This window comes from Mustela nigripes, chromosome 3 (assembly GCF_022355385.1).
Source record: "Mustela nigripes isolate SB6536 chromosome 3, MUSNIG.SB6536, whole genome shotgun sequence".
In the NCBI taxonomy this organism is placed as follows: Eukaryota; Metazoa; Chordata; class Mammalia; order Carnivora; family Mustelidae; genus Mustela; species Mustela nigripes.
In genome coordinates, this window is record NC_081559.1 from 151616088 (window position 1) to 151688176 (window position 72089).

General features: G+C 34.7%; 1 pseudogene; it reads left to right on the forward strand.

Moving 5' to 3' along the window:
* Positions 1 to 35576: 35576 nt before the first annotated feature.
* Positions 35577 to 36043, forward strand: LOC132013191 (ferritin light chain-like; annotated as a pseudogene).
* Positions 36044 to 72089: the final 36046 nt, after the last annotated feature.

The following is a 72089-nucleotide window of genomic DNA, read 5'->3' on the forward strand; positions in this document are numbered from 1 at the left end:
GGGGAGCCTGCTTCTCCCTCTCCCTCTGATTGCTGCTCCCCCCTGCTTACGCTACCTCTCTCACTCTCTCTGTCAAATAAATAAATAAAATCTTAAGAGAGAAAAGAGAAGAAAGAAAGAAGGAGAAAGATGGTTATATAGAGTGGGACTTTTAAAACAACTACTGTTTTATATAACATCCACACTATGGGTGTTGGTAATTTAATCCCACTACATAGACTTTGTTCATTTTCATTTAAATTCTCATTGACATAGAATTTAAATAATAGGAAATCAAAGTTAGAGAAATTGATATGGGATGTTGACTTACCCCTTTTCTCGTGTTAGAAAAAAGTGAAGAGTGAAGGAAGCAAAGAAAGAAGGAAAGAAAAAAGGAGGAAAGAAGAAAAGAAATAAACTCTGGTAGGATACGGTAGATCATAGCAGGTCAACTCTCACTACCACAACTAGCAATAGCTAGATAAATTACAAAACTCTGGTTTTAAAGGTTTCAGGAATTTCTGTAAGTAAGGAGGCTTGGCAGATGAACTAAAATGCCAGAAAGAATAGAACTTTTTCAAGATTAGCTGATGATTACCAGCTGTGTCTTTTCTCTGTGGGCATTTGGCAATCTTCTATGTAAGGTTTTTGTGCTTGTCCACACTTCAGGCTTTCCTAAGCAGAAAGTCTCTAATGGGGAAAAGAAATGCCAGCAATGTTTTAAATAGCCACATGGAGCTGAAGAGTATAAGAATGAAGTTTAAAACTTCTAAAGTTCTAGGACTATCAGAAAAATTATAAAATTACATTCTGTATTAAACTATAATAAGTCAAGGTTAATGTTATAACTTTTAGAATTACCATATAATAATGTGATAGAATGTATAATAGATTAGTGAAATTTTTAAAAATGGAGTATTTTTTAAAAATCTGATGAATCTAAAATAAAGGAAAAAAAGAAAAAGTGGTAAAGGAACATAAAATGTGAGCCTAATGCAGATTACTAATGAAGTAATAATATATGTCCAAATACATCAACAATTCAATTAAAAGTAATTAGAAAAAATATTCTAATTAAAAGAATGGGACTATAAGGATAGATTAATATTAAGAATCGTAGGAGTAGCAAAAAGGGATGGGGACTCCCTGGAACAAGCACATAACCTTAACAACCTACTATGGATCCTATTAACTGTTTCACAGCCTCAGTCAAGGACCCCATAGGTCTCCTCACCTATGGACCCCTTACAAATGGCATATGAGCTTCCACAGGTGGTACATGGGAGCTGCTAAAGACAGTACATGAATATTATCAGCTAGATTGACTCTAATACATTGAGAGAAGGTGCAAAGTCTTGAACATTTTAAGGCACTAATCCAGGGAAAATAAACTATGAGACTATCAACACCTGGCCAGGCTTTTGGTGATTAAGAGAAAACAAAAACCTGAGATAATTTCTTTAAGATGGAATAAGAGGAGTGAAGTAGACACAGCCATAGAAAAGTTCTGAGAGAATATCAGAAGCTCTAGTTAGGCAGACTGGTGAAAAGCTTTCCTGAAGCCTATCAAAAAGACTAGAGGAGATGATTGCTTCTTCAAAGGTAAAAACAGTAAAGTGAGGTTTCAAAGTACAGGAAGAATCAGGGAAATATGACACCAATAAAAAACAAAAAACAAAAACAAAAAAATAAAGCTCTATGGCTGATCCCTCCCTCCCCAAATGGAGATCTATATAATCTCTGACAAAGAATTTGAAATAATTGTCTTAAAAAAGCTCAGTGCTACTATAGAACACAGATAAGTAAATGAAATTTTTTAAAAATACATGGACAAAGTGAGGTAGAAAGAGGTAGAAATCACAAATTAGAACTACAGAAATTCTGGAGCTAAAGAATACAATGGATGACAAAAAAAGAAAAAAGACTCAATAGAGAGCTTCAACAGCAGACTCGATAGAGCAAAGAATCAGCAAACTGAAGACAGATAATTTCAAATTATTACATTAGAAGAATAACAACAAATAAGAATGGCAAAGAGGTGAACAAAGCCCACAGGACTTTGGTGAACCATGAAATGAATCAACATAAACATCTGGGAGTCTCAAAAGAAAGAGTCTCAGAGGAAGAGAAAGAAACACATATCATATTTAAAGAAATAATGACAGAAGATATCTCAAAACTATAGAGGGAAATGAGCATTGTGATCCATAAAGACCAAAGAATTCCAAATAGATTGAACATAAAGAGGACTTCTCTAAGACACATTGTTATCAAATTTTTAAAAGGCAATGACAAATAGAGAAATTTAAAAGCATCAAAAGAAAAAACTCATCACATACCAGGCAACCAACAAGAAAGCATATGAACAGTTAAAATTCACTGATAAAAGTAAGTATAAAGTCAAATTCAGAATACTTTAATACTATAATAGTGGTGCATAAATCACTTTTAGCTCTAGCATAAAAGGTAAAAAGACAAAAGATCAAAATAATTTTACCCATGATAATTTCTTAATGGTTACATAATAGTTGTTTTTATCACCTTAAAATAGACTGCTATGACTATAAGATATTTAATGAAGCCCCATGGTAATCACCAAAAAAAAAAAATCTGTAGTAAATATACAAAAGATATAGAATGAAACCAAGGCAGACCATTATTAAAAATCATCAAATATCAAAGGAAGACAGAAAGAGAAGAAAAGACAAAAGAACTAGAAGATAATCACAAAAAATAAAAGGCAATACTTAGATCTTACCTAGCAATAATTATTTTAACTATAAATTGATTAAATCTCTAATTAAGTTAAATGAAGTGGTTAAACAGATAAAAAATAAAAGACCCAACTATATGTTGCTAAAAAGATATTCACATTAGCTTTAAGGACACACACAGGTTAAAAGTAAAGGGATAGAAAAAGGTACACAATATAAATAGTCACCAAAAGTGATCAGAGATGGCTATATTTACATCAGACAAAACAGACTTCAGGTTAAAATTGTCAAAGAGACAAAGAATGACACTATATAGTGCTAAGGGGTCAATGCATCATGAGTATATAACAATTGTAAACATATATGCATCCAACATCAGACCACTTAAATATATAACCCAAATATTAAAAGAGTAAAGAAAGAAATTGGCAGCAATAAAATAATGGTAGAAGACTTCACTACTCCACTCTAAACAATGGATAGATCATTCAGACAGAAAATCAATAAGGAAACAGTAGAGCTGAACAACAGTACAGAGCAAATGAACCTAACAGACATATAGATCTTTCTATCCAAAAGTAGTAAAATACATATATTTCTCAAATACACATGGAACATTCTCCAAGATAGATTATAACAAAACAAGTCTTGAAAAATTTAAGAAAATTGAAATATATCATGTATCTTTTCAGTCTATGATGGCATGAACTAGAAATCAGTTAACAAGAGGAAAACTGGAAGATTCACAAATATGTGGAAATTATACAACAATACACCCTGAAACAACAATGGGTGAAGGAAGAAATCACAAGGGGAATCACAAAATATCTTGAAACAAAAAAAAGGTAGAAATACAATATATCAAAACTTATGGAATGCTGAAAAAGCAGATCTGAAAGTTCTACGTCTATAGCAGTGAAGATTACATTAAAAAAAAAAAAAAAAAAAAAAACCTCAAACAACCTAACTTTACACAGCTAGGAACTAGAAAAAGATGAACAAACTTAAGAACAAAATAGCGAAAGGAAGTAATAAAAATTAAAGCCAAAATAAATTAATTAGAGAAAAAATTAATAAATGAAAAGAGTTTATTTTTTGAACAGTAAGAAAATTAACAAATTTTAAGTTACATTAAGAAAAAAATAGAGATAACAAAATTTAAAAATAAGAGGATAACTAATACCACAGAAATACATAGGATCATAAGAAAATATTATAAACAATTATATGCCAACAGATTGGAAAATAAATTAAAAGAAATGAACTAACTTCTAGAAACATACAGCCTTCCAAGACTTAATCATGAAAAAATAGAAAATTGGAAAAGACCAATTTCTAGTAAGAAGATTGACAGTAATCAGAAAACTTCCCCAAAACCAAAATAATGATAATATGAATAATAAATAATAACAATAATAATAAAAAGCCAGTCCAAATGACTTCACTGGTGAATTCTACCAAACATGGAAAGAAGAATTAATTAAAACCCTTCTCAAGTTCTTTCAAAAAATTTAAGAGGAGGAAATATTTCCAAATTCCTTTACAAGGCCAGATAAGAATACAATAAGAAAACTAGAAACAAACATGCCTGATCAATCCTCAAAAAAGTACCTCCAAATCTAATACAACAGCACATGCAAAAAAATTACATGCCATGATGAAGTGGGAATTCATCCTTGGAATGCAAGAATGGTTCAACATACTCAAATCAATAAATGTGATATACCACATTAGCAGAATGGAAGATAAAATCATGTGACCATCCCATTAGATACACAAGAAAGTATTTGACAAATTTCAACATCTTTCATGATAAAAATTTTCAGTAAACTGGGTGTAGAAGGAATGTACCTCAGAGTGCCTGGATGGCTCAGTTGGTTAAGCATCCAGCTCTTGGTTTGGGCTCAGGTCATGATCTCAGGGTCATGGGCCCTGCATTGGCCTCTATGTTCAGTGCAAAGTCTGCTTGAGATTCTCTCCCTCTCCCCACTCTCTCTCTCAAAATTAAAAAATAAAATAAAATAAATAAAATAAAAATTTAAAAAGAAGGAAAAGACCCAGTGTATAATAAAGGTCACATATAACAAGCTCATAGTAAACATCATACACAAAGGTGAAAAGCAGAGTTTTTCCTCTAAGATCAAGAGCTCAAGAAAACAAATAAAAGGCATAAAAATTAGAAATAAATAAATAAAATTGTTTCTGTTGCAGATGGCATGGTCTTATAGAGGAAAACACAAAGAAGGAAGGAAGGGAAAGAAGGAAGGAAAAAAGAAAAAAAAAAGTACGAAAGACACCACCAGAGAATTGTTAGAACTAGTAACTGAAATCAGTAAAGTGGCAGGATATAAAATCAACACGCAAAGAGCAGTTGTGCTTCTATACACTATTTAAAAAACAAACAAACAAACATGAATATCTCATTTATATTAACCCCCAAAAGAATAAAATACTGAAGAGTACTTTTAAGAAGGTGAAAGATCTGTACACAGAAAAGTATAAAACACTGATGAAAGAAATTGAAGAAGACACAAATAAATGGAAAGATCTCCCATATATATGGATTAGAAGAATTAATGTCACTGAAATGGCCATACTATACAAAGAAATCTAAAGATCCAATGTAATACCTATCAGAAAAAGGAAAAAAAAAAAAAACTATCCTAAAGTTCATATGGAACCTCACAAGATCCTGGATAACCAAAGCAATCTTTAGCAAGAACTAAGCTGGAGACATAACACTTCCTGACTTCAAATTATATTGCAAACATATGGTAATCAAAATAGTATGCTAGTGGCATAAAAATAAACACATAGACTAATGGAATGGAATAGAAGAAAGTCCAGAAATAAGCCTACACACATAACAGTCAACTCATCTTTGACAAGTGCAACCAAAATACAAAATGGAAAAGAATAGTCTTATCAATAAATCCAGTTGTGAAAATTGGATGTATACACACAAAAGAGTAAAACCTGTATCACTATCTTACATCATATAAAAAAATTAGCTCTCAATAAATTAAAAACTTAAGATCTAAAATTGTAAAACTTCTAGAAGAAAACAGGGAAATCTCTTGGGTCTGGTCTTGGCAATGATTTTTGAGTGTGACATCAAAAGCAAATGCGACAGATGCCAAAATAGGCAAACAGGATGCGTCAAATTAAACACCTTCTGCACAACAAGTGAAACACCAGAAAAATGGAAACTCAACCAATGAATGGGGAAAAAATTGAAAACCACATAACCTGAAGAGGTTAATATCCAAAATATATAAGGAACTCATGCAACTGAATAGTAAAATATCTAATAACCCAAATTTAAAAGGAGCAAAGGAGCTGAATAGACATTCCTCCAAGGAAGACATACAAATAGCCAACAGTTACACGGTTCTCAACATCACTATCAGTAAAATGCAAATCAAAACTACCTGAGATATCACCTTATACCTGTTAGCATGGCTATTATTAAAAAAATAAAAGATAACAAGTGCTGGCAAGGATGAAGAAAAGGAAACACTGGTACACTATTGGTGGGAATATAAATTGGTATAGCCATTATGGAAAGCAATATGGAGCTCCTCAAACATTGTAAAATAGAACTACAATATGATCCAACTACCGCACTTCTGGGTATCTATCTAAATAAAATGAAATCAGGATTTCCTGTGTTCAGTGCAATATTATTTACAATAGCTAAGATATGAAAACAAACTAAATGTCTGTCAACAGATGGATGAAAAAAAGAGATTAGATTTGTGCTTTCAGAAGTGAAGGACAAGGGGGCAGAATTGAAGGAAGGTGGTCCAAAAGTATAAACTACCAGTTATAAGATAAATAAGTACAAAGGTTAAGAATAACAACATGACGGGGCGCCTGGGTGGCTCAGTGGGTTAAGCCGCTGCCTTCGGCTCAGGTCATGATCTCAGGGTCCTGGGACTGAGTCCCACATCGGGCTCTCTGCTCAGCAGGGAGCCTGCTTCCTCCTCTCTCTCTCTCTCTGCCTGCCTCTCTGCCTACTTGTGATCTCTCTCTCTATCAAATAAATAAATAAAATATTTAAAAAAAAAAAAAAAGAATAACAACATGATGACTATAGTTAATGCTTCTCTACGGTACTTTGAAAGTTGTTAAGAGCATAGATTGTAAGAGTTTTCATCACAAAGAAAAAACATCCTTATTTTTTTGTGTGTGTCTCAGTACGAGATGATAAATGTTAACTAAACTTACTGTGGTAATCATTTCACAATGATTTACGTCAAATCATTGTCCCCTACATCTTAAACTTTGACAAACAACCCAGTAGAAAAGTGCACAAAGAACTTGAAAGACATTATTTATTTATTTATTCATCCATTTATTTATTTATTTTAAAGATTATTTATTTATTTATTTGACAGACAGATCACAAGTAGGCAGAGAGGCAGGCAGAGAGAGAGGAAGGGAAGCCGGCTCCTTGCCAAGCAGAGAGCCCGATGCGGGGCTCGATCCCAGGACCCTGGATCATGACCTGAGCCGAAGGCAGAGGCTTTAACCCACTGAGCCACCCAGGCACCCCGAAAGACATTTTTTTAAAAGGACATATACAAATGACTAATAGACAGGTGTAAAGACAGTCATCAGGAAAATGAATATGAAAATCAGAATGACATATCACTAACACATGTATCATAATGTTCTAAAAAAGCCATGTTGTGCAAGTATGTGGAGTAACTGAAATTGTCATAGGTTCTGATACAAATGTAAATCAGTAAAACTGCTTTGGAAAACCTCTTTTTTAGTACTGCTGAACATACATACCAGATAACCCAATGCAACATGTAACAGAAATGTGCACATATGTAAATCAAAACACATGCACTAGAACATTCATAGTAATAATATTAGTAATAATATTTGTAATAGTTCATACTGGAAACACCTAAAAACACACCAACAGTTGAAAGGATAAATGCATTTCGGTGTTCACACACTTACACAGTATACAAAACTGGGGATGAATTATTTACAGTAACGCCTTATAATATAGATGAACTCAAAAGCATAATGTTGAGTGATTGAAAGAAACCAGACATAAATAAACATGAACTGCCTAACTTCATTTATATAAAATCCAAAAACAAACAAAATTAATGTACACTGAGAAATCATGGAGGTAGTTCTAGGAGAACATAGAAAGACTCTGGATCCTTGTATTTTTTGTTTCTTGATCTGATTACGATATGGGTTTTTCATAGTGAATGAAATGTGCATTTGTAGTATACTTCAATGAAAGTGTTTTTATGAAGCAAAAAGAAATTTGTCAAAGCTTCTAATAACTATATTGGTGATTTTTCTATAGATACCTCTTTATTTTTCTAGTGTGATAATGACAGATTTCCTTTGCTCTTCTCCCAACTTCTTTTCTGTATAAGGAAGTGGCTATGATAGTCGAAAGCACAGTCACGTGTTGGGGAGAATAGAACAGGTTCTCTAGGTAGAAGAGTAAGTTTGGAAGCAGTCACTGTGGGTTTAATAACATGGGCAAAGGATCAAGAGCAAAAGAAAGGAAAGGGAAATAGACCTCAGGAAAATGTTCAATAGCTCTATAGTAAGATCTCAGCATTTCATTTTACCACCCAGCATATAAAGTAGACATGGCAGCTCCTCTTAATGTCATCATTCCTTTCTGACTATAAAATTTCTTAATTCTCGCTTTAACTATTTCACTCACTGATCTTAAATTATTTGCCAAGAATTTCAATTTCATCAGCTTTACAGCCTTGAAAAGGATAAAGTGTGTGATTTTACTATCATAAAGCTCTTTGCTTCTAAGATTGCAAAAGGAAAACAATTTATTCTAACAACATATTTAGCACTATGGAATTCATTTTTTCCCAATGCCTTAAAAATCTTAAAGTGTTAAGATTTCTAGTTTGGTTTTATTATTAGAATTCATAATTTATCACACTACTGACATTAAAGAATCAGCATGGTAGTGTCTGAATAATCTGAATGTAGTTTAAATGAATTGTTCTCCATTTTCCACTTTGTATGCCTCTATTATATATATCAGTTTCATTTTCTATATATGTTCCTATGTTCCATAGTATAAATAAATATGTTTATCTTCTTTTAAGATAAAAATCTACATTATTCATGATAATTCTTAGAAATCATTGTAAATTTAGCAAATACACTATAGGGTTTTACATGGTTTAGCTCTGTGCCTCAGTTAACTGTTTTTGTTATCCAGGTGTCAATCACACCCCAAATTAAATAATTCAGATATCATGAAGATAATCTGTCTTAACAAACTGCATTTCCTAGAAAACTAATACATAATTTTTCCATGGTTGTTTCACTTTTTATTTATTTTTTGTACCTCTTATCCCTGTTTAGAGAAAAAAGACCAAAAGTTGAAATGTCTTTCAATTTATATTGAAAAACCAATATAGCTTTAATTTATATCTTAACATTCAATCTCTGATCAACCCTCTTTTGCCATTTAAAATATTTAACAGAGCCATTCTTAATAGAATATGAGTCTTAACAGCCATACTTAGGAAATTGAGATATGGATAAAATAATACAGTGTGATTCCTACTTCCTCTTTATATATCATTAAAAGAGCAGGGCTGGGAATCACAAAAGTACAGTGAGTGACACGTAGAATTATGAGATTTTTAAAACTGCTTCTTTTAATTTACTATTATGGAATTGAATTTTTAGGACTTCTGTGGATGCTTCTCAAAGACAGCTTTCTATATATTAGCCAAGAGACAACATTTTACATTTCTTTAAGCATGACTAAACTTCAGGCTGCATTTTTCCTGACTTCTGGCCTGGCTTCTCATTTCTTAAAGCATTTATTTAAAAAACAACAACAACAACAATCACCTTGCAACTATAGATTTTTCTTTCCTTCTTAAAGATGTAATTTTTTTTTTTTAATACTCTTGCCACTTTTATAACCTAGGAATGTTATTGTCAGGATTTGGGAACCTTCTCTTTTAAATGTAAACATCAAAGGAGAGAACATCCCTATTTTCCTATTTCTCAGTCTCTGTGGGAGGGTAGAAGCCTACCTTTGGTGCCTGTTTTGCTTCTGGTTGCAAAGCTACCCCTAGTCATAAAAAATACTAGAAAATTTACTTTCCCTTGGGGTAAAACCAATTAACAACACAGCTGGCCTGTGTTTTCCCTCTCACCATAGAGCTTAAAAGTCATCCTGTTCTTTTCGTCAGTGGAATTGAATTCAAACTGTGTTCTGGTCTCTGTCCCCTATTGCAATAGCCTTGGATAAAGTCTTCCTTGCCTGTTTAACTTTGTCAAGTGCATTTTTTGCTTTGTCATCTAGATATATTTACTTTGTACTACTTAAAGAGCTACCACCTTGCCAAAGATCTGCAATCGATGTATTTTACTACTTTTAATTAAATTAAATAAAAAATTTGCATGGAACCTTTTATTGACAGGAAACTCTTTACTGGGTTATCAAAAAGGTTATCAACATGTGACATATTAAAGAGCAAAATGCAATTTTTAATTTCTAGATGCTGATGGTACAATCTCAACTGACTTTAAATTGTTCATGAAAGGAAAACAATTAGCACCTATTGAGTCTCTTCCTATGCCAGGTACTGTGTATAATTAAAAACTATAAACTAGGTTCTATAATTATCCACATTTTACAAATGAGGAAATTGTGGCTTAAGGAGGTTAAATGGGTTGCCCAGTGTCACAAAGCTAATAAATGATATGTTCAAAATCTAACATAAGTCTTTCTGATTTCAAAATGAATGCTTTTTCCATTAGGCCACATTCTAGCCTTAGAATTACAGAATCATTAATTTGAACAAACTAACTTAAAATAAGGTTACTCTTTAGGAATTTATGCCAGTTTAACAAATATAAGTGTCTATAGGTAAGTCATTTAAGTAGACATTAATTCCAATAAAAGTTTTATAATCAGGAAGCTAGTGTCTGATCAGTATTTGGAAATTTGTAAATTAAAATAAATCTAAACAACTGGTCTTGTCACCTGTGAAAGCTCATCCATTTATTCTATAAATATTTTATTTATTTCAAAAAGAAATAGAAATAGTGTTAAACTCTTTGGGAAAGTCCATCAGGAAGATTCCATCTGATAATCAAAGGGTGGAAAAACTTTATCAACAGGGAAACATCAAGATTAAGAAGAAAATTGATTAAATTTAACATCTATATTTGATAAGGTGTCCTTGTTCTCCCCATCTCTGTGCTGCCATTGGGGTCTGCATTCTTTGTGAAATATCTTTTGTGGGTATGGGACACTTCAAAGTGGCAGTCTAAGGTAACCATGCTGAAGCAGTTGCTTTGATGGAGCTGTACTGATGAATGGGTATTCTGATGAGGTTTTTAAAATAAGCCTTTGAACTCATTTTTCTTATTTCCATATAATCTATGAAACTTTTTTTCTTTAACTTACCCTCGAGCCTTGCTTTGTTGCTAAATGTCTCACTCACTCAAAATCCTACCTCTTGAAGAGATTGAAAATAGGGTAGGTGTGAACATGGAAATTATTACAGTAAAAAAGCAATGTTCCACTCAGTCTCCCTTTTCATAGCCAATGCACCCAATTCCTAGCTACCAGGAATATCCCTACGGGTAGTGAAACAGCTACTTCTCTCATGAATTTTCCCTTGGTCACAAGGAAATCACTTGCTCAAGGTTATACTTCATCTCAGAAGGTGGCCATGGCCAATGACTGGCTGATGAGAGAACACATAAATTTGAGATAACTTGGAAATGGCCTGCCCATAGCCCTAGAACATGCAGTATGACTGGCTAAGGCCTTACTTGGAAATGCACTGCTGACCAGCTTCACTGTTTGCCATTTTCTGCATTTTTTTTTTTGGTGGGGGCGGGGAGGGGAGTGGTATATTGCCCTAAAACACTTCCAGGAACCAAGTCTATGATATCACTTGCATTTTGCATGGCTTAGGACTCAAATTCTCTGACATTACCCTTAACATTTTATTGAAAAATTGATTATCTATTTCATAATGGCACATCATAGATCTTCCTTTCTTAATTTGAAAACATACTAAATTTTCTCTGCACTTGTAACTGTCTAGTATTTCTGGCTTTATCTATTTGGCTTATGTATTATGAAGGTAGAGGACAGGAATGGAAAGATAAGAGAGGTAGAAGAGGTTAATTTTGCACAGATTAATCATTTTTTTTTCTCAATGTCAGATGCTCAAAATTTCAACTATTACATCAGAATTCAATGCAAATAATTTCTCATTTTAAATATAATGCAAATTCTTAAAAATCTGAAACAAATGAATTTGTTATGGAGAAAAGACCTCCTTAATTGAGTTTGGGAATAACAAATAATGAGTTTTTGTGGTAGACAGTGGTAGGGGCTTACGGAATTTTGTAGTACACTCTCTAAGAGAAATTGTCCCCAAGACTCCAATGAAAATACAAAAACTTGGGAGGGAAATGTCTTGCCTTTAAGCTATACTTAGATTCTTCCCTGATATTGCAGTATATCCACATGAATAAAACATTTGTTTAAAACTCCAGTAAGTCAAATGCTACAGACTACTGCAATGCTTGGAAAGTAGCACAGTCTCAACATATATTTTTTAAGGAAATTAATGAATGATGGTTCACTTGCAGTAATGGACTAGAAGGAACTAGCTGTGCCCAGATTTAACAGATATTAGAATTTTGCAATATTTACTTCAAAATTTTTATTTATAAATAAATATAACAGATGTAGCTAAAACCTTACCCTTCCAATTTTTCTCCATCCATCAACAACAACAAAAAACACTATTATGAATTGTGTATATCATCCTTGTTGAATGTTTTATATTTAAAAACATTTACATGGTTTAAAATGTATATAAGTGATATCATGCCATATGCATCTTTTTGCAGTTTGCTTTTCTACCATATTCATATATGTAGTTGTGTCTAATTTATATTAATTAGTATGCATTCCAAAATGAAGAAATTATGCTTATTTTACTAAGGGATAGTTAGGCTGCCTACATTTTTAAGACTCTTAAAATATTGTTTTAATAAACATATTTAGACACATTGTCTTGTGTAAATGAGGACACATTTCTCTCTACAAACATTTAGAAATAAAATTGGTTTGTAGATTTTGCATATCTTCAATTTCAGGAGGTAGTGACAGTTGCTCTCCAAAGTTGTTCTATCAATTTACACTCCCACCAGCACTGCATATTAATTTGCTACTTCTTCCCAATCTTTGCCAAAATACAGTGCTAAGTTGAGCTTGAAGTGGTATCTCATTGCAGTTTTAATTTAAATTATCTTACCATTAAGAAAGTTGATCATATGTTTGTTGGATGTGAAGGTTTTCTTTTGTGTGATTTCACATTCATATTTTTTGTCATTTTTTCTTATTGATGTGCAAGGCCTTTATTTAGTATACATGATACTGCAGGGGTGCCTGGGTGGCTCAGTCTGTTAAAGTATACATGATACTGCATATGTATTTTAATCTGTGGCATGTTATGGTTGCTGCTATTTTTAATTTTAATGAAATCAAATTGGTTCATATTTCCCTTTGTGACTTGTAATTGGTATATAATAGTGATTAAAGAGCATGGACTCAGGAGACACCCTATCAGGATTAAAAACCCACCTGTGCCACATATTGGGGAAATGTTATTTGCAAGCTAAATGCTATCTCTTCATTTGGAAATAAGAGTGGTAATAGAATTTATTTCTAAGGTCTTTATGAGGATTGAATTACTTAGCACATGTTAGGTGCTTAAAAAAAGGCCTTAAAACAAGGAAAACAATTCTCCCAAAGAGCCTTAGTGATCATTATAATCGCTATTATTATTATTTTAGGTAATACCATTATCATTCAAGAAATACTTCTCCCGCAGTTTAAGTTTCACATGTATTTATTTTGTTAATGTTCAATTTTGCTTTTCACATTTGGATTTTAATTTATCAAGATTTGAGAAAAAAATTACTTTTATATAAATATTCAATTGTTCTAATCAAGACTATTTATTGAATAGTTCGCCAGTTTCCCACTGTTGTGTAATAATAACCTCTCTGTTATATTTCATGTTGTCAGATCTATTTATTAGTTTTATATTCTGGAGGCTTGTACAGATACAACCTGGATTTAATTACTATAGCTTTTTAAAAAAAAAAATGCTACCTAGAGTTAAATCCCTTATAAATTTTCAAGAATTCTTGATAATATTTGAAACTTTATCCTTCATATGAATTTTAGGGTCAGCTTATTAAAATCTCTGAAAATTCTTTTGGAATTTCAATTGAATATATGAGTAAATTTGAGAAAATCTACATCTTCTAATACTGAGCTTCCCCATGTATGAATACACACCAGGCACTACTCTAAAGACTTCTTTTGTTTTAATCCATTTAACTTTTTTTTTTTTTAAAGTAACCTTGAGGTAAATGCTATATTATCTACTTTCAGTTGAGAGTATGGACGAGATCCATATATACGAGATCCATATATCCAACACTAATAAAAAAAAACTATGTCCCCGTTCTCAAGGAGCTTATAGGTTCAAAGAAAACAAAAACATATAAACCAACAATGTCAGTAGAAGATAAATGTAATTATAATGAGAAGAATATACAAGATTAAATGGAAGCAGAATGGAGTCTTGGGAGAAGTTTAAGTATGTAACAAGTGGGCAAAGGGAAAGAATTCAAAATCAAGTCAAAATCAGGTCAAAGCACGTAGAAAATCAGGAGAAAGGTCTATGTAGAATGGGTACTGCAAATACTTGTTTATTCCTGGAGTGTAGAAGACAAAGAAGTTAAGGAAGATGAGGGCTCAAATGAGGAAGAAGCTGGTGAAGTCAGATTTGAGCAGGAGAGGAAGATTTGCATGTTAGTATGACAGCACGGAAGGAAGGCCAAGAACGGGGGCAGGAAGCCTGCTGAGGTAGTTCCGGGAGGTATGGATGTTCGCACTAGATGTCCACTGTGTTGACAGAACTGACAAGATTTGTTTCTGATTAACTGGGGTGTATGTGGCAGAGGGTGAGGAGGCTAAAACAGCTTCTGGATTTCTGGTTGGATGACTTGGTAGGTAATAATATAATTTACCAAGCTATTTCAAAAGATCCCTTTATAATCTAGTCTATCTTCTTGGGCTAGTCCGATTCAGCAGTCATAAAAAGATACAGTTGGTTACCACATAATATATTTACATATAAATATATACATATATACATGTAAACATACATGAAATATTCCTGTGGGATCCTGGTGTACCTGGAAAGCATCAAAACATTACTTAGGAACACGCTAAGAGAATATAGCTAAAAGATTCATTTTAGAACAAAAAAAAATCAATGAAAGATAGGGACTGCATCTACCTTATAATTTCATTTGTTATGTAGTACCCTTTGTGAATATTAGTTATTTGTTATGGGACATTTGAGTCAAATACATCAAAGTTGGAGACTAACATAAATGTGTTGAGGACTTCTTATTTAAATAGATAGGTCTTGAAGATGTAGCTATACATAACACAAATATTTTGTCCTCTTCATTGACTAACTTCAGGGCCCCATTATGTGCTATTATATTTTATGTGTATAATCCAATTTTTTAGGATTTACTGCAAGCTGACAGCCAAAATAGGGTCACTTTTAACCATTTAACAACTAGCATTCCAGGGGAGAGACAAAAATCCTAAATTACAGTGTTTGATGGTTTTTATGCAGTTTTGTAGATTTTAATTTATAATGTAATGTAACTGACCATGCATTTAGGAAGAGATGCTAAAGATATGCTCTCATAACATGAGATAGCTCAGACATACTATTAATTAAACGTTATTTTATGAAATTTTTAAGATGTTTGGGAGAGATGGTTTGACCCATGGAATATCCACATCAATAATAAGTCAAGCCATAATGTATATCTCCTAATATCTTTCTACAAAAGGAAACATTTTCTTGAAAAGAAATCCTTCAGTTTCCATACTGGGGAGTTTAACTAAATGCCTAAATCATTGCTATGTGACAAAATAAATAGCAAACATCAAAAGACTACCAAACTGATGCACAATCCTCTATGTCCATCTACCTGGGTTTTCCAGGGACAAAAAAGAATAAGAAAGATTATTTCCTTCCTTGAATTACTCAAGGAAAGAGATGTAAACTAAAGGGGAGGTAGAAATTATTAACTCTAAAGTGTTCACTACTTTTAAGTCTCCAGAAGCTTAAATCATTGTATGAAAAGTGAAAGCAACTGACCATGTCAAATTCCCTTAACATGACTCTTGTTCAAAAGTAATAGCTCAATTTCACTCATAGACAACAAGTGAACAAATACACAGAAGGCAATAGAAAGATGTAGCTTTAAAGACAGAATCATTTTTGTCTCTAAAATATAGGTTGAATGAGTGAGTAATCACAGAAGTGGGAGATGACATATGAAACTGTTAATCTCTTCTAACTACATATTGAGCCCAATTCTGTCTCCCACAGGAGCACATGAAGTGCGGGGCAACAGAGAGAAGTCACTGGCCTTGCCCTTCAAACAAAGGCTAAATAACAGTGTCTGGGTTTTTTTATGAGTTCACCCCCATTTGAGAGATTGACCTGAGGTAAACTGCTTGGGAAATAGCATTTTCCTTAGATAGGCTGAGCTTTCTAACAGAGTCCTCTAATACAACTTCCGACAATTCTTTTCCCTTCTTGCTTTCTTACCATTGACAGGCAACAAGAGCCCAGACTAACCTTTGGCCACTCCTTTAAGCCCTATCTACACCTAGCTATCTCCTATTCAAATATCCTGGTACACAAATTATTGTTAAGTAGAAATAAAACTTAACCTGATAAACTCATTCTAAATATCATTCTTCATCTTGAAATATTAATGTTTCAAGTCTAAATTTAAAACACACCATCCCAAGGATGTCTTTAAGAAAGAAGTCAGTGAGGGGCATCCTAGACACTGTGGGAAAGAAAATGTGTTTGCGGCAGACATATCTTCCAAGTAGTTCTCAAATCTCACTTAAGAGACTATTTTAATCAAGGTTGGGCTTACCTCAAGGCGTAATATTTAGTGACCTCCAATGGCATGAGTAAAAGAAGACTCATCACCAAAAATAATTCCTTCACAGTGATGGGATTTTTTTCTTTTTTTCTCTATGTTTAAAAATTATGAAATACTTCAAAAATAAGGTACAAAAAACATAACATTAACTTATTTATATTGCTACTCACTACCAAGATATATCAGGCTTTATTGCAATATTTGTTTCAGATTACTTCTTAAGAAATAAGTTCTTACAGATAAGATCAAATATTACAGTAAACCAGTACTGATTCATATTTCCTTTCCTTCTACATCTCCAGAAATAACCACTATTCTCATTTAGAGGTTCATCATCCCTTAGATTATTTTTGTACTTTTACTACATATATACTTAGAAAACCAGATTGCTTTGCATATTTAAGCACTTACACATGCTTATATATCAAAGAATAAACAAAATCCAGCAATTTCCTTTAATTTCAAAATTATGATGATACATATAGCTTTAATTTATTTTAACTACTATCTTACACTGTATTGATAAAGAGACTACAGTTTATTTTTTGCCCATTCTCCAGTTAATAAGCATTTAGATTATATCCAACATTTTGTTATTCTAAACAAGAAAACCTTCTTATACATGCCTCCTTGTAACATGTTGTGAGTTTTCCTGGAGTAGATACCAAGAAAAAGGATTAGTCAGTTACAGAGGTTTTGTATTTCTAAATTTATTGTATATTCAAAAACTTTTTAAGGTTATTTATTTATTTATTTATTTAAGAGAAAGACAGACAGAGAGAGAGTGCCTGCCCAAGTAGGGGCAGTGACAGAGGGAGAGGGTGAGGGAGAGAAGCAGGCTCCCCACTGAGCAGGGAGTCTGAGGCAGGGCTCCATCCCAGGACCCCAGGATCATGACCTGAGCCAAGGCAGCCAAGACTATTTTTTAAATCACCAACCTAATTTAGCTTCTTAGCATCTAGCACATGCTGAACATTCTTAACAACATTTAGGATTGTTGGATTTTATAATTAATGTAAATAAAGCAGATGTGTAACAATTATTCATTGTTGTTTTTATTTACATTGTTTCGATTACTAGTGAGAATGAACATATTTTTATGGATTTCAATGGTTTATGGCCATTGAATAATGTTCTTCATGTCCTACCTACATTTGTACATTATTCTGTTGTGATTTTTTTAAATTTCTTAGAGCTCTTCTAATGTAAAGCTTGTAATTATATGTACTATAATTATCTTCTCACAGTCTTTGATTTGATTTATAACTTTGTTTATAATACATGTTGCTGAGACAAATGATTTTATTTATGAAAAGAAACATAAATTCCTATCTCATAATATATACATAACAAACTCCCAATAAGATATGGAGAAAAATATTTTAAAGTTTTTGAAAAAAATAGAAGAATATTTTTGTGAAATTGAAACAAAGAATACATAAGATGAAAAGGAAATGACTAACAAATTTGCCCCATAAAATATTTAGCACTCTTAAAGAGAGACAACAAAATCCAGACTCCTAACAATGTAGCATTTGTAGTTCAGCATAAAATTAAAAAATCACTTAGTGATTAAAAAAGTAGAAAGATCTGACAAAAATTTGTCAATAAAACAGATTCAGAGATGATGTAAGTGTAGGAATTTAGCTAAAAAATGAAACAAGTAATCTAATATAAATATGTTCAGGGATAGGAATAGACCAGATTAGTGAGTGAACAGATAGTAAATCTCAAAAAAAAAAAAAAAAAAGAAAGAAAAGAAAGAAAAATCAAAGAACTCTAAAAAGAACTAACTGCAAAATTCTAACTATACAAATTCTAGAGATTTAAAAAACAAAATCTCATAAAGGAAAGCTTCACTACAAGCTTAACAGCAGATTGAACACTAAAGACAAAAAGATGGTAACATGAGCTGAAGCCAATAGAAACAACCCAAACTGAAACAGCTGCTTTAAAAAAGTACCCCTGGGGATAAAAATATATGTTTATAAAAAATAAAAAATTAATTAAAAAAAAAAAGTCTTAGCTGGACCATGGGACAACCCAAGGAAAAGATGCCTATTTGAGAAATCCCTTGTCAGACTGGAATAGTCTAGAATTGGGACCTCCCTGTTCTCAGCTGTTGGCCAGAACATGGTGGCAGAGGCACAGCGGCAGCAAGTTAGGCAAATAGGCAACTCTGCCTTCCACAGCAGACTCTCTTGAAGGAAATGTGAGGAGCTCACCTCCTCCCTACCACACAGCCATCACAGATACTGTTTAATGTGAGAGTCAACCCAGATTAGAAAGGTTTATACATCCAAAGACAATAATGCTGGACCAGGACAAGCCTGTTTCATGGAAGTGGGGGCATAGGGTAGGAGGATGAAAAACCTAATACTGATGTGTTAATAAAGGAAGAGGAATACTGATATGTTAATAATACTGATATGTTAATACTGATACGTTAATAAAGAAAGAGGAATAAAGAAGTTAAATGCTCTCCTAAATTAATAAAAAAAAATTAAAAAAAAAAAAAAAGGTTGGGGGACTGACATGGGCTGACATGTGCACTTTATTTTTTTCCCCGGTTTACCTATTACATTAACCACCCCGCCCCTCCACAGGAGACAAGTAGGAAAAGGAGTAGAGAGAGGCCACAAAGCATAAGAAAAGGCTGGGAAGGAAGAATTAGAAGTGCCAAAAAGTGTGTGCCTCCCTGTATACGTGCATGGTAGTGATTTCTGTTATCTTTTGCTGTTTTATTCAATTAGTGTAGGTAATTCTATGGATGAAATTGCTACTTTTCTACTTGAGAACTTGTTTACTGCCCAGTTTTCCCTCCCCGCCCTTGTTTACTCCTTAAAACCACTTCCTCTTAATGGTCAAAAGTGATCTAGATAAGTATGTATCGATTTTAAGATGACAAAAAAAAATCTTTAAGGAGATTTGAAAAATTGATTTATTTGACACACATTTTAAAAATGTTACTGAATATCAAAAAAAGTTATTGAATATCAAAATTAGGTATATTTCATAGGAAGTTGAGAATGGAAACTCAAATGTACAAGAAGAGATGGTGCTGAAAAATAAAGTAGATATACTATCAAACTGGAAGACTACTATGAGCAGAAGAAAGAAAACAACCAGTATCTGAACTGAGGTTCAAGATGAACTCACAGACTATTAATCCTGGCAGTTATATTTTAGAACTTTCATTATCTCAGTAATACCTGTGAAATTCAATGCCTAAATAAGTGTGTGACAGTAGTTCCCGTTCTCTTCCACATAAACTCTCTTGGATGGGACAAAAATTAAGTCAGACCTTTCATGATGTCACCTGGTTTAGTCTATTATTTTTGTTTGTTTCATGGTTTTGTTAATTGTTAAAGTGAAAATATGACATGAAAACATCCAACTGGCATATTTCAAAATCTACAAAGTTTATCACAGACTGAATAAAGTGTCTGTTGTTTTGTGACTACTTTTCCTAAAACGTTTTTTCAGGTAGTCTACACTGAGAAATAATTCTGTCCTCCAGGTAGGGCCAAAACCACTTCTAGTTGTGAATGTCTATACCTTCATGTTACAAGTGAATGCTTTCACTTCACCAAAAACTTTTAAGAGAAATTGGTACCATCCTGGATTTGCAATTTAGTGAGCCTTCTTGATATATATATTTTTTAATTTAATTTATAACCATATAATTTGGAGTCATTAAGTTCTTTGAAGTATTTTCCTATTATCAACAATTTTATTTTTGGAATTGAGTTCAATTATCCTTAAGGTGATAGAATTTGGACACATTAACTGTTCAGGCAAATTTCCTCCACTTCTTAAGATAGTACCTTTTTTTTTTTCAATCTCAATATATCAATAGGTATATTATTTGGTTTCAGTTTTGTTTTTATAAAAAGCCATAAAATAGGGTGCCTCGGTGGCTCAGCTATTAGGCATTTGCCTTCTGCTTGGGTTGTGATCCCAGCATCCTGGGATCCTGTCCCATGTTAGGCTCCCTATTCAGCAGGAAGCCTGTTTCTCCCTCTCCAGTTCCCTGTGCTTGTGTTCCCTCTCTTGCTTTCTCTCTCTGTCATAAATAAATAAAAACAAAAAAAGTCATGATCCTACCAAATTTCCAGATAACACTTTTCCACCATTTATGTATTGTAAATCATGGTGTACTTTCTACAGTTCACTTTGAGCATATCTTACGCTTTCATCCATATCTTTATTGTAGTTTGCATAGCAACTATAAGATGATTTCTGTTTCTACCAGATTCCTGATTTAATGATCTACTCTACTCTAACTGATCTATTCTGCCAGCACTTCTGTTGCAAGCATCCACAGAATGAGCACAGTTTGTATGTTCATGTGCTAATATGAACTTTGAAATCACCTTAGTAAAATCAAAGTGAATAAAATTTATCAATAAAAGTTGTAATATGATCAATTATATATCAATACATCTTATATAATAATATAATAATGTGATAAACAGCTTTATATTATGCATGGGGCACCTAACAAGTAAAGTCAGGTAATACACATTTTCTTTTTATAGTTTCCATTTTATTTTTTGAGACTCACTATCTGTTCATTCCTTCATCCCACCTAGGAATAATACGAGATACACAATGCTGATAGTCTCAAGTCCACTTTTTTATGTTATCTTTTTCTGTTATATGAGCCACATGAAATTTAAAAAGCAAACAAATTTATGATTAGAAATTTCTTCAACTAAGGATAAATGGTAAATCGAAAGAACACAAACACAGATGAGACAGGAGAAGAAAACAGAAGAAATCAATGAGAAGGGAGAGTATCTCCACAACGTTTGTTAGGTCTAGACAAAGACAGAAAAGAGTTGCTGAGCCAGAATTTTGTGATTCATTATGTGTAAGAGTAATGGTATGTTTTTATTTTTTTTTAAAAGCGTATTTATTTACAGCTTCCAAGAAATGTGTTTTCCAGGAATTAACCCACTTAACTAGAGAATAGTCTCCAGTCTGAAAAATATATTGAGACTTTCTTATTTCTAAGTTGTGTAAATTTTTTAAGGGCCAAAAGACTGGCTCTAACTTATTTGATGGCAATAAAGTAGATCTCTGATGTTAGATCTGGGCATTCTTTATCCATGTTTATGGCTCATGCTATGTTTAGTGAGACTCAGAGGTTAATTGATTTGACTACCAACTTGAGAGACACATCAATCAGACATACAGAGTAGCCAGATCAACTCAAATCTAACCCACAAAGCAGTGTGTTTCTAACAACAAATACAGTTATCCGTCACTCCAGATTATGACTCAAGGACTTCAATACAATGAAATCCCAAAGTAGTTCTTTTACATGTACAACTGATTTGCTTAATTTGCATGTAAGATCTCCTCATAATTTTACCATAGTTAGAGAAAAATAGTCATAAAGGAAGCAGTAGAGAAAGCCAAAGCTAATACTGATCTCTCCAGTCAATTACTTATGCTCCGTTACACTGTGAAATCATTAGGGATTAGTGATCCAAGATCTTTGGACATTAAAGACCAAGTATTCTCGGTGTTTAAACCTGTCTTTTCACCAGAACCGAGAGCAGGTTGCAGATGTCCAGATGAGTGCCAACAGCATTACTGTCTTAATTACTTAGCCATATCTAAGTAACATGGAATAAAAATTATGCAATAAAAATTTGCAAATCATTTCCTAATGAAATAAACAAATTTGGGGGGCATGAGTATTTGGGGTTGCTTTTTTTTTTAAAACTAAATTACCCAATTGTATAGTGTTCACTAATCATATATTCTCTGGATAATTTCATCAATTGACACAGTCTCGGTTTGATTTGGAAAAAAAAAAAAATAGGATGTTCTCATCCCATTCTTCTTTCATCTATCCTAGTTCTCTTACTAGCATCTCACCTACTTTCAGAGGCAAATTTTACTGCATGACTCTCTAATCCTGACTTTGTTTCAATCTTCTTTGCAGATTTAAATGTTTTAGTTCTGTTATATCATCTGATATATTATTGTTCTTACTTCCTGGCCATATTCTTTGGTATTTTACTAAAATCTCCACCTCCTTTCCTACTGGCCCGTGAATTAAAAATAAACAAAGAAAAAAAACATTTCCATCTATCATGCAGAGAAGCTACTAGCACAGATTTGGAAATCCTGGAGTGACTTCATTATATACATGGAGCCAGATGCCCCACTCAGTACAATATTTCTATCATCATGTTCATTTGGTCACTCTGGGCTACTTCTCTGTTCCAAGAGTAGTAAGTATTCTTCAAAATGGTTGCTTCTAACTTGGACTCTTTAGCACTTTTCCAAGAAGTTACATGCATACTCAGAGACACCTGCTAAACAATTCTGGTGTATCTGAGTAAATCTAAATGTCTTTCTTTTTTTTAAAATTTTTTTATTTTTTATAAACATATATATTTTATCCCCAGGGGTACAGGTCTGTGAATCAACAGGTTTACACACTTCACAGCACTCACCAAAGCACATACCCTCCCCAATGTCCATAATCCCACACCCTTCTCCCAAACCCCCTCCCCCCAGCAACCCTCAGTTTGTTTTGTGAGATTAAGAGTCACTTATGGTTTGTCTCCCTCCCAATCCCATCTTGTTTCATTTATTCTTCTCCTACCAACTTAAGCCCCCATGTTGCATCACCACTTCCTCATATCAGGGAGATCATATGATAGTTGTCTTTCTCCGCTTGACTTATTTCGCTAAGCATGATACGCTCTAGTTCCAACCATGTTGTCGCAAATGGCAAGATTTCATTTCTTTTGATGGCTGCATAGTATTCCATTGTGTATATATACCACATCTTCTTGATCCATTCATCTGTTGATGGACATCTAGGTTCTTTCCATAGTTTGGCTATTGTGGACATTGCTGCTATAAACATTCGGGTGCACGTGCCCCTTTGGATCACTACGTTTGCATCTTTAGGGTAAATACCCAATAGTGCAATTGCTGGGTCATAGGGCAGTTCTATTTTCAACATTTTGAGGAACCTCCATGCTGTTTTCCAGAGTGGCTGCACCAGCTTGCATTCCCACCAACAGTGTAGGAGGGTTCCCCTTTCTCCGCATCCTCGCCAGCATCTGTCATTTCCAACTTGTTGATTTTAGCCATTCTGACTGGTGTGAGGTGATACCTCATTGTGGTTTTGATTTGTATTTCCCTGATGCCAAGTGATATGGAGCACTTTTTCATATGTCTGTTGGCCATCTGGATGTCTTCTTTGCAGAAATGTCTGTTCATGTCCTCTGCCCATTTCTTGATTGGATTATTTGTTCTTTGGGTGTTGAGTTTGCTAAGTTCTTTATAGATTCTGGACACTAGTCCTTTATCTGATATGTCGTTTGCAAATATCTTCTCCCATTCTGTCAGTTGTCCTTTGGTTTTGTTAACTGTTTCCTTTGCTGTGCAAAAGCTTTTGATCTTGATGAAATGCCAATAGTTCATTTTTGCCCTCACTTCCCTTGCCTTTGGCGTTGTTCCTAGGAAGATGTTGCTATGGCTGAGGTCGAAGAGGTTGCTGCCTGTGTTCTCTTCAAGGATTTTGATGGATTTCTTTCGCACATTGAGGTCCTTCATCCATTTTGAGTCTATTTTTGTGTGTGGTGTAAGGAAATGGTCCAATTTCATTTTTCTGCATGTGGCTGTCCAATTTTCCCAGCACCATTTATTGAAGAGACTTTCTTTTTTCCATTGGACATTCTTTCCTGCTTTGTTGAATATTAGTTGACTGTAGAGTTGAGGGTCTATTTCTGGGCTCTCTATTCTGTTCCATTGATCTATGTGTCTGTTTTTGTGCCAGTACCATGCTGTCTTGATGATGACAGCTTTGTAATAGAGCTTGAAGTCCGGAATTGTGATGCCACCAACATTGGCTTTCTTTTTTCTTGATCCCCAAACCAGACAAGGATCCCATCAAAAAAGAGAGCTATAGACCAATATCCTTGATGAACACAGATGCGAAAATACTCAACAAAATACTAGCCAATAGGATTCAACAGTACATTAAAAGGATTATTCACCACGACCAAGTGGGATTTATTCCAGGGCTGCAAGGTTGGTTCAACATCTGCAAATCAGTCAATGTGATACAACACATCAATAAAAGAAAGAACAAGAACCATATGATACTCTCAATAGATGCTGAAAATGCATTTGACAAAGTACAGCATCCCTTCCTGATCAAAACTCTTCAAAGTGTAGGGATAGAGGGCACATACCTCAATATCATCAAAGCCATCTATGAAAAACCCACCGCAAATATCATTCTCAATGGAGAAAAACTGAAAGCTTTTCCGCTAAGGTCAGGAACACGGCAGGGATGTCCATTATCACCACTGCTATTCAACATAGTAATAGAGGTCCTAGCCTTAGCAATCAGACAACAAAAGGAAATTAAAGGCATCCAAATAGGCAAAGAAGAAGTCAAATTATCACACTTCGCAGATGATATAATACTATATGTGGAAAACCCAAAAGACTCCACTCCAAAACTGCTAGAACTTATACAGGAATTCAGTAAAGTGTCAGGATATAAAATCAATGCACAGAAATCAGTTGCATTTCTCTACACCAACAGCAAGACAGAAGAAAGAGATATTAAGGAGTCAATCCCATTTACAATTGCATCCAAAACCATAAGATACCTAGGAATAAACCTAACCAAAGAGACACAGAATCTATACTCAGAAAACTATAAAGTACTCATGAAAGAAATTGAGGAAGACACAAAGAAATGGAAAAATGTTCCATGCTCCTGGATTGGAAGAATAAATATTGTGAAAATGTCTATGCTACCTAAAGCAATCTACACATTTAATGCAATTCCTATCAAAGTACCATCCATCTTTTTCAAAGAAATGGAACAAATAATTCTAAAATTTATATGGAACTAAATGTCTTTCTTGAGATGGAACATAATTAGCTATTGAAATCTTCAAAGAAAGGTCTTCTGTATAGAGCCCAGTAGTTGCTAAAAGTACATGAACTCCTCTTCTTGGTTGAATCTGCATCTTTCCCCTGATTTTAGAGCAAGGAGGAGCGTGCTGATTGTTATCTGACCCTTTGCATTGCCTATTTCGTAGATAGATGCCTTTGTGCATACCTATCTATCACCTGACTATGACTTTGTCCAAGAATATTTCGTTTAACCACTAGCTACCTAATGAAGAGACAATCAACAATATACCTAAATTTATTAACAGACAAGGACTTGTGGTCTTTTAAATCGATCACTGGTTGGGGCACATGGGTGACTCAGTCAGTTAAGCGTCTGCCTTTAGCTCAGGTCATGATCCCAGAGTCCTGGAATCTGGTCCCGCTTCGGGCTCCTTGCTCATCAAAGAGCCTACTTCTCCCTCTGCCTGCTGCTCCCCCTGTTTGCTCGTTCGCCCTCTCCCTCTCTCTCTCTCAACCTTTTTTTCTCTGACAAATCAATAAAGTCTTTGAAAAATAAAATAAGTGAATCACTGATAAGAGAGCCATACTTTATAGAAATTATAAAACTGGGCCACATAGAAGCCCACACAGAACTTCTCCACTCACACTTAATGTGTATGCTTCCAACTAATAGATATTATCCATTTTTTTTTTCTGGGTGCATTCCAAGAGTCAGGCAGCCTCAAAATCAGAACAAAACAGCCAATGAGAAGTTTATGGAATCCTATCATGTGAATAAGAAGAAACTACAATTTCCAAAGGTGTTCTTCAAATTCTTATTATACTGTATGCTTAACATTCAAAGAGGAGATTTGAAGCACAAGTTCTATTGTTCCCAGTAGGCGTGAGCCCACTCACAGAATATGAACAGAAAAATAATGATAATAGTGAATATTTATCACTTGCTTACTATGTATCTGGTACTGTTCTAAATGCAATATTTATATCAACTCATTTAATCCACACAACATCCCCTTAAAGTAGATATATTGAAGCACTAGGGAGGAAATCATGGTGTAAAGAAGTTAAATATCTGTAAGTGGTGGATCTGCAATATGAACTAATTGGTCTGGAGCCCATGTTCTCAACTGCATAGCTTAATATTGCATAAAAAACCCCCAAAAAACCGACAACAATACTACCTAATTTTTAGTAGTTACTGGGTAGGAACGAAACCTAGTACTCTTTCAGTTCTTTCTGAGTCTTAGAACTATAAGTCAAGCAATTAGAGGCTGTGGTTAATGCCTTGACAGTCACACCTAGATATAAACTGATCTGAAACCATTTGGGAAGCAGGACTACCAGGAAACAGAATAAAGCTTTGACAATTCTGTACTTGTCTGAATAGGAAGGTCATTTAAAAATACAAAGTTTAGGGGTACCTGGATGCTCAGCTGATTAAGCATCCAACTCTTGGTTTTGTTCAGGTTATGATCTCAGGGTCATGATCTTAGGGTCGTGAGATTGAGCCCCACCTAAGGCTCTGCACTGGGAGCAGGGTCTGCTTGGGATTCTCTGCCTCTCCCTCTTCCTCTGCCCTCATTCTGCTAGTACTCACTTGTGAGCCCTCTCTCTCTCTCTCTCTCTCTCTGGAATAAATACATAAATAAAATCTTTAAGAAATAATAAAATAAAATAACAACCTTATACATCATATATATAAACTGGACTGGGATTTTTTTTAACAGCTAAAGATTCCTATGAGCAGTAATTCTTTAAATAAGTTTACACATCAACATATACTGATTATTTTAGTTACTAGCTCTTTTGTGGCTATGAGCACGTTACTTAATCTCTCTATGCCATAGTTGTGTCATTTATAAATTTAGGATAATAACAGTACTTATACAACAAGGTTTTTTAATAATTAGGTGAGTTGCTAGGTATAAAATGGTTTGAAAATTACCCAAGATATGATAAGTACTATGAAAAAATTGTGCTCATATCATTATTACTATTATCCAGGACTCCCAACCATTATGGTCAGAAAAAGTTAAAACAAATAGCTATGATATTGTTCAAGTTTACATTTTATCCATGATTCCATTACCTTCTCCCGCTATCCCTCCCAGAGTTTGCCGGTCTCTTTTTGTAAGTAGAAAGGTGCCTACTGGCATTCCATCAATCCTCAGGATCTTGATTTCTTTTTATACTTTCAAAATCTACTCATTTGGATGTTTTAGATAAAAGTTTGTTACGATCTGCATGCTGAATTCAACCTCAGAAGTCCAAAGGACAGACAATCAGCACAGCCCTTCTATCTCACTTCCCCCATTACCACGATGCTCTAGGCTTCTAGTTCATTCTTTGGGACTCCACCAATCTGTTCTACCTGCCTCCTAAGCCAGAATACTGCATCCTTAGGGGACCATCAGGCACCCAATAGTATCCCAAATAACTCTTGAACTAAATACCTTTACTCTCATTTTGCCTTAACCAGTAATCAAAACTTATTTCCCCTAACTCGTATGAACCAGTCGTGAAGTTGTTAAATTATATCCAAGTTTTCATCCTCTCTTTATCCATAAATTTGATATTTGTAACTTTTCTTCTCAACTTGAAAAGAATCCTGATTCTTCAGACACATTTTCTTTTTTTTAAATCCAAGCTATACTGCTTCAGGCTGCCATGAGAACAGTTCCTGCAAATTAAAGAACTCCCAGTAACTGGGCTTTCCAGTTCTGCTCTAGGGACAATGCCCTAAGAACCAGGCATCAACCTAGATACAAGCTATGTAGTCAGTTAAATAAGAAGTGTTAAATGAATACAAAGTGCATAAGATTAGCTATGCAACAACTTTTGTATGGCGAAGAATACTGCAATATTTTCATGTGCTTAATAATGGTCCTTTTCAATTTATAACTTTTATTCATAAGAAACAATAAACACAAAAGAAAGGAGAAATTCTGCATTAAATGCATGATGACTTTTTTTAATTCTGTAAACAATTATAAATTGAAAAAAGAATATCTTCTGAAATATCCAAAAATATCCAAAGAATTCCCAAGTTCTAATGATCTAAACTTCATTCTGAAACATTTGGAGATGTAATTAGGTATTGTGAATTTCCTGAATATGCAGCACAGACAATTGGCTTGAAATCAACTTGGCATATTTAAATTGTACATATTCTTTGAAGTATTTTATTGAACTAACAGAACATGTTTCAGGTCAATCATTATAGCCAATATTTAAAATAAACTTTATGTTGGGAAATAATTATCTATAAATATCTCACATTTCTGCATGATCTAGATCTTCTGAGCAAAGGCATTTACAGTCAGTTTAAGAATGCTTTTATATAAGGTAACACTGCAGAAGAGTAGAGTTTAGAGATATTTCCATCTCTTGAGATGTTCTGGAGTGATGAAGTCCTCTCTGGAGGTGATTCCTTACATTCTAGAGTAAAGATAAAGTCTCTATCTCCAGAACTAGATGAGCAGTTCACCAGAAGTTGTATACATAATCAGGATTTACTAATTCTAGGATTATTTATTTTGCGTGTACAGATACCATTCAACTTCCAGCACATCACCCTGTGGGGACTGGAACTCAGAGAACTGGTGCTACAAAGTTAACATCCAGATGATGCTTCTGCTGTAACTAATAAACTTTGTCTCTGACCTGGGTGTACTGTGATTTTACATGTATTGGTACCAGATGAATGTCTGTGTCCCCTCCCCCATCAAAGAAATTACATTTTTTATAAATATTAGGAAGTAGGATATTTGGAAGAGAATTAGGTCATGAGGGCCCCACCCTCATGGAACCCTCATGAATAGGATTAACACTCTTGTAAAGAAGAAACAGGAGAGCTCTCTCTCTCTGACTGCCACCATGGAGAGACACAATCAGAAGACAGTATCTGCAAACCTGGAAAAGAGCCCTCACCAGACACCAGATCTGCAAGCATCTTGATCTTAGATTTCCTAGACTCCAGAACTGTGAAAAATAAATTTCTGTTGTTTAATCCATTTAGCCTAGGGTAATTCGTTATAGCAGCCCAAATTGATTATATTTTCTAAACTATGGATTGGATTTATCTTTTCTAAAATTTCATTTAAATGGAATCATGTAGTATATAATTTTGTTTGGTTTACTTCACTCAAGATTATTTTCATTTGTGATTTCTGAGATCCAGACATGTTATTACTTATTATAACAATGCATTACTCATATTTATTGATTGGTATTCCAGAGTATAAATATTCTGCAATATACTTATGAATTCTGCTATTGAAAAACACCAGGGCTATTTCCCAGTTTGGAGCTACTATGATAAATCTACTATAAGTAGTTTGCAAGTCTTTGTATGGAAACACATTTTATTTCTCTTGGGTAAATATGTAGGAGTGGAATGATTTGGTTGCATGGTAAGTGTGTCATTAACTTTATGCAATACTGCCAAATTGTTTTCCAAATTGTTTGTGCCATATAAAATTCCACCAACAATTTATGAAAATTCCACATGCTTTTATCTTCTCTAAAACTCATGTTATTAATCTTCCTAATTTAGCCATTTCTAACAGATGCACAGGGATGTTTCACATGGTAGATATGGTCAATTTCCATTTGGCTTCCATTTCTATACTCTTCTATTCTCCTTATCCCTAAGAATGACAGGAATTGGAAAGCTAAAGCTATTTTTCCTAAACTCCCTTATGACTAGGCTTCTTAATACAGTTTATATTCTTTCACTAAGATTAATCATATCACATTTGGAAGGTATCAAGGAAGTGGAGACTACACTGGGATGGTGCAGTTGGACAAGCCGACTGGAAAGTAGCTGGATTCCATGTTTTTCTTTATCTTACCAGATTCATGGGTATGGAGAAACTATGATATCAAGTGATCAAGAAAGCAGTTAGTTCCTAACCTCTGGGTTGCAGCTATTGTAGTGTATATTCTTGAAATCAAAAAAAGTGGTGACTTCCTGACTTTCCTTTCTTTAGGCATCCAGTGATTTTGAAATCACTTAATCTCAGTATTTTTCTGCTTGGAATGCCTAGAGTCCTTTCTGTTACCTGAACTCTGATTAATTCAATAGACATTAAGAAAGAGAAAGAAGTTTTAAACAAAATGTCTGTGAAATACAGACAAGGAATTTTTTTTTTATTTTTTATAAACATATATTTTTATCCCCAGGGGTACAAGTCTGTGAATCACCAGGTTTACACACTTCACAGCACTCACCAAAGCACATACCCAGACAAGGAATTTTACGGGGGAATTGGTTCAGCATTCTAAACCTCTTCACTTTAATTCTCAGTGAGAACTGCTTAATGTCATGTTATCACAAATAATTTCTTAACAAAGATCTGTTGCCCATATATTAGTGATGGTAATATTTATTGAGAGTTTACTATGTACTAGGCACTGTAAGAATCAATGCAGTTAACCTAACTAACTAACTAACCTAACTAAACTAACTAAGTTATTACAAACTTAGGTTAGTCATAGTACAGACACTGTTATCTTAAATTCATTTTAGCATTTCCTACATTGTACCAGAAAAGGATTTAAACCTAGGTCTGTCCAAAATAAATTTATTTTCACCAATTTCACTTCTACCATGTTGCCTCTCTGACAAAATTTGTCACGAATTACCATTTTCTACCTCACTGGGAAAATAGATATTCACTCTCCCAAGTCCTTGGTCTTAACCTACAAAGTTACCCACTTCTGACTTCCTTTCTTCTTTTCAAGGTTGTAATGGAAATCATCGCTTTCTCTTTCTATTTAAGAAAAAACCTATTAGAAAAGTTATATGTAGTTATTATTATATAGTTATAATATTAGTAGTTGTATATTATACTTTATATTATATTATATATATTATATAGTTATAACATAGTTATAATCCAGCAATCCCTCTTCTGGGTATATGTCCAAAGGAAATGAAATTATTACCTCAAAGAGTTGTCTGCACACGCATGTCCACTGCAACACTATTCACAATAACCAAGCTAAAGAAGTGACCTAAGTGTCTGTTGATGGATGAATGGCTAAAATTGTGATATACACATACAATGCAATATTATTCAACCTTTAAAAAGGAGATTCTGGGGGTGCCTGGGTGGCTCAGTGGGTTAAAGCCTCTGCCTTAGGCTCAGGTCATGATCCCAGTGTCCTGGGATCGAGTCCCACATCGGGCTGTCTGCTCCGCGGAGAGCCTGCTTCCTCCCCTCTCTCTCTCTGCCTGCCTCTCTGCCTACTTGTGATCTCTGTCTGTCAAATAAATAAATCAAATTAAAAAAAAAAAAGAAAAAGGAGATTCTGCCATATGCAACAGCATGGAGGACATTATGTTAAGTGAAATAGTGCAAAAAGAAAAATACTGCATGATGTCACTTATATTCGAAATCTAAAAAAACTTGATTCACAGAAGCAGAAAGTAGAAAAGTGGGAGAAATGAGAGATGTTGGTCAAGGGATGCAAAATTGCAGTTGTGTAGGATCAATAAGTTCTAGAGAGCTAATGTACAGCATGATGACTACTGTTAATACCACTCTTCTGTATATTAGAAATTTGTTTAGATTTCAAATGCTTTCATCAAAAAAAAAAAGTTAGCTATGAGAAGAGATGGATATATTAATTAGCTTGGCTGCCGTATTCATTTCACTATATATGTATATACCAAAACATCATGTTGCATACTTAAAGCGTATAATTTTTACTTATAATGTCCCTATTAATCATATATGATTAAGTGAGAGACCCAAAACTCAAAACAACAGTGAATAAAATAAAGTTGATGTGTATTTCTTCACTATGTCGAGTTTGGATATAAGAACTCCACTCAGACTCCTTCAATCCTGCTATTCCACTAGACTGGGCATAAAGTTTTCACTTTATGGTTGAAGACAACAGCTCAAACTCCACCCATCTTTTCTATATACTGATCAGCAGGAAAAAGGAAAGGCTAAAAAGCAAAATGGCATCTTCCTCATTCTAAACATATATGCTAAAAATTGCACACACATTTCTGCTTAGAGTCTATTGGCCATAAACTAGCTATCTTTAACTGTAAGGTGGCTAAGAAATATAATTTTTTTCCTGAAGTCACAAGTCCAGCTAAAAATTAGATTTTCTTAATAAGTAACAATTGTAAATTAGTTCTTAGAGAACTAGTGAAAACATCCATGCACTCAATCTCTTTTCTATATTCCATTTTACCTTCTAAGAGATTCATTCTATAAAATATATATAAATCCATCATAAAATATAAGGTGTTTGATGACCTGTGTCATGTAACTCTTTTGTCTCAATTTCTGCCACCATCATCTCAAATCTCAAATTCTCCCTCACCTCCAGACATGGGTAATCCACTGTTTTGTAAAACTCTCGGTGGATCACTGAAGGCTCCATCAGATCAGCTGTGCTGTAGGTAAGAACCACTACAAATAACACTGAATAAAGAACTTACGGGAATTCAACTCTAAGGAGGAATGGAGGTAGTAAAGAAGTCCATGCAAGACTATTGTCTCTGAGTCTGAGGATGAGCCTGAAGAAGTATGACTCTTGGTCTAGAGGTCAGGAAAAAAAGCTGAAAGAAAGATGAAAGATGAAAGAAAACAATGAGAAACCATGAGAATAAGCTAGAACTTACACCCGTCTCTAGCCTCTGCTGTCAGCTTCAATGCTAGGATTGCCCTGAAGGAAAAGCTAATCCTCTTGAGCATAGACCTGTTCATGTGCCCAGCACAGGATTCAGAGAACCCACAGGAGAAAATCCAGCAGGAAAGAAAGGAGCCACATGCCTGTGTGTTGACCCTTGCCAGCAAAGTAAGCCAACACTGCCACGTGCTCAGTGTCCCAGACCAACTTCTAAAACAGAAAACACTGTCACTGCTCGCTCACTTCTGCCTGCCAGATCACATGCAAATTCATCTTCTTGTCATCCATAATCCTGAACAATGCTGGGAAGGGGATGTTTGGAAAGGGAGTTAGAGCTCAGCTTATCTGGCACAGAATAGACCTGTCTGTGTTATTTGGATCTCATTTTTAAAACATACTTCTTCAACTCCTAAGACAGGCTAATTACTAAAATGTGACTCTGTGGTACTTCTCTTATTTTCTTCAGTCATATTCAGGGTTTGGGGGGTTTGGGGTTTTCGTTTGTTTTTTATTGATCACATCTGCCCCCACAAAATGAAAAAAATTAAACTTTTCAGTTGGAAAAATGCACATATAAGTTTTTCACTGTAAAAAAAAAAATAGCTTTTGAAATAGTCCCTTCAAAGTTAAAGATTTTCTCCATCTTCTTCCACTTAGAAGCGTTTTTGGAATTTATGGAATTGATTTCATTGAATGATTTTGTTTGCACAATTTTAAGAAATAACTTTGACGGTTTCTATATACACAGAAGCTTTTCTTTCCAGGAGGTAACTTCTGTGAAGGAAGATAGTAAAATGGAGGCCAACATGGTGAGTTATTTATGAATCTCGACCAAGCAAAAAGGCCTTGGATGTTCGTTATGCACTAGATTTTTATCTTCCCTCACACGTCTTTACTGAATAAATAATGTTGTAAGCTATGGAGTATTTTCTTTAATTTTTAAAAAATTTCTATCTTTATTATTTAATAGGACTAGAAGATATGAACAAATATGTCAAGATAATCACCAAGCAAAATCAGTTGAGTTCTCTTTATCAGGGTATCTTTTCTATACCTGTAGAGAAAGTATTTCTAATGAAAGGAAAAATACAAAGGACAAAAGGTATACTTCCTACATAAAAATTAAAGGATTTTCAAAGTTTTTCCCAACACACCTGTTTTCTCTCTACAGAAGTCTCTGTACTTGTTGAATGTAATTATAAGTAAAATGAATTTTAAGTAATTGTAAGTTAAATGAATTGTTAGGATGAATTGTATATGAGAATATACAAAATATTAAACCGAAACACAATTTAGTTTTTTTTTCTGGAAAAATTTTATCATTTTTTTTCTGACTTGCACTTCAGAAGTTTTTTAATGTATCAAAATATTAGTTGGTTTTAAATATTATATGAGCTAACAAAGAACTTGACTCTCAACTGTGCCTCTCCTGTCATCAAATGTGAAAGGCCCCAGTTTTTTCATGTTGGCCACATACTGAGTGAAGTGTTAATTTGGAATCACCCTGTCCTATGCTTAGCAAGAAGTTAATATCAAGATGGTTTTTCATTTTTGAAAAATGAACTGTGATTTTTAATAAAAATACATCGAGCATTATTTATCATATTTGACAAGCTACTGAGATAGCTAGAGCAACATTTAGTGATGTCACCAGATAAAGATTTAGGTAATATTCTTTAAAAATAGGAGTCCCCGGTGAATTCTAAGGACTTCATACTGTTTGTGATTGTTAGTTTTGCCTGTACCTCTGCAAAATGGTAAAAAGTGATTCAGTTAATTAAAGAGCTATCAGCCAACTGAAATTCAGAAAAGCTACTAATGGTAATTAATTAAATTTTACCTTTTTTTCTTAGTGTATTATGTACATTGACTAAGATGTAAAACTAAAACAATCAGCATAATGTACTTTTTAAGTCAACAAAATATTCTATCAGATTTAAGAGAAATAAAAAATTATTTTAAAAAATGTAAATCAAATGAAACATTGAAGTATTTATTCTTTCTCAATAGTATTGCTTTTAGAATCCAATGCATAAAGGCAGGGCACTGAGCTGTCCCACAGATCTGCCTCTTGCTTCAACAGTGTCTGGACCCAACAGACCCAGGATGCCCCTTCTAGCAGCCTGAGACCACCCTCCCACCTTTTTTCCAGTCAAAGCCTTCAGAGCCATCTTCTTGGCCACCTTCTGCCTCCAGGACCAGCGAACACCCTATTTTGAGTTTAACTCCTTATTACCATCAACCATGATCTCTCAGATTTTTCGGAATTATTCCACCAAGGGGGAAGCTGCCATCAACTACCTGGCCTCCTACATCTACCTCTCTCTGGGCTTCTAGTTCCACCAGGAGGATGTGGTTCTGCAGGGCGTGCCCCTTGGTTGAGGAGAAGCACATGTGCTCTTGAAGATGTAAAACCAGTTCAGCCTCTACACCCTCTCCCAGGATGTGCAGAAGCCATCTTGAGATGAATGGCATAAAACCTTGGATGCCATGGAAGCTGCCCTGGTTCTGGAGAACCTGAACCAGGCCCTTTGGGATCTGTATGCCTTGGGTTCAGTCCACACACACACCCATCTCTGTGACTTCCCAACTACTTCCTAGAGGAGCAGGTAAAACTCATCAAGAAGATGGGGGACCACCTGTCTAATCTCTGTAGGCTGGCTGAGCTGGGCAAGGATCTCTTCAAAAAGCTCACCCTCAAGCATGACTAGGAGCCTCTGAAGCCCAGCAGTCTTTCAGGGAACCCTCTGGCATCCCCCCAGTGTCTGGGCTTGGGCCTGAGCTTCTCCCTAAAGCCATTAAGCAGCATTTTAACTACCTTGGAGTTAACTACCCTCTCACAAATGCTGGACCAAATGGAAACAATAAAGCTTTCTGGAGCCAAGAAATAAATATATAAATAAGCAAAATTTTAAAATAACAAAATAATGATGATTTAGAAATAATAAAATCTGATGGAAAAATTATCTTTCTGTCTTTGTTTTGAATTATAAATTAGAAGCTCACATTCCAGAAGAAATAACACTATTATATATTTTTAAAAAAAAGTTCTAGACATGAGTAAATCTGGTTGTTAAATTAGAGGAAACCATCTAGGGAGACCTAGGCTGCTGGAGACCTAGACCTTTAGATTTAGATATATCTAAATATATCCTCTAAATGGATTGCACTCACAAGTGAGAATTACCAAGCATCCAGACATTGTCAGAAAAAGACAGATAAATGGAAATACTCAAAGTTAAGTAGGAAAGACAATCTTTCCATCTTTTCTTTTTGTGGTGATATACTACTTGAGATATGCCAAGAGCTATAATGCTACACATGGGATAGAGTTATTACCTACATCCTGCCACAGGATTTAGGAAAGTTTTAAGGATAAAGCAGAATTCGAAAGGGTAAAAGAGATACAGGTTGGGAAGGAGAGAAAGATTGGGACAAGAGGATCACACATTTAGCAGAAAAAGAAGGGCCAAATGAATGTGACTTATTACCACGTTATTATGCATCAAAGGCCATACAACATAAGATACATTTCTTTTTCTGCTAAACCAAAACAATCTCAAAAGAGTTTCCAACTCACAGGAAAGCCTCAGTGTAACATATTTAAAATAGAAAGAATCTATAGTTATTTTACAAGGCCAGAGTTTTAATGCATCAAGTAAAAAAAAAAAAAAAAAAAAAAAAAAAAACCTAAAGAAAGAATGCCAACTAGCCCAGAGAGAAATCAGTCATATCACAAACATGTGGTCATTGGATCTGATTGGGGAAATCTCAGTTCGAAAACTGCTATGTATTTTATTATGTTATATAGGTGATCTCAGCAACTTGAGACCAGATTAGCTTTACCAAAAGTTTCCTTCTTTACTGCCCAAATCAAATCAGTGATAGTGGATGGAGAACCTGCTAAGCAGACCCAAATGCTCTGTTCTCTCTACATGTTAGTCGATAAGCAGAAACATTTTGTAAACCCACCTGGAATGCCTTTGATGATGAAGACTGTTGCTACATCTAGTAAAGGATGGAAATCATCCTTGTTCTTCAGAAACTTTTGTATTAGAAACTTCTACAGAAACTTAGAAATTTCTCCACTGGATCTACATTCTTTAACCACTGGGGAGCTTCTTTTCTTTTTTTATTTTTCTCTTTTTTTAAGATTTTATTTATGTATTTGAGAGAAAGAGACACACAGATTCCATGCTGAATGCAGAACTTAATCCCAAGACCCTGAGATCATGACCTAAGCTGAAATCAAGAGTTAGATGCTTAACCGAGTGAGCCACCCAACCACTAGGGAGTTTCTTGAAGTCAGGGTCATGGCTACTGCAAATGAATATTCCACAGATGCCTAATAGCATGACTTGAACACACCCAAAAATTGTTGTATGTTGAATGAATGTACAAATGAATCTTCTGGCCTAAATTGTGTTCATATGACTTAAAGCATAATGATGAGAAAAGCTTGCATTATGAATAAAAGCAATACTCTTCCTTTCATTCTGCCCTAGTGGCAATAAGATACCCAGACAAAGATGGCCTTTAGACTACCTGTCTGACCATATGTGCTGGCTTCAAAACACATCCTACAAATGTTCAGAATAATAAGAGTTTGCATCCTACTAGGAATATTGAAGGAGATAAAAATCATTCTACAACTAAGTGAAAGTTTCAGTGGGTGGCTCTATTTTAGATAAACAAGGAAATTCAGATGGAAGAGATACATCTATGTTTACAGATTTTTAATACCTGAGTGAAGAGTCCAGAATATTCCTTGTTTTCTTATGAAGTCATCCTGACATCAATAGTGCTATACTCAAAAAATGTTAAATTTAATTTCAGGGAAGAAATACAAACTACCATGGAATATAATATAGCAATGAAATAGAAAACAGCAACAAAAAAGAGGTAGTACAAAGTCATAAGAAGCTTATTCAAGGAAGTGGGACTGGGATGAGACCTTGAGAAGTAAGTAATATTTGAGTGACCTGGGATAGGGATGAGTATATTTCATAAAAATACAACTGTCTTCAAAAAAACAAAGTTTAGCATTTGCTTTGTTACACATGCTTCTGATAGTTTCTTTAGTCCCACTCTAGAAATTGAATCTTTACTATTCCTGCATCCCCTCATTTTATGCCCCATCCATGTTGCGGGGGGGAGCCCCTTTTTCCTGATACCCCTCAGTTCTAAGGTACACCAGAAAGTTTTCAAACTGTGTTTTAAGCTGATATTTTAGAGCTAAACAGGACTTCAGAGATAATACAGTTTAATCTCTTTATTTTACAAAGAAAAAAAGAAACATCTGGAGATAAAAGAGACTTTTTCCAAATCACATAATAGTTAGTGGCAATTCAGTCTAGAACATAACCTCTAAAATCCATTTGGTGGAAATGTATAACACTGGTTGTTCAGAATGAAGGGCTTGCTGCCACCCAACATCAAAGAAAATGCAGTGTGTTGGCTTGTAGCTTCCTTTTCTCTTACTAAAAACCATTGTTGATAAGAGACAGAGCAGAGACTGGGTTGGGTCCCCCTCAATCCTGACTGTAAAATCCAGTATTCTTGGAGAGCTGAAACCCAGTGCCTCTTGAGTAGCTTATCTTGGAGGAATGTGGAAGCAGGAGGCTAACCAAAGGAGGGCCTTGACTAAAGATCGGTGAAGACCATACCTAACCAGTTTGCGCCAACATCGACCCCAAGGCCAACATTTCACTGACTTTTTCTTCATTATAATACTAAAAATTATGCCCAGGGTGGAGAGATAACATGCAAATGAGACACCATTGCATATTCTGTCCACTGTGCCTGTGCACCCAACTTCCGACATCTCTACCTGTCCTACATGCTCCGATGTCACTCCTTTCCTGCCTTACTTAGCCTCTTTCAAACAATTGCTGGCCTTTGTTCGGAGAGCCAGCATGAAGCTCCCTTTTCTTTATTTTGTCTCCTTTGTGCTGGAGCATAACCCTCAATAAAACCCTTGCCTGGAAACTCCCTTTTGGCCCCAACTTCTATTGCTTGGAGAGCCCAGGACCAGAGCAGGTAACAATTATATTCTGATAAAATTAGTGATATTATTATTATGTGGTACATACCAATTTCTTGCAATTATTTCTTTTCTAGACCCTGGTATTCTTCTATCAGTATTCAAGAATGAAATTTATAAAAGTCCAGAGGTTTTAATGTATGTTTTTCAATTATGATTTGATACAGTTTCTCTGTATCAGTGTATAGATTAATATTTCAGGCATACCCTCTGTTCTCCTTATTTGTTATATCTAAGGAGAAATAGTTATACTATTTTAATTAGCTTCATCCATCTGTGATGCCATTGCCTAAAGAATTTTTGCTTATTACTTTTGTCTTATTCTGTAATTCTTAAAATATATATAACTTATTGGCTAAGTTTTATATAATTTTCACTTTATTCCTTACCGGTGCCTTCATATTAATTTGTGTTTTCTTCACTTAGACCTGGAATATTTCTATTTCTTCTCTGTACCTGAATTGAATACTATATGGATTAAGCAGAAAATAATATATCTGTCTATGGAACATCTACTGAAAAGCTTTCATGTTACTCATCCTTACAAAAGCATGCCAAATTAATTATGAAAACAATTGGAGATTATGTTTTTATACTACAGCTGCATAACTCTAGCAAGTCATGGCCTTGTCCAACAATGAGAACAGCCCTATTCCAAGGAATTCCAGGGCAAACATGACTATGTTCTAGCAACCACTCACATAAACCAGATATTAGTCCCAATGAAGCCAAAAGCTCACATAATTGTCTACATATTAGAAAATTAGATTTGGGAAAATGATTTGAGTGCTCATACAATCTGTACAATATTTTAAAAAGCTTTGAGAAAAAAATAGACTTTATACAAGAAGAAAAAGAAGTCATAGAGATGCCTTTCTCGTATGACAGAGATAGTCATTACATGCATTAAAACATAAGAAAGCTAAAAATCTCCAATCCCATCTTTATTTAAAGTTTAGAGATAGGGTGCCTGGGTGGCTCAGTGGGTTAAGACTCTGCCTTTGGCTCAGGTCATGATCTCAGGATCCTGGAATCGAGTCCCGCCTTGGGCTCTCTGCTTGGCAGGGAACATGCTTTCTCCTCTCTCTCTGCCTGCCTCTCTGCCTACTTGTGATCTCTGTCAAATAAATAAATAAAATCTTTAAAAAACAAAAAAAGTTTAGAGATAATATTTTATGAGTGATCCAGTGGTCAACTGAAGCTCACCTAGAGTCCACCTCTTCATTTTAATACTAATTGAAGTCCCCAGTCTCTTATCTGCAATTCTGATATCTAAAGCCTCAGAAAACTGAAAAAAAAAAAATCTATATAATTTATTTTGAGGCAGTGTGAACACATACACAGTCTGAATTCATTTAAGCTGGCTCACATTGTTATAAAGTTATTAATAATAACTTTTATTTGTCCTACCTTGTATGAATATTCACAGATATCCCTGCAGAAATATTTTATTAATGTGTTTGCTTATCCAATGCCACTAGTCTCTGCTGTTGGTATTACATGATAGACTACATTACTCTTCTAAAATCTAAGTATATTTGAATTCAAAACACATCTGGCTATAGGACATATGTTAATATTTTTAATTTATGTAGCAATATGTAGTTTTCAAATCATTTTTACATGTATGCCATCCTCTTGAAAATGTTGAAAGTTATATACATTTTCAGATTAAGAAATTAGATTCAGGATAGCTTGGTGACCAATCCAAGATTATGAAGGCAGAAATAGCCAGACCTTGAATCTATGACTGAATTAAAGTTCAGTCAATTGATTTAATTTAATGAGTGCCTACTATAGACTACCTACTGCGTGCTCAGGTTCTCTCCACTTTCCCAAATCCGACTCATTATCTGAAGTTGTTTAGTATTTGAGGAAAAAAATCTACTCACAGAGTTTAAGGGAAAGTTTCTAACTTTGGCAAATCTCAGTGATTATTAAAAGTGGGCTTAAATATAAATGAAGCTGGTGATCTTCCCACTTTGTCATGCAAATGTTGATTCTCATACATTGTCTATCTATTGAAATCTCTCTTCATTATGAATATTTATAATGTTTTTAGTTAGCAAACACACTAAACCCTTAAAAAAAAGTTTTCCCATTCTGAAATGAATATATGATTAATTTTAGGAAAGTTCTGTTCAGTCTGTCTCTGTAACTATATTTTAAATTTTTCTCATGTTTCCACCTAAGACAGACACTGCATTTCAAAGTATGAAAGTTCATTTTGTTGGCTCCTATAAAGTTTTTCTTTTCTTTTAATGGAAAGTATACCACTTAGGTATACATTTTTGTGTAATGGCCTCTAAGGAAAACGTTCCAGTCTCAACAGTGAGTTGATCAATTTCCTAAAGACAGCAAGACATTCTTCCAGAACAAGAGTTCACCTAACATCTATGCAGTACTCCCTGCTTCTTGTTCCACAAGTACGTGAAGCCCAGCTGACTGCTCTCAGATAGCCTCTGCATCTCCATCACAGAATTCCTGAGTTAGAAGTACCCTTGGAGAACACTGACCGGTCACATAAAGAAGTTAGCAAGTAGAAGCATCTGAATGAAACAAAAACACTCAAGCCAAGAACTTTTTGAAATAAAAGCAATATTGTCTTCTTAAACTCAAACTACTAAATGGAGTGGGATGGGGAGAAGCACAAAGAATGGACATTTAGTAGAGTAATTTGGGGAGTCCTAGAGCTAAAGACAAGAAAAACATTCTTATCTTTTTCTTTGCTTTTTTCCTAAGAGAAGCCTGTTGAAATATAAAGCAGAATCCAGAAATAGAAAAATTTAAAAATGCCATCATTCTTAATGAGCTAGCTATATTATGGATGAGAAAAAATTGGATCAAAAATGGGTTGGGTTAAAAAAGATTTAAAAAAAAATGGGTTGGGTTTAGAAACAACCAAGCAAAACTGGAAAGCAGGGAATACAAACCATGAGCCCATGTATAAGTTCACCAAAAATATTTTTTTGCTTATACATTCTACAAAATTTAATTTGAATATCTTTGGAAGGAACAAGTTTTTTCTTTAATCTTCAACAGTATTCTTGTATATACCTATTTACTTATTTTATCTATTTATATGTACCTAAATGTACATGTCTGACCCCCAAAGCATTTGAGTTTGTTTTCTGAGTAAAGTGTAGTAGGCTTTTCTAAAGACCTTGAAGTAAATGGAGATATTAATGAAGATAGTATTTCAAGGATCGTTAGAATCATAAAAGATTTGTGGATGATAGGAGAGCCTTGAAGATACATACTTGCAAAACATATGTAATAGAGGGCAGTGGAGAAGAAAAGAACATATGGAAATGGAAACAGAAACCAATCATTGAAGAAATGTCCCAGAAGAAGGGGCCACCTCCTCATGGAGCAGCCTCTCTATATACACTGGAGAATTCCTCTGATCTGGATCTTTATGATGTAATCTTCTTTTTGCTTTTTCTCACTGCCTTGTCACCCTTTTCTGGAACTTTCCTGGTCTTTTTCTTCTAGCTTGTCAGGTGTTGATACTCTAGAGTGCTAGCTCTCCTTTCCTTCTCACTCGTCTTATCCTGAGCTTTCTCTTTGGGAAAACTTTCACCTCTTCCTAGGTAAAACCACACTGAGAAATAGAAAATACTTAGAAGTAAATGATTATGAAAATGTTTCATGTCAAACCTGGTGATTTGCTGCTTAATTGGGACTTAGAAAATTATACTCAAGTGTTTACATCAGAAAATGACAAAGATAAAACTTATATTGTGAAGAATCAGACTTGAAAACTTTGAAAGTTGATGATATAATAGAAAAGGGAAAGAAAATGAAAGAAGATAGTAAATATTAATGAAATATTTTTAGCAAGCATATTACATTCTGAATTTTCATATCATTCTAATGAATTAGAATTGTCATCAATATATGACATATATAACTTTAAAGATTCATAAACTCAAAAGAGTTGAATCCACTTACATTTATTGTGATTGTAATAAATGTGAATTCTATCAACCATTCCATTTTGTACTATTTGTCCTGATGTCTTTCCTTTCTGCCTTCCCTTGGAACATGCATTTTTTCCACTTCATTCTATTTTTCCTTCGTACTATTTTATAAGTTATTCACTCTACTTCTATCCTTTTAAAACTTTTCCCCACAAATTTAATATGTATCTTTCATTTAACAAAGTCTAAATTTGGTCAACATGTTTATCGTCTTCCTGAATGAAACAAAGATTTTAAAGCTTTAATTTCTATTACTTTCTCCTTGAATCCATAAGTTCTGTCCAGTGTTTGTACCATTTTCGTAACCCTACAGATTAGGTTTTCTTCTTGTATTTTTCATACAGCCAGCACACATTTAAATTTTACCAATAAGCGTGCCATCTTTGAACCAGTCCACTGGTATTCTGCCTCGTGCCTGGTCACTTGACCGCCCTGATGCTGGGGGAATTCAACCTTACACAAATCACCTACATCAAGATACGGGAAGGAATGTTTCTACCAGAAAGAAAAATCACCTAAATGCTGATAGCAGAGAAAAGGACGAATGGATTCTGGGCAGGCGAGTTGAGCAGATGTCCACTACAGATGGCCTGGCAGAGCTGAGCAGAAGCCCCTCACACTGACATTCTCTACACCACACCTACATTTAACCAGAGCTGCTTTTTCACTTCTTATAGTAAGCACCCATGGTGTTTTAATTTCAGGGAGTTTTACAAGAAGGGAAAATGAGACCATTTGGAAATGACTAAGTAGAGGTAACTAGCCCCAGTAGGACCATTATACCCACAGTTCCAACAATTTCATGAATATCAAAACAAATGGCAAAGCAAAGAAATGTTCTGGAGGAGATTAAGCAGATCAGAGATTTGTCCTGGTGTAGGCTGACTAGGCTGACTTAATCAGTTTACTGCCACCAGAGAGGAAATAACAACAGGCCGTTCTAGAACAAAATAACAGAGAATTACAATTGTCCAAAAAGCCCTCCAACCCGGTGAATGTCTCGAGTCTCGAGCCCAGCAGGCTATGGGAAAGGGCCGTTTACCTCCCCAGGCTCTGAGCCTTGTTTCTCAGCGGGCTTGCCTGTGGGGGCTTTTCTTGTAAGGTTTGCCTGAAGAAATAGGATAATGTGATTTTGAATGTGCTGAAACACATATTCATTAGAGAGAAATAAAACTGTCTGATTTTTTTTTAATGGGTATTTTCAGAAACTTTAAGATGTTTAGTCATTGCCCAGCACTGGCTTCTCATTGCACTGCTGAGGAGCTATTAGGGAAATGATTTAAGCACTTTTGGGTAATGAAGGTTTTTGTGTCTATTAGTGTGCTTCTAATTGCATATTTAAAGACTGAGGTTACTTGGAGTGATGGTGCTACATACCCAATGACCAAGAAAAGAGCAATAGAGACAGCACGGTCTGTTGGATTAAAAACTCACAAGGCTCTACCATCCACCCCCTGCTACCAACAGAAAGTTGCTCAGCTGTGTTGTGCCAGAACTCCTCCATCTGTAGGAAGGCATAAATCACTGGTAACATAATGACAATAGTAATGTCATACACGGGATGTAGACATATTATATAGATACATACATATTTATTATTTATAGCACCCTTATGTGACTACATCAAATATGAAAATTGAATAGGAAAAAATATGTGCTACTTGGTAACGTGGGCTAAGAATGGAAGTATGAAGCATGATTATTAAAGGAAATGAAACATTCTACTGCTACGAGAGAAAGGAATTGAGAAGATAAATTATGACCATCACACGAACAAGCCTAGAATTAAAACGTCCCAAAATTCAAAACACGAAGCTCTAAAGGGAACTCGCTTTGCAAGTTGTCTGAGTCAATGAATTTGTCATTGCAGATACACTCACTGCATGAAGTGTGAGCCCTTTTCAAAAGGGGAGATGAAAATACGGTCGTTGTGGCTTACCTGGCCCATGCAGTCTCACTCTCACCTGTCACCCTACCACTGCTCTGATTGGCCTTTCTTGATGGTTTTCTGTTCTGCTGCCTGATCCTTAAATGCTTAGGATTTTCCTGGGTTTCCATTTTCAGGTCACTTTTCATACTGATCTAAACCCTTTCTTTGAGGCAGTGCCATTATCTGTGATTTCCCATCCAGCTCTATGCTCACAGGGCCCCAGGGGGAGAATCCAGATCCGTTTTGCCAGTTGCTCACTTGAACTGCCACCGGAAAGACTCCAAGGTACTTCACATTTCATCTGTATTCAATGAATAGCATTATTCTCTTCTCTCCTTCCCCCTCCTAATTTATTCTTCCTATAATTACTAATTTATTAAATAACAGTTCACCCAAGCCAAATACCACTTCTCCACAGACACTCTGTTCACTCACAAGGTCTAGAAGTGGTATATTCTGCTCAGATCGAAGCACATCCTCCCCCCATCTCTATTGCAAATGCCTTAGATGAGGATCTAATTGCTTCTTACTTACCTCTCCACCTGTGATCTTTTCTCTCCAATTCATCTATTTCCTAAATTGCAAATCTATGCCACTGTCTTTTGTATCCAATATCTTTTCAATAAATACAGAAAAAAATCCACTTTTTCAAAAGCATCCTGTGCATCTCCACAAGGCCCAAGCCTATCTCTGCCCTCATCACATAACCTCATTCTTCAGACAAACCTTGCTCCAACCCTGAGCACAACATGTTTGGCCCATGCAGCCGCGACACTATTCCTCCCGCACTTTGATGCCTTCCCTCTATCCTTCTCCTGGAAGAAAGTTTACCCATTGTTTAATACCTACATTAACTAATCTCTCCCTCCCTATTACCCCACAAATGATTGCTTGCTGCTCCCTGCTGGCTTCCCTTTCATAGTCACTGTTACTTGTTATCATGTAGCCGTGAGTGTCTGCTGACTTCTCCCATTTCTCTTCTACTTTAAGCTCCTCAGCAGTAAGGATAGATTTTCTTCATCCACTACGCATGGACCTTCTCACTCAACGCTGGATGATGGGATATTAGATAAGAAGCAAGGGAGTTTGGTCAAATACATGACTGAAATAAACTGAAGTAAATCAGATGACATAGGTTTATGTCCAAAATCATTAACTACCTTATTGATCCTGCAAAGTGACCTTTATACTTCTCTCAGCGCTATTTTCTTCATCCGTCAAGAAAGGGAGTTGGAGTAGGTGTCTAACAAGTTTTTTCTCAGCACTTCTACCCTACACATCCATAATTCAGTGATTCAGAGTTGAGTATTATGCCTACATTTTTTAAAGTTTTATAGAATTTTACCATATTCACTCATGAGAAGACAATATTGGAATCAGTGGTCTGACAAATATAAAAATATTTTATGGAGTTTTAACAATGTAAACAGTGTAAGCTTGCCATAGCAGTAGACAAATAGATTGCTGGAAAAAAAAAAACAGAGAACTCAAAATTGATCTATGTGTACATGGTAGTGAATAACAAAATACGATTCACTAAGCAGTGGTTAAAGAACAGGCTAGCTAAAATATGTTATTAGGAAAACTGATCATCCATATGGAAAAAGATAAACTTACATGACTACAGTACAACATATCAAAAAATATATTCTAGATGAACTAATGACCTAAAATATAGGAGACAAAATTTTTTAATGATTAGAAAATAATAAACCTTTCTTGGGCGCCTAGGTGGCTCAGTGGGTTAAGCCTCTGCCTTCAGCTCAGGTCATGATCTCAGGGTCCTCTGATTCTAATAAGTAAGTGAAAAGATACTGAACCTCAGTGTAGCTAGGCAAATGAAAATTAAAACAAGGAGGTAATATTTTTGTCCATCGGACTGGAAAAAAATCAAGTCACTATAATGTCAAATGTTTATAGATACTCGCTCTAAGAACAGAAACTGATCAACCAACTTGGAAACCAATTAGGTAAAAAAGTTCAAAATACAACTACTATTTAAAAAAAAAAAAAGTGACCTAACATATCCTCTTGTATCTACACCTAGAGAAATCACTAGCACATAAAATAATGAAACATATACATGACTATTCACTACCACAGATTGTAATAGTAAAATATTGTGAACAATCTAAGCATCTATCAGAAGAGGATTGGGTAAATAAAAGGTGGTATATACATATAAGTAAATAAATGAGGAAAAGAAATGAGCCAGTTTAACATAGATAAACTTAAAAACAATTTTTAATAAAAACAAAAGAGTTGCTCAGTAGTGCAAAACAGAATAAAATTTATGTAAATGTACAAATAACATGAAAAAAATTATAATTTCTCTATTCATACATATATGTGATTTATAAAGCTTATTTTAAAGGAATAAAATAGGGCATCTGGGTGGTGCAGTCAGTTGGTGATGAACTCTTAGTTTTGGCTCAGGTCATGATCTCAGGGCTATGATCTCAGGGTCATGAGATTAAGCCCTTCAGGCTCCAAACCGAATCTGCTTAAGATTCTCTCTCCCTCTGCCCTCCCCCCCTGCACACGCACAAGCTCTTTCTCTCAAATAAAAAATAAGTCTTTTAAAGGAAGGAATAAAATAATTTATACCAAACTTATGATATGGTTACATCCAAAGAAAAGAGAAGTAGGTAGGTGGAAGCTAGTCATTATCTATTATATTATAATTTTCTTTAAATTGTTGTGTTTGTGTATTATATAATTTTGGAAAAAAACATTAAAAATAAGCTATTTTCAATTATGCAGATACTATTATAGAAACCTGTAGAAATTTCAAGGACTTCCAAAGTTAAATCTTAATAACCAGGTTGATACAAATTACTTAAATTTTGAAAAACATCAAGTAGGAAGCAGAAGGGGGTAAAAAACTTAAGTAAACTTTTTTTTTCCATCTATCATAAGAAAGTGTTATTAAATTATATTTTAATTTACAGAAATGTTATTACAGATATAAAAGCAATCTGTGGTAACTGGAGGAGAAATACTGTACCCACTAGCACTCTGATAAACTGCTGGGTTTCTGCTTTTTTATTTCTTATTCTTTGGAATAAGCATAAAGGAACTGATAAGATGGTTTAATTAAAAGAAGTAGAAAAAACAGTGTTCTGGGAGATAGCCTAATAATACTGCCATTACTTCCATGCGTACTCAGCTCTAGGTCTTATTGTCTGACTATCTGAAAGAAGACAGCATATTATAAAGCAAAACTCTTTCTTTCTCTGTGTTACTTTTATTCCTGAAATAGACATAAGAGAAGAAAGGTAAATTTCCTTCTCTACCCTAATTGTTAAAAATTCTATTTGTAAGTTTCATATATTTATTCTAATAGAGACACCATATGTAATTAACTCATCAACTGAACCAACTATTTACAATTTTAAAGCCAAAGCCTTATGCATAATTTTATTTCAAACAATTTGTGACTCACTCATTTGTGAAAAATAGAGGCATGGCATTTATTTAACAGCTATCGTTGCCCAAGTAACCCAACAGCTAGTCTGCTGTGGGCCATTTTTCTTCTTGGCCAGGACCCATTTTTCTTGGTTTGAATCTCATTGCAGTCTTTTCCCTGAGTAGAACAGCAGTTACATATACTTTTATAGAATTCTAAGTTGGGTCACGTGGCATAGAAATGTCATTCTAGTTCAAGAACCATATCTTTGCTCCAAAATTCCTAGCGATCAGTGTGCATGCACAGCTCAGTTTCTCTTAATACTGGCACAGCAAACACTTTTTAATTTAGAAATGTCACAGCAAGTTGATACAACCCAACAATGATTACATTCTACAAATTAATTATTACCTGATTACATAGTGTACACACACATGCACACACACAGACTATGCATTATAGTACTATACATTTGAATGTATATATTCATTTACATATTTTATTTGCTTACTGAGTAACCATACACTGTACTTCACACTGCATATGTACACACACATATACACACACTCTTGCACATTCGTGTGGTCTCAGGTGCACCCATGGGTGGAGTAAAGCAAGTCCTGACAAAATGAACACAGCTGATAGAATTAAAAGGACAATAAGTTAACTTTATGCATAATTGAGACTTAAAAAAATTAAAAGACTTCCCAAATGCACAGGCTCCACATCTACAATGCCCAAATCATTCTTCCCTAAATTAAGTCCATATAACAAATGTCTAACCTCTCATCTTATTCTTTATACAGAATTCTTAATGTGGGATTATATTAGAAAAACAGTGATCTCCTCTAATGTTCTTTTGTCTTTAAAGGAAACAGGAATAAGGGAAGAAGTTGCACATCCAACCTGGTGTCTAAAATAATTAGAAGTCAGGTGCCTGGGTAGCTCAGGTCTTACTCTTGATTTCTCATGATCTCAGGGTCCTGAGACTGAGCCTCAAGTCAGACTCAGCATTCAGTGCGGAGTTTGCTGGAGATTCTTTCCACTCCCTCACCATCGCCCTCTGCTCCTCCCCTTGCTGCACTCCTGTGTGCGTGGTGTACTCTCTCGCTCTCTAAAATAAGTAAATAAATTAAATCTTTTTAAAAATTAAAGTTCCACAGATGCATGTCAATTTATGCATTATTTGTGTGTGAACATGTAATCTGTCCTGAGAATGTTCAAATTCAAACTGTATTATAACCATCCTTAAAATTTTTACCTCATTAAATGTTGTCATCTTGATATGAATCACTTTCCCAGAAAGACAAAACAAAACAAAACGAAACACGGGTGAGAAGAAATGGCAAAAGCCACCTGAATTTAGTGTTCTTTAATACTGTCTTTTGGACCCACATTTATTAGGCACTGTTTCAACCAAAATATTATCATTTAGTATTGGGGTTGTGATTTTGTTTATATATAATAATAAAGCTGTCTTTCCAGACTCTGGCCAAATTGATCGCATAACTCAGAATGCAGCTGAGTTGGACACTGAGCCTTAGGTAGCACCTGGGACAGAATTTTAGAAACCCATGATTTAAAAAGGACTGAAAAAAATTCAAGTTACTTATTAAGAAAGAAACAACTAAATATTAATTATTAAAGCTTCATTTTCTTTATTCTTTCTTTTTGAAAGTGAGATTAAGAATTGAGTTGCTGGGTGCCTGGGTGGCTCAGTGGGTTAAAGCCTCTGCCTTTGGCTCAGGTCATGATCCCAGGGTCCTGGGATCAAGCCCCACGTCGGGCTCTCTGCTCTGCGGAGAGCCTGCTTCCCCCTCTCTCTCTGCCTGCCTCTCTGTCCACTTGTAATCTCTGTCAAATAAATAAATAAAATCTTTAAAAAAAAAAAAAAGAGTTGAGTTGCTAATAAAATCATGATTAGCTTGTCCAAATTTAATATACACATTTTCTTGTGGTCTTTGACTTGGAGAGGTGACTTAACACACAAAAGGGCAGATATTTTTTTCTTTCATTGAAGTGTAACATGTCCTTAAGGTGTGTGTGTATATACACACACACACATATATACACACATATACACATCCACATATATATATATATGTATATATATGATATACTTGGAATATATACATATATATATTCCAAGATAAAATTCTTACTTTTATATGAATGCATATAAAAACTTGGTTTTTTTAATATTTTTAGAACTGTCCATGGCAAGAGAAAGAAAGAGAACTTTTTAAAATGTCTATTTCTTCTTACTTTCACTAAGGCTTTTAACATACTTCCAGAGAATTTTATAGATGATTTGATACTGATGAGAACTTTATCTTATATTTAGTTCAATAAGTTATTACCTCCCCAAATAAGCCTTTTCCTTTAATTTGCAAATAACAGTATAGTATCTTACTATCAATTTGCAGCAATCCCTTCTGGGAAATTCCAGAAGACAGTGACTTCCCCTCCTTATAAATGTAAAATTTGTTTTGACAACCCCTAAACATGTGTATTCCATAACCTGGTTATTTGATCATCTGAACTCTTCTCCAAAGAAAACATTTCCCAGTGGTGCATTAAATTTCATTGTATACTGAGCAAAACCAGGCCTCAGCATCCAGAAGCATCTTTTCAAGGATCTGGAGTTTTCATCAGTGATTTTTGTCTATGAAAAGGATTGCCTATGGACTAGTGTATTATTTATTTGAATGTACTGGAATAAGTATATATATGATAACAGGAATTTTCCAATCAACACCTTTTCAGTGGCAACTCCTTAATATTTAGAAGTACAGGTTTCACAACCAGTTTCTCAGGTGGCACTGAATTACCTTAGGTAGTAAATCTAAGGTAACAAGAATTGGCAAAGAATTTATGCAAAGATCTTTTAGATGACCTGATTTCATGACTAACATTATAGCTTACAATACCCTTAATTTCTTCATCTGTAAAAGAAAATAATAACACAGTCGCTATGAAGTTTTCATTAGGTCACTAGGCAGAGCTGAGTTTTCTAGATGGCAGAGAAACGAGGTCCTGGGCAAATGGATGGGCATCTACCTACCAGCCCCAAAGCAGCTGCTCCTCCAATTTGTTCTTCAACCAAACCACGACTTTCTTTGCTTAAGATAATCAAAATAAAGAATGTTAGGTACATGAACCTAAAGGTTATACTCCATATCTTTTCTTTTCTTTTCTTTTCAAAAATCCTACAGCTTGTAATGAATGATTTGTTACATGTGTCACCTCCTAGTAGCCACCATGGGAGGTCCTCCATGACTGTGACTCCATCTTCTCTCTAACAATATTCAATAACACTGATTGTCTTTCTCTCTCACAAACCTCCAATAATCAGGGAATCAAAAAAGGGCTTGATTCCCTCCTCCTCTACCACCAACACCAGGAGCAACAACAAAAATAAAATAAAAAACCTTTTCTTTTATATAACAGTGACTCAAATCTATATAATCTTTAGATTCTTTGTTTATATTTAGAATCTATAGAATCTTAGATTCTTTTTTTTTCTTCTCCTAATTCTGCTCATCATTAGCCTTGTAATTTTGTCTACAAAATATATTCTGAATCTTGCTGGTTTTCTCCTTTCCCATTAGGCACTAAGACACAGAGATTCATCCCCCTTCCTCTCTTGGATCAATGCAAGTCACTTGGTTTCCTTGCTTCTATCAGTGTTTCTAAGTACTGTTCATGTACATGAAGGGGCATCATTCTTCTAATAGATATGGTATATGTTTACTTATTAAAACACTTAAGTTGGAAAAGCTATCATAGTCAAACAAAATCTGAATAATACAATAATACAAACTATCTGACAGGTAGAAATAAAATGTCTTAATAGATACCTTTTTCTAATTTACAAAAAAAAAAAAAAAAAACATTATACGAGTTATTGGCATCTCTATTTCCTCCCACAATTTATTCTCCACACAGCAAGATGGAATAATCTTTTTTAAACAGGTGTAAGATTATGTTAATCCTCTTTTTAAAAACCCTGCTATGATTCTCATTATATTCTGAATAAATTTCTAATTCCCCACCGTCACTCCTCAGACCTTAAAGAACTTGACCCTAGCCTATTTGCACAAGCTCTTCTTAAACCTATCCCCCAAATGTTCATCATACTTCAGTCAGCCTGGCTTCCCTTCATTTCCCCTAGAACATGATATACTTTCCTCCCTCAAGTTTTAGGCACTTACTGCTTCTTCTTCCTAGAAAATTATTTTCTCTTATCTTCACATGGTGGGCTCTATTTCATTCTTTTCATCTTAGTTCTAATATCACCTCTTTAGAGAGGCTAGAAATTTTAACATATCTAAAGGAGTATTCTTTCCTTTCCTAGTTCGTCTGTCTTATCACACTGCTTGTTTATTTCATAGACTTTTTCCTAAGCCACAAGCATGTTTTTATTTAGTTGTCATCTTTCAATCTTTGTCCTTTTTCCAATAAAATATTAACGCATATAATTAAGCATGTCCCACAATTATCTCCAAAACCAGAAACGGCGCTTAACACTTAGCAGGTACTCTCTACATTTAACAAAATATATTCTAATTCCATTGGTTTTTTTGGACGACCTCTATGAACTGAATTACATCCCTCCAAATTCCTATGTTGAAGCTCTAATCCCCCAAACTTGAATCTCTAGATGATTAATGTTAAATGATGTCATAAGGGCACAACTCTAATCTTACAGGATTAATGGCCTTATAAGAAAAGAAAGATCTCCCTCTGTCTCTCTCCTGCTCACACACACACAGAGGACAGATTATGTGAGGACAATGTGGCTACCTACAAGCCAGGAAAAGAGCCTTCAACAGAGAAAGGAACTTCCTAGAGCCTTGATCTTGGACTTCCTAGCCTTTAGGATTATTTGAAAATATGTTGTTTAAGCCACCTCGTCTGTGGTATTTTGTTACGGCAGGCAGACAGACTAAGATGGTTAGCAGTGCCAAGCACAAATTTGTGTGCCACTTGTGTCTTAAAACATATTGTTACTGCCTAATTTTTTTTCCATTGTATCACAGGTGTCTCACAAAACCATAATAAGACATGAAAAAACAAAATGTGATTTAAGATCGTATTTTATTCTATTTTCACTTTAAGAACATTAAATTCTTGAGAACTACAGCAGAAATATGGTAAAATGATAGAAAAGAAAGAGGATGAACTGCTGGATCATGAGCAGCAAGCTTTAAATAGCTCTTCTCTCTTGATTCTCACTTGTTGAAATGCTTTATATTTTGAGGATCCAACTCAAGTCCCTTCTCCTTCTATCCTTCCAAGCATAATTCATCACCCCTCTTATACTCCCTAGGCCCACTGAATATATTTTTATGTGGTACTGATTTAATTCTGCCTTACTATTAATATTATTTGTTAACACCTGATCTTTCCCACTAAATTGTAATCCACTTGCAGTCAGGGCTTTGTTGTGTTCAGAAATAGTACTCATCAAATTTTTTAAAGTGAATGAGTAAATAAGCAAAATGAATAAATAATTAATTAAATAACTAGGGAATAAGAAAGAAACACTGATAGAAAATGTAAGGCAAGTCCTCTCAATTGTTGGAAGATATATTCCTGAAAATACCTTATTAGCAAGCTTGAGATTGGCAAATTTGAGATCTCAGAAAATAAGTAACTAAAAAAACATACACATGTGTGTTTGTATATTGTATAAAATTAAATTTACAGTGGTTTTTTCACTTTGACCTCCTGTCTCCTTCTTTTTTTTTTTTTTTAATTTTTTATTTTTTATAAACATATATTTTTATCCCCAGGGGTACAGGTCTGTGAATCACCAGGTTTACACACTTCACAGCACTCACCAAATCACATACCCTCCCCAATGTCCATAATCCCACCCCCTTCTCCCAAACCCCCTCCCCCCGGCAACCCTCAGTTTGTTTTGTGAGATTAAGAGTCACTTATGGTTTGTCTCCCTCCCAATCCCATCTTGTTTCATTTATTTTTAAGATCACTCTTAACTATACTGGGCCTACCCAGGGAATCCAGAATAATATCTCCATCTCAAGATCTTTAACTTAATTACATCTGTAAAGTTCCGTTTGCCACTTTAGAAAAAATATTCATAGATTCTGAGGATTGGGATGTAGACATCTTCCAGGAGCCACCCGTCTATCTACCATGTAGGCTGTTATAAGAGTTTGTGACCATCACTTTTTGGAACTGGCTATCTATCAAAAAATCATGAGGAAATCAATTTCTTATGATCTAGACAGAGTGAGGGCTAAAGAGCTTTCCATGTTCTCTTTAAGAGACTAAACCAAAAGTACATAACAGATAAAATTTAGGGGCGCCTGGGTGACTCAATGGGTTAAAGCTTCTGTCTTCGGCTCAGGTCATGGTCTCGGGGTCCTGGGATTGAGCCCCACATTGGGCTTTCTGCTCAGTGGGGATCCTGCTTCCTCCTTTCTCTCTACCTGTCTCTCTGTCTACTTGAGATCTCTCTCAAATAAATAAATAAAATCTTAAAAAAAAAAGATAAAATTTAAATTAGCAGGCAATTAATAAATGAATCAAGTCAAAATAAACATTGATTAAAGACACCTAAGAAAATCCAAAAACCCTAGGACCTTTAAAATAATAGCACAGCTGCTTAGTTAACATTTATTCAGTATTTTCTATATAAAGAATATGTATATATATACATATTCTATAAAGAATATGTATAGCTATACATTTATATGTATGTGTACATATGGAGAGAGAGAGAGAGAAATTTATTATAGAAATCTGCTGTCCACAAGCTGAAGAAATGTCATTGATGTAATTCAGTCCAAGTCTAAAGGCCTGAGTAAGAATCCAAGGGCCCAGAATTAGAGGGCTGATGGCATAAACCACAGTCTGAATCTAAAGGTCCCAGAGACAGGAGCAGTGATGACCAAGGACAAAAAAAGATCTATGTCTCAGCCTAAATAGAGAGGGCCAATTTGCCTTTCCTCTACCTTTTTGTTTTATTCAAGCCCTCAGCAGACTGGAGGATTCTCATCCACATCCACATTAGCCTATCAATTCAAATGCTAATCTCTTCCAGTGACACCCTAACAGACACATCCAGAAATAAGGTTTTACCAGTTACCTGAGCATCCCTCAGCCCAGTGAAGTTGACACATAAAATTAACCCTTGCAAAGTGTATGTATCTGTGTATGTTGTAAATCCTTAGAGAAAACATTAAAATAATGCGAAGATAATTAAACAAAATAGTAATCAATGTATTAAAATGTCACTAGATATAATGAAAAGAAATGTTAAAAATATTTGAATAATTGTAAGAAGGAAGGAAGGAAGGGAAGGAAGGAAGGAAGGAAGGAAGGAAGGAAGGAAGAAAGAAGGAAAGAAATAAATGGACTACAACAGGGAAGCAGGACAAAGAAACATAAACAATGGGAGAAACTGAAAATAAAATAAATTGGTAAACACAAATTCAACATTATAATTACATTTAATAAAAATGGTGAGAACAATTAAAATTCAGAAACTGTCAAAATGAATAAAAAGAAACCAAGATCCAAGAATACTGTGTCTCCAAGAAAGCCAATTTAAATATAATGACATATGGGTAAAAAGCAAAAGGATGGCAATAAATTTAGTGAATAAACACAAATCAAAACAAAGCTAGAATAGCTATATTCATATTCGAAAGAGTAGATTTCAGATCAGAGGAAATTACTGAGAAAGGGCAAATATATGATTACAAGAGGTCAAATCAGCAAGAAGAAATAAAAAATTTTAATGTATATGTACCTGTCAATAAAGCTTCCAAATTCAGGAAGCAAAAGTCTAATAAAACTGAAAAGAGAAATAGTTACACTCAGAGACTTCAGTACTTCTCTCTTGATCACAGATAGAAGAAATGGGTGGAAAATAAACAAAAAATACAGAAAATCCTATCAACCAGCTTGATCTAATAGGTATTTATTTATCACTATCAAACAATAGCAGAATAGATATTTTTCTCAAGTACACACAGAACATTCACAAACACAGACCATATTCCTAGGCACAAAACAAACCTTTACATATTTAAAAGGACAGAAATCATACAAAGTATTCTCAGGCCATACAGAATTAAACTGAAAATCAGCAAAAGAAAGGTAACTAGAAAATCCCCAAATATTTGGCAATTAAGCTACATATACCTAAATAATTCATGGAACAAAAAGAAAGACTCAAAAGAATTTTAAAAATAAATGAGTGGATTTAAAATAAAATGTCAAAATTTGTGAAGCTAAAGCAGTGGTTGGGGGAAATGTGCAGCATTAAAATATCTTTATCAGTTAAAAAAAAAAAAATCCCTGCGATAGTTTAAAATATGTTGTCAAATTCTTTGATTCTCCTCCCTTTCAAGAGGTGATGCTCCTCATTTGAGGACAGACTGAACGCCACTTGGTTTCATGACCTATTACAAGGTCACAGTAATTAAGACAGGGTGGTATCTTTGTTATGATAGACAATCAGACCGAAGGTCCAAAACAGAGAGCCTGGAATTAGACCCACAGATGTATACAAATAACAATTGTGACAAAGACACAAAGATGATTAGGTAGAAAAAGGATAGCCTTTTTAACAAGTAGTGCTGGCACAGTTGAACTTTCATCCATCACAAAAAACAACAATAAAACTTGACGCATACCTCACTTCTTATACAAAAATTGGCTAAAAATAAATCACACCTAAATGTAAAATGTAGAACTATAAAACTTCTTGAAGAAAGCATTGGAGAACATCTTTGTGACCTCAGATTAGGATGGATAGATAGATAGATAGATAGATAGATAGATAGATAATTTATATATATAGATATATTTGATATGGCAAAAAAATGCACAATGTATAAAAGAAAACCTGATAATTAAATTTCATCAAAATCAGAAAATTTGTTCTCTGAAAAGAATGCAAAAAGAAGCCCCATGTCTAACAAAACACTAGCATCTAGAATATTTAAAATACTTTTGTAGGCACCTGGGTGGCTCAGTCAGTTAAGCATCTGCCTTACGGTCAGGTCATGATCCCAAGGTCTGGGGATCAAGCCCCCCATCAGGCTCCCTGGTCACCAGACAGTCTGCTTCTCCCTCTCCTTCTGCTGCTCTCCCTGACAAATAAATAAATAAAATCTTTAAAGTACTTTCAAACTAAACACTACAGTGACAAGCAATACTGTTTTAAAAATAGGCAAAAGATCTGAATAAACACTTCACTAAAAAAGATATATGAATAGCAAATAAGTCTGGGAAAAGATGCTTAACATCACTATTCAGAAAATATAAAATAAAATCACAGTAAGATATCATTAAAGGCTCATTAAAATGGCTGAAATTTAAAGAAAATAAAATGAAACTAACAAGCGCTAGTGAGGATATGTAGCCACTGGAACTCTCATAGTTGCTGGTGGGAATGCAAATAGAACAGCAATTCTTCTCTTAGGTATTCATCCAAGATAAACTAATTTTAGTTCATACAGAAACCTGTATATTACAGTTTCAAGTAGCTTCATTCATAATCTCCAAAAACTTGAAGTAACCCATATATTCTTCAGCAAATACATGAATGTGTACATCCATATGATGGAATACTCAGTAATAGTAAGGAAAAAATGAAGCATACAACAATATGGATAAATTTGCTAAGTAAAAGAAGCCAGACCCAAAGGTTACGTAAGATATGATTCTATCTTAGAAGATTTTTTTTAATAATTGTGGGAGGTTCTTTTTTTTTTTAATTTTATTTATTTATTTCAGAGAGAGAGAGAGGGCATGAGTGGGGGGCAGGGAGCTGCAAAGGGAAAAGCAGACTCTCCGCTGAGCAGGGAGCCCAATGCAGAGCTCAATCCCAGGACCCTGGAATCATGACCTAAGCTGAAAGCAGATGCTTAACCAGCTGAGCCACCCAGGTGCCCCCATTTTAGAAGACTTTCTAGAGAGTGAAGACTTTCAGTACAGAAGAGAAATCAGCAACTTCTAGGGTTTGTGAGGTAGGAAGAGAGGTTGTCTACACAGGAGTACCCCAGGGGAACTTTGGTTTGGTGGAACTGCAGTGGTGGACATTTGACACTATGAATTTTTCAAAATCCATAGAAAAATATGTTTAAAATCAGATTTCCTTTCCTTTTTAGTAAAATGTTTTATTTTCAGAGAACAGTTACCATTGAAGAGTAAACAATTTTTTAACCAGATGCATACACACACACACACACACACACACACAGTTGTTTCTCATTATTCATGGATTCCCTATCTGTGAATTTGCCTGCTAGCTAAAATTCATGTATAACCTCAAAATCTGTACTTGGGATCCTTCATAGTCATTTGTGGACAGGGGCATATGCATAGCTGTGAAAAATTTGAGTCATGTATGTTCCCAGCTGAGATCAAACAAGGTAACACTTTGCCTTCTGATTTCAATTCTCATACTCTGAGTGTTCCTTTTAGGGGTGTATCTAGTGCCACATTTTTCACTTTTTTGTGCTTTTCTTTGGTGGTTTCAGTGTGTACAATGACCCCCAAGAACGGTGCTTCTGTGCTGCCTCTGCTTCTAAGCATGAGAAGGCTATGATGTGCCTTAGGGTGAGATAAGCTTCACTGAGGCATGAGTTATAGATAAGTTGGCCATGAATTCAATGCTAATGAATAACGTCTATTATATAAAGTATGTTCAAACAGAAACACATATAAAACAAGATTATGTACTGATCATTTAATGAAATGTTGTGATCAGAGGCTCTGAAGATGTCCCCTAGGAGAAAGGGTTCAATATTCACTGCTCAGTGTTCACAGTGACCTAGAACAAAACTACTGTGACTAATAAGAGTCAAGTATACTATACAGATTGATACAAATATATAATTATACATATATTATATAACTATATATTTAAAGGGTATTATATTTAATTCTAAATATTAAAAAATTTCATAAGCACCCATTTTTTAAACTCCTAGACTAGTTTCCATACTTGTATAATCTTGTACAACTTCTACAATGCTGGAATCATTTTTGCAATCATATCCCTTCTGCAGCTTATTCTCAGCTCAAAGACTTTATATAATAAAGTTTGGCATCACCAGTCCCTTTTCTTTGGTCCTCTTCAATTTTTAAGTCGTTCAGTGATTTTCCGTGGAAAGGGTACAGCTTAATACCCTGCTAACATGATTGCAATGGACATTTTGTTCAATTTACATTTTATCAGAACCCTGAATCTAATCTCCCCCTCTATCAGCCAACAGAAAGAATGACTGATATGAGAGAAAAAGATGCCTATCTCCTTCTATCTAGTCTTTGCTTTTAACTTTTCAATTTCAATCTAACAAACAAAACCATATAATATTCCTACCTAAATTTTAAGATCATGGCTATCATCATTTATTCTTTAATTATAAAAGAATTATTTATCACTCTTTTTGAAAAACATAGAGAACATACCCTTATAAATGAAACCTCTAGAATGTAACAGTGCTCTCTGGGGGTTATTTGAAACATGCTCCCACTTCTCTTAATAGCTGATGTTGCATTTAGCACCAGTAAACACTTACAGGCTTCTTTAGTTAAAGAGTCAAACCTCTCTGATGGAAATTTCAACAAACTTTAAAGCTACCAGGTTGTTGTTGTGTGTGTGTGTGTGTGTGTGTGTGTGTGTGTGTGTGTTTATATAGGATATTTAAAGTGTTCTCAGAAAATCAATTACAACTAAATTGAAATAATATTTGAGGACGTGGCAAAGAGGAGACATCAAAGCCGAAGCCCTCCCAGTGAGATGAAACATTTATACTTCTCATTAGTTCCTTTTTCTTCCCTTCCTTCTTTCTTCTTTTCTTTCCTTTCTTTTCTTTCTCCCCTTCTTTCTTTTTTTATTCACTTACTGAATGTTCATTAAGCCCTTTGCAAGCTTATGTTCCATCCAATTCAGTCTTTCTGACTTTACCTTTTATAAGAATATTCATCAAGACTAGCTCTCAGCCAAAATCAGAAGTTTGTCTTCTCTCCCTCTCCTTTTATGACATTTACAACAGGTATGTCCTGCACTAGACTCAAAGAATCTCTTCTCTCATGGCAGTCAAGTAGGGCACTTAAAAACTGTCCAAGCTTGAAGGAGAAAAATTAGGCTGTACATGCTTTTATTTTTCCTCTGTCTGTGGTGGTAATAGTACCTTTACACACTCTAAATAATAGAGATTTATTATATTTTTATTATATTTTTAAATTCACTTGTAATTTCTCTAAGGCCTAGTGATGGGGAACATTGAGCTTTTGGAAATATTAAAAGAATAGAGAAAGAAATCTCAAGGAAAAGATAAGGAATTTCTTTGGAAATATCAGTGGAGTGTTGAATAGTTCTTGCTTATAAATCAGAAAAGATTTATGAAATTCCATGGAGATAGAATTGTTTCTGGCTAAGGGCTTTATATAAGGGATTTACACATTTTCTACTTTTTTATTGCAAGTAATGGAATACATATCCCGTGAAGAATGAACATATGGGACTGAAACACTTTTACGTGCATGTCTGGGCGGCACTGGAAATCTTTCAGAATATGAATAGGAACTAGTGAAAAATGTCAAATATTTAATCTATTGTAAAAATGGATCTTTGGGCTACTTAACGTGTATTGGAGAAAACCGCAAGATTTGGCTTAGGACCTAGACTGTGGAAGGAAATGCCCTCTGTCCAATTTATATTTCCTGTTAAGAAATATGAGGGCATGCAACTTCAAAGACCTTCTCTAGGGCATTACCTAAAAAAGCCCACTTCTAGCCACACTATTATATAGATATCAAAAACATGTATATAAGTATTTTAGGGGAGAAAAGGAAACCAAAGAGCTCCCTTCATTCTGAATAATGATTTATTAATGCAATTAATTCAACAGATTTTGACTAAAGAATTACTGAGGGAGGCAGAGTAATAGACAGCAGGAGTAAATGATAAAGAATCAATGGTCCCTGTCACCCACCAAAGAGTTCATGGTCTACCTAGGGCAAGATATATTAAAGATAAGTAATTACATAAATAAATGAATAAATGGTAAAATTTATGCTATGTTATTAAATTCATTCAAACATCTATGCACACATACACACATACACACTCACACACGTATTTTGGCTCCAACTAGACTTCAGAACTCAAGTAATTTGGCCTAACTCCATGTCCACCAATCCGATCTGCTTTTGTACATTTCAGCCGTGTATGATGATTCGTGTGACCAGAACAAGCCATATTTCGAAGCTTGTTATAATAATGTCATTCTGCCTTTTCCCCAAAATTGTGTCCATACTATTATGCCAAATTACACTGTCAATTTGATTTAGCAGCAAGTGGCATCATTCTTCACAGGCTATTGAACCAAGAATCTGAAGATTTGATTCCTGGGCTCAATCATTTGTTCTTGACGTGATACTGACAAAATCACCTAATTTTCTGTGGCCTCCTCATCTGTCTAGTAGAAAAACGATATTTGCCCTGCTAACCAAAACTGAAACTGGACATAGTCAAAAAATGTTTATTAACCAATAACAAGGTAAATTAGCAAATATCCTTAATTTTCACATTGACATGTAAAAAATTCTTTTAGGAATTTTGTTAGCATATGAAGGATCTGCTTATGTCAATATTGGGTTAAGCAAAATTAGATAAATAAATCTGAGTGGATAAAGAGGTCTCAAAATTTCACATTAAATATACCCAAATAAATGTTAAGATCTCCTTTAAAATGAAGAAGCAAAGATAATATGTAACAGAAATGACTTTTAAACTATAGTGCTCAACTTGTGGTCTTTTATTAGAGATATTTTAATTAGCACTATGAAGTCATTATAATTCTTCCTATGTCTTCCCTCATGTCAAAGTTCTTTTAAAAGAAAATAGAGATTCAATTCTATGTTTCAAGGAAATATGGTTTTATTTTTATGCCAAAACTTTTCAGAGCTTATTAATAATCTACAAAGGAAATGCTGAGCCACAAAGCATTTTCACAGAAAGCATCAACCAAGAGGCAAAGGAAATAAAAAGCTACCTGAAAAACCACAACTTTTAATGGTGCTTCTTTAATAATGAAAAAGCATTCAATTCTCTGCTCAATAATCCTATTAGAGCCACCACTTTGAAAATTTATACCAAAATAATCAGTTTAAAGTAAATGATTTTTCTCAGAAAGCACTTCTGGTCTGAAACCTTATTTCTCCAGTTTTTATCTAGTATGATTTTAAGGGCCAATCCTAATGCTTGATAATAGAATACTGACTGATCCTTAATTAAATATCAGCTAGTCACTACTGCAACTGTGAGCAGCTCTAATAAAATGCAATTTCTTATTCTCTTTCTCATCTTTGCCAAGAACATTGTTCCCACACAGAAATAGTAAATAATGGATTATCATACCAATTGTTCCTCAAGATTAGTGTGTGAATTAGGGAAATAAAAACCTATCAATCTGCCTTTTTTAAGTATTTTTCTGAAATTGAACCTGATGGCATGACTTTCTAGCTATATAAAATAGATTAATTCTTAACTCTTTTTTGTTCCATTGTCCACAGACTAGGTTATGTTTTACTGGGATTATTTCAGGGCCTGACCAGGGAGTATAATAGGACAGTAATTCTAGTAAGCTAAGGAGAAACCAGGTTTGCTGCAACAACTAAATAATCAGGCAGGGGAAAATATCACGTGCTAGCTGGGCTGGTTTTCCTCAGGATGCTTAGAAGAGAACAGGAATAGCGGAAGGAAAATCAGTACACAGGGCGTATCCAGAGAACAAAATTGGTTATGATTTTCATTGATTTCTGTGAACTCCATTTAAGAGATGCAAAGAGTCAATTTGCACAGGTGTGAGCAGGACATAATCCCTTCTAAATCTGCACTCCTGACATGGATTTAGGAGGAGAACAAAGAGCAACAAGTAAAATTAGGAGAAACATCAAATATTTATTTATTTAGGCTGCCGACTTTCCCACTGATCTTCTTCACTGCTGCCTTTTCTTTCTCCTTCACATCACTTTCCTCTTCAAAACCTTGAAGACTCCTGGTTCATCAAGTCCAAGATGCTTGACTTGCAGACTCTCCACAACCTTACTTCTACCTACTGATCTCATCTTAGCTCTCATTACCTCATGCTTCCTAAATGAGTGATATTTAGTCTTACCTCTAAAACGTTGACAAACTAGACCTAAAACTTTAGGTTGCAGTGCTCACTTCTCCAAATTTATTTGTTTCCCCATCTCTAAACCTTTATTCCTACTCTATTTTTCTACCTGGAAAATCTTCCTCACCAACTTCCATCAGTGCTCATAAAGGCTCTGTCAAGTACCACTCCCTTCCAGGAAGCCTGAAATTTCTTATCTCAGTCCTAATTCACTTCTCCTTACTCCTTGCATCCATAGTACTACATTATTCCTTTTATTCTAAAATAGATAGCTTTCTGCACTTCCCCACAGTTACTTTATGCCTTTGAACCAGAGTAGTACAAGCTACTAGAGAGCAGAAATCAAATGTACACACTTCAGTTCACCATGGGGAATTAAGCAAGTGCCATCTTATTTTTTTAAGTTCTCATGTCTGTTGCATTAATCAAATCCTGTTTAAAGTTATTGCCTCTGAAAAATATAGCCAATGACAATTAAAGGAAATATTAGGAACAAAAATGTATAATAAATTTTGGGATGAGGAGAAAAATATGGCTGCTTATTAAAACCAACTACAATTTCCAGAGAACTATTAGCTCTTTCCCCCTTGATTTCTTAGAGGACTGAGCCAGACAACTTTTCTACATGATACATTTGTAAAACAGTGTATCTCACAACACAGTCTGACATTAACTGCTTAAAACTTTTATTAAAAAGAGGAAGAAATAGCAGTAGGCATTATTACTGCTTTTTAAAATATTGCTTGACATCGATTGTTTGAGGATATTCTTTTATGGTAACTACCAGATAAAGGTGTGCCCACCTAGAGTAGATGGATGAAAAGAGAAATAAAGGGAGGGAGACAGAGATTATATATAGTCACTGTTGACAGAATGACTTACTTGTACTTGCTTCAAGCACAGGTAATAACCTTTCATTTTTCATTGGCTAGAAAATATGTCAACTGGAATTTCCTTTTCTTATCCTCTTTATATATATATATAATCTCAAAACTTTCTAGTCACATGGAAATAATTAAGCTAATCCTTAAATTATGGTGCTCAACTTGTGGTCTTTATTAGAGATACTTTAATTAGCATTGTGAAGTCATTATAATTCTTCCTATGTCTTCCTTCATGTCAAAGTTCTTTTAAAAGAAAATAGAGTTTCAAGTCTATCATCCAAGGAAATACGGTTTTATTTTTATGCCAACTGTGTGATCAGTATATAGGAAAAAATACATAGAACTTGATTCATAAAGACTTAAGACTATAGAAAATTTTAATTAATTGGAAATGAAAGTGTCAAAGCACATTACATTTTCATTTTTACTTGTATCAGAAGCATTCATTTCTAAATTTTCAAATATTTCTTTTTTAAAATGGCCAAATCTTAATATTCATCTGTTAAGTATTCTAAATCAACAGAAGTGATAACAATTAACAGCTCTTTCTTCCTTCACACTAATCATGCTCTTAAAAGCCATTGCCTTTTAATATTTCTGTGTTAAGTTGCTCTATAGGTTACCTTCGTACTGCTAAGTAATACGCTTACATAGCTATTTCTTAACTTATCACCCTTAGATAATTTCCATTGATTTTCCAGTCATGATAGATGAGGATTTATTTCACAAGATTCTCACCACTCTTTCACAATTTTTCTAGTTAGATTGTTATTTTTAGTACCTATGCCTTCATAACATATATTATACTTAAATTTTAATTTTTTATTCCATTAACCATGGACTGTATCCTTGGACTGCTGACTTTATAAGATGATGTTTCATAAGATAACATCATCAAGTTTTCAAATCACAAGGGTAAGAAGATCAAGCCTCTTTTGTTTAATAAAGAGAAAGAAGGAGACTGTGTCCCAACTCTCTCCTCTTTAGGATGTCACCTTGAAAACCTAATAAGCCTGTAGGAAGTCAAATCAATGCAAGGTTGTGGGCTGCATGATCCTTGAAACTGGGAACATACATGTACAAGATTGAAGGAGAAGCCTCACAAGTTGTTCAGGAGACAGTCACAAGTTTATTCCTTTTATCTCACAAGGAGATAAGAGATAAGATAAATAAAGTCATTATTCTCTGACTTTTCTGTACAAATCTGTGTGAAAGCCTGTAGACATTCCCATATTACCTCCAGGTACACAGCAACCTCTTACGTTTACTCACTGACAAGTGCTTTCTTTCTTTCTCATACATTGGTGAGGGGTTGGGGGGGAGGGGCGTCTTGCATTGGCATAATTATTTTATCTTTCCAATAGTTAAAGACTTGTACTCTTCCTTCTTCCTCTTCCAGTACACTGTCAAATATGACTTCACTTTTTTACATTGCCAAGACTAATAGAATTCATATTCTGTTTTTCAATCAGAATCTCTCCCATACATTGTCTGTACATTGATTAAAATTATAAGTCAAGGAGATTGGCAAGATGGCAATCACTAGCAGACTGAAAAGACATCAGGTCCCAGGAGTTCAGCTAGATAGTTATCAAACCTTTCCAAATACCTACAAACTCAACAGGAGATAGAAGAGAAAAAGAACAGCAATTCTAAAAACAGAAAACCAACTACTTTCTGAAAGGTAGGACATGCAAAGAAGTGAATCTGGAAGGATGGGAAGAGAGACCATGGGAGGAAGGGTCCCCTCCTGGCAAGCGGTGGAGCAGCAGAGCACAAAATCAGAAATTTTAGAAGTCTGCTCCACTGAGGGACATCTCTCCAGAGGCTAAGTGGGGTGGAGCCCTCATAGAGACAGTGTAGTCTGAGGTCCCACAGGGTCACAGAAAGGCTCGAGTGTCCGAGTGTGGCAGAGCTCCCAGGTATCAGAGCAGGGAAGCCAACTACAGAGACAGAGCTGAGAAGTGAGCCTTCATATTGGGGTTACCTTAAATAATGATTCAAGGCACAGTTGGGTCACTGCTCTTCAAGCAGGGACTCCATAAGTGGCATATCCAGAGAGAACCCCTCCTTCCTCCTCCAGGTAAAGTGGCGCAAGAATGCATGGCTGGAATATGCTGGGTTTGGAGACTCCAAATGGGGCTATGTGCCAGAGATAGAAATGCTCAGTCACAGGCAGGGTGAGCTCGGAGTATGGCCAGAGACCAGGGAGACAGGAGTGATCTACTGCCTTTCTCTGAAGGTGCACTGAGGAGTGAGGCCCCAAGCTCTCGGCTCCTCAGGCTGAAGATTGGGAGGCTGCCATTTTCACTCCCATCCTCCAGAGCTCTATGGAAAGCATTCAGGGAACAAAAGCTACCAAGAGGGAACAGAGCAGATTATTTAGCATGGCCCCTGGCAAGGTTGGTGCAATTCTGCCTCAGGCAAAGACATTTGATACTCACTGCAACAGGCTCCTCCTCCAAAATATCAGCAAGAACATACAAGGAAGACCAAGCTCACAGATCAAGGAGAGCAGCAGAACTCCAGATCTAGGGGAAAGCAATGCAGAGAATGCATGGATTTTTCCCCATGTTCCTTTAGTTTTGCAAAGTTAAATTTTTTTCATTTTATTTTTTTCTTATTCTATTTTTTAACTTTTCCTCTTTCCTCTTTTGTTTATTAACTAGTTTACTTTAACAATACCTTTCTTTAAAAAAATTTTTTTAAACTTTCATTGTTATAGTCATATTTTATTTCTTCATTATATTTAACATTGTTTTTTGAATACATATTGGTTTTTTTTTTTTCGTTAAAATTTTGGAATACAATTTTTTGTAATATATCAAAATACACCCTAAATCTAGCATATGGCTTTCTTCTAGTCTCCAGCCTGAACACATTCTTTCCTCTTTATTTTTCTTTTTCCAAATAACTTATCAATTACTTTTTTAAAAATTTTTAAATTTTCATCTTTATAGTCCTATTCTATATCTTCATTGTGTTTACCACTATTTTACTAAATACATATTATATACATATTTTTTTTTCCTTAAAATTTTGGGAAGTGGTTTCTTCTAAGAGACCAGAATACACCCCAAATCAAGTGAGAAGCTCTGTTCTATTCACCAGACTAATATGTGTGTGTGTGTGAATTTTTAATTTTTTTATTTCTTTATTTTATTTCTTTATTTTTTATTTTATTTTTTTTATTTATTTATTCTTTATTTTTTCCCCTTTTTTCTCCCCCCAGTTTTGGGTCATTTCTGATTTGGTTAACATATATTTTTCTGGGGTCTTTGCCACCCTTTTAGTATTTTATTCTCTTGTTCATATATTCTTATCTGGATAAAATAACAAGATGGAAAAACTCATCACAAAAAAAAAAAAAAGAACAAGAGGCAGTACTGATGGCTAGGGATCTAATCAGTATGGACATTGGTAATATGTCAGAACTAGAGTTCAGAATGATGATTCTCAAGCTGCTAGCTGGGCTCAAAAAAGGCATGGAAGATATTAGATAAAGGCTTTCTGGAGAAATAAAATCCCTTTCTGAAGAAATAAAAGAACTAAAATCTAACCAAGTTGAAATTTTAAAAAGCTATTAATGAGGTGCAATAAAAAATGGAGGCTCTTACTGCTAGGATAAAAAGGCAGAAAAGAGAATTAGTGATATAGAAGACCAAATGACAGAGAATAAAGAAGCTGAGCAAAAGAGAGACAAACAACCACTGGACCATCATAAGATGAAACAATTTTAGAGTAATTTGGATTGCAGAAGAAGAAGTAAAAGAGAGAAGGGCAGAAGGTATATTGGAGCAAATTATGTAGAGAATTTCCCTAACATGGCAAAGGGAACAAGCATCAAAATCTAGGAGGCATGGAGAACCCTCCTCAAAATCAATAAAAATAGGTGCACACCCCATCATCTAATAGTAAAACTTACAAGTCTTAGTGACAAAGAGAAAATCCTGAAAGCAGCTCGGGACAAGAGGTCTGTAACATACAATGGTAGAAATATTAGATTAACAATTATACAATGATAGACCAATATTTCTACAATGGTTGAAATATTAGATTAAAAGCATTCTTTTACAAAGAGACTGGCAGGCCAGAAAGTACTTGCATGATATATTCAAAGCACCAAATAAGAAAAATATGCAGCCAAGATTACTATATCCAGCTAGGCTATCATTGCAAATAGAAGGAGAGATAAAAAGCTTCCAGGACAAAAAAAAAAAAAAAAAGAATTTGCAAACACCAAACTGGCCCTACAGGAAATATTGAAAGGGGTCCTCTAAGCAAAAAGAGAACTTAAAAGTAGTAGACCAGAAAGGAACAGAGACAATATACAGTAACAGTCACAGGCAATACAAGGGTACTAAATTCATATCTCTCAATAGTTACCCTGAATGTAAATGGGCTAAATGCCCCAATCAAAAGATACAAGGTATGAGAGTGGATTTAAAAAAAAAAAAAAAAAAAAAAAAGAAAGAACCCATCAATATGCTGTCTACAAGAAACTCATTTTAGACCCAAAGACACCTCCAGATTTAAAGTGAGGGGGTGGGAAAAAAATGTACCATGCTAATGAACATCAAAAGAAAGCTGGGGTGGCAATCTTTATATCAGATAAATTAGATTTTAAGCCAAAGACTATAATAAGAGATGAGGAAAGACAGTATAACATATTTAAAGTATCTCTCCAACAAGAAGATCTAACAATTTTAAATATCTATGTCCCTAAAATGGGAGCAGCCAACTATATAAAACAATTAATAACAAAATCAAAGAAACACATCAACAATAATACAATAATAGTAGGGGATTTTAACACCCCCTCCCACTGAAATGGACAGATCACCCAATTAAAAGATCAACAAGGAAATAAAGACCTTAAATGACACACTGGACCAGATGAACATCACAGATATATTCAGAACATTCCATCCCAAAGCAACAGAATACACATTCTTCTACAGTGCACATGGATCATTCTCCAGAATAGATCACAAATCTGGGTGACAAATCAGGTCTTAACTGGTACCAAAAGATTGGCATCATTCCCTTCATATTTTAGGACCACAATGCACTGAAGCTAGAAATCAATCCATGGAAGAGAGTTGGAAAGAACTCAAATACATGGAGGCTAAAGAGCATCTGATTAAAGAATGAATGGGTCAATCAGGAAATTAAAGAAGAACTGAAAAAATTCATGGAAACAAATGAAAACACAACTGTTCAAAATCTTTGGGACACAGCAAAGGCAGTCCTGAGAGGAAAGTATAGAGCGATACAAGCTTTTCTCAAGAAACAAGAAAGGTTTCAAGTACACAACCAAACCCGACCTGGAGAAACAACAGCAACGAAAGCCTAATCCCAGCAGGAGCAGAGAAATAATAATGCTCAGAGCAGAAATCAATGAAATAGAAACCAACAGAATAGTAGAACAAATCAACGAAACTAGGAGCTGGTTCTTTGAAAGAATTACTAAGATTGATAAACCCCTGGCCCGACTTATCAAAAAGAAAAGAGAAAGGTCCCAAATTAATAAAATAATGAAGGAAAGAGGAGAGTTCACAACCAACACCAAAGAAACACAATTATATGAACATATTATGAGCAACTCTATCCAGAAAATTTGACAATCTGGAAGAAATGGATGCATCCCTAGAGACATATAAATGATGTGACTGAACCAGGAAGAAATAGAAAACTTGAACAGACTCATAACCAGCAAGGACACTGAAGCAGTCATCAAAAATCTCCCAACAAACAAGAGCCCAGGGTCAGATGGCTGCCCAGGGGAATTCTACCAAACATTTAAAGAAGAATTAACACCTATTCTCCTGAAAATGTTCCAAAAAATAGAAATGGAAGGAAAACTCCCAAATTCATTTTATGAGGCCAGCATTACCTTGATCCCAAAACCAGACAAAGACCCCCATCAAAAAGGAGAATTACAGACCAATATCGTTGATGTACACAGATGTGAAAAATTCTCACCAAAATACTAGCCAACAGGATCCAACAGTACATTAAAAGGATGACTCACTACGATTAAATGGGATTTATTCCTGGGCTGCAAGGTTGGTTCAACATCCTCAAAACAATCAATATGATATAATAAATTAATAAAAGAAAGAATAAGAACCACATGATACTCTCAGTAGATGCTGAAAAAGCATTTGACAAAGTACAGCATCCTTTCTTGATCAAAGCTCTTCACAGTATAGGGATAGAGGATACCTACCTCAATATCATAAAAGCCATCTCTGAAAAACCCATAGTGAATATCATTCTCAATGGGGAAAAACTTTTCCCCTAAGGTCAGGAACACAGCAGTGATGTCCACAATCACCACAGCCATTCAACGTAGTACTAGAAGTCCTAGCCTCAGCAATCAGACAACAAAAAGAAATAAAAGACATCCATATCAACAAAGAAGAAGTCAAACTCTCACTCTTTGCAGATGATATGATACTTTATGTAAAAAACCCAAAAGACTCCACTCCCAAACTTCTAGAACTCATACAGGAATTCCATAAAGTGTCAGGATATAAAATCAATGCACAGATATCAGTTGCATTTCTATACACCAACAGCAAGACAGAAGAAAGAGAAATGAAGGAGTAAATCCCATTTACAATTGCACCCAAAACCATAATTCATCTAGGAATAAACCTAACCAAAGAGGCAAAGAATCTGTATTCAGAAAACTATGAAGTACTCATGAAAGAAATTGAGGAAGACACAAAGAAATGGGAAAATGTTCTATGCTCATGGATTGGAAGAACAAATATTGTGAAGATGTCTATGCTAGCTAAAGTAATCTACATATTTAATGCACTCCTTATCAAAATACCATCAACTTTTTTCAAAGAAATGGAACAAATAATCCTAAAATTTATATGGAACCAGAAAATACCCCAAATAGCCAGAGGAATGTTGAAAAAGATAGCCAAAGTTGGTGGCATCACAATTCCAGACTTCAAGCTCTATCAAAAGCTCTATCACAAATCATCAAGACAGTAAGGTACTGGCACAAAAACAGACACATAGATCAATGGAACAGAATAAAGAGCCCAGAAATAGATCTTCAACACTACGGTCAACTAATCTTCAACAAAGCAGGAAGGAATGTCCAGTGGAAAAAAGACAGACTCTTCAACAAATGGAGTTGGGAAAATTAGACAGCCACATGCAGAAGAATGAAACTGAACCATTTCCTTACACCACACACGAAAATAGACCCAAATGGCTAAAAGACCTTTATGTGAGACAGGAATCCATCAGAATCCTTGAGGAGATCACAGGCAGCAACCTCTTGGACCTCAGCCACAGCAACTTCTT